At 38.1% G+C, this 63,868-nt stretch overlaps 1 long non-coding RNA gene and 2 other non-coding genes across 4 annotated transcripts; all 3 read right to left on the bottom strand.

Annotated features, from left to right (window-relative positions):
• Positions 1-3,891: 3,891 nt before the first annotated feature.
• On the bottom strand, positions 3,892-17,203 carry LOC135678409 (uncharacterized). Of its 2 annotated transcripts, none has more exons than XR_010514936.1 (3): positions 16,797-17,203; positions 7,046-7,421; positions 3,892-4,164 (listed from the first exon to the last, which is right to left on the bottom strand). It is a non-coding gene; the product is annotated as an uncharacterized LOC135678409 (long non-coding RNA). The 2 variants fall into 2 exon arrangements; XR_010514938.1 differs by lacking the exon at positions 3,892-4,164 and adding an exon at positions 4,173-5,829.
• LOC135592670 (small nucleolar RNA Z159/U59) lies at positions 15,952-16,035 on the bottom strand. The gene has a single exon (XR_010479182.1). It is a non-coding gene; the product is annotated as a small nucleolar RNA Z159/U59 (small nucleolar RNA).
• Positions 16,804-16,892, bottom strand: LOC135592664 (small nucleolar RNA Z159/U59). The gene has a single exon (XR_010479181.1). It is a non-coding gene; the product is annotated as a small nucleolar RNA Z159/U59 (small nucleolar RNA).
• Positions 17,204-63,868: the final 46,665 nt, after the last annotated feature.

Below are 63,868 nucleotides of genomic sequence, written 5' to 3' on the forward strand. Positions count from 1 at the left end.
CTAACATGACACGATTTGGTCTAAAGAGATCTTACTCAGATCAAGACACATCGATTTGGTTGAACCGACTCGCAAATTAATTTGACTTGAAATAATATAATTCAAGGGTATTATCAATATTTTTAATAAGAAAGATGTCCCAAGTAAAAAATCAAATATATGACACTATCTAGTATAAACTCATTACTAGAATCTTTTTCAATAAATTATCTAAAAATATTATAAAGTAATATTGGTCATTAAATATCAAAATTTTTAAAAATCCAGCATATAGAGATAACTTCAAGAAAATCCATTAATAATTCATAAATTTATTTATTTTAGCATGGTATTTTATTTATTTATTTATGTATTTAAGAGAAGAAAAACTATATTTTCTTAACTATCTAATACAATTAATATTCTGCTCACCATAGTATAAAAGAGTTTTAAACTATTGAGGCCAACAATACTTCTAGAATTGAAGTATCTGAAAAGGATGAGAAGTTAACAAAAACTAGAATGTCTTAACTGAGAAATCCTACCCACTTGCAACTTGTCAAAATAATACAAAAAAAAAATAAAAACTTTCAGATAGAGATAATAAAAATACCAGAGGTTAATTCCTCCATATTCAAAATTTTAACCAATTCTGCATCATTAGCCTCAATTTTTAATTTCTAGATTCCATCTTATTGCAACATAGACTCCCTTACAATAGTCAATAATTCATTATATCTATTGATACTCTTGAATTTGTACTCTATAATCTTGTAGCTTCCATCATTTGCATGAATTAGAAAATCAATTCCTCTATTCTAAATATCAAAAAATATCAAGTGATGAACTAGAATATGATAATATGAGTATCTCTCATATTGGGTTCCTTCAATCTTGTTACTTTAAAGTTAACTATTGTGTAATATAGACTCCTTTTATAATAGCCATTAATTCATTATATATATTGATACTCTTGAATTTGTGCTTTATAATTTTTAGCTTTGACTAAAAATATCCTTAATGAAATTATAAAAATATAATGATTATCTTTTAACTAAGTTTGACATATTTTTTTAGAATTAAATCAGTTCGTTTGAGATGAACATGATGATTCAACTAATCTTAACTATCTAATTTGATTTAATTGATCCCTAACTATCTAATTGGATTAACCTTTGATTTTTCTAAATTATCTTTCACCTCCCCTTTCCTATCCCTCTCTCAATCCTCCTATATTGCTCCCTCTTACTCATCTTCCTCTTTTGTATTTACTCCTTTCCTATTCCTCCTCCACCTCCTCTTTACACTTTACCTCGCAAAAGTCATTATACTCGAGTTATATTCATTCATAAAATATATCAATTTCTATATAAAATTATCATAAAATTATCATATTAATTTCTATATAAAATTACCCTAAATTATCTAGAAATTTTTGTCCTAATTTCTATATGAAACTTGAGTTATCTCAAAAGTTATACTTATTCATTAAAAATATTAATTTTATGTAAAATTATCCTAAATTCATCATAAAACTAATAATAATTTTTTTATATTTTTTATATTTTATGTTGACCTAGTTATGCTGGAAATTGAATTAACTTAAACTCTATTACTTAACCTATTTTAAGATTAATACTTTTTTTATTTCTAGATAATTTTAAGATAATTAATTATCAAAATTTGAGAATCCTATTAGAATATGATTCTAACAAAAATTGTACTTATATTTTTATTTTATGATAAATTTATATAAATATTAATATATCTTTAATAGGTTCTACAAATAAATTGTAACCCGAGTATAATTTGAATGTAATAAGATTTTTCTAGACTAAACTATGAGAATGAGGAGGTAGAGAGAGGGGAGGAAGGAGGGGAGAAGGAGGTAGAGAAGGAGAGGAGGTAAATGGAGATAGAGTAGGAGGAGGACTAGAAGGAGGAGATGGTGACTGTAGAGGTGGAGTAGGATGAGACAAAGGTGACACGATTTGGTCTCAAGAGATTTGACTCAAATTAAGACATCTCGATTGGATTGAACTGACCCATGGATCAATTTAGCTTGAAATAATACAATTCAATAGCATTATCAAGATTTTTAATAAGAAAGATGTCCCTAAGTAAAAAATCAAATATAGGGCACCATCTAGTAAAAACTCATTACTATAATTTTTTCAATAAATTATCTAAAAAATTATAAAGTCATATTGACCATTAAGGATCAAAATTTTTAAAAAATCCACCATGTAGAGATAACCTCAAGAAAATCCATAAATTTATTTATATATTTATTTATTTTAGCATGGTATTTTATTTATTTATTTATTTAAGAGAAGAAAAACTATATTTTCTTAACTATCTAATACAATTAATGTTTTGCTCACCATAGTATAAAAGAGTTTTAAACTATTGAGGCCAACAGAGGACGAGAAGTTAATAAAAACTAGAATATGTAAATTGTGTATGAGAAATCCTACCCGATTGCAACTTGTTAAAATAATACAAAAAAAAAAATTCGGATAGAGATAATAAAAAAGACAAAAGGTTAATTCCTCCGCATTCAAAATTTTAACCAATTCGGCAGCATTAGCCTCAATTTTTAATTTATAGATTTTATCTCATTGAGCAACATAGATTACCTTTACAATAGCCATTAATTCGTTAAATCTATTGATACTCTTGAATTTATATTGTAGATTTCATCATTTGCATCAATTAGAAAATTAATTCCTTCATTTTGAATATCAATATATATTAAGTCATTGAAGTAGAATATGACAATATGAGTATCTCTCGTATTAGGTTTCTTCAATCTTGTTAATTTAAAGATAATTGTTGCGAGTCATTAATTTGTACTCTATAATCTTGTAGCTTCTATCATTTGCATGAACTAGAAAATCAATTTCTCTATTCTAAATATCAATATATATTAAGTCATTGAAGTAGAATATGACAATATGAGTATCTCTCATATTGGGTTTTTTGAATCTTATTAATTTAAAGATAATTATTACGAGCCATTAATTCATTATATCTATTGATACTCTTGAATTTGTACTCTATAATCTTATAGCTTGTATCATTTGCATGAACTAGAAAATCAATTTCTCTATTCTAAATATCAATATATATCAAGTCATTGAAGTAGAATATGACAATATGAGTATTTCTCATATTGGGTTTTTCGAATCTGGTTAATTTAAAGATAATTATTGCAAACCATTAATTCATTATATCTATTGATACTCTCGTACTCTAGTAGCTTCTATCATTTGCATGAACTAGAAAATCAATTTTTCTATTCTAAATATCAATATATATTAAGTCATTGAAATAGAATATGACAATATGAGCCTCTCTCATATTAATTTAAAGATAATGGTTACGAGGCTTATCCTAATATTATTAAAACATAGATAAACCTTTCACATCAATCAAGAGCTATTTGTAAATAGCTTTACATGGATCATGCACTTCTAATAATCATGATTTAAATTTTCATTCATTTTAGTATTCAAATTTGATGTCAGACCTCTCCTCATAAAAATAAAAATAAAAAAGAAAAACCCACACCTAACTGGTTAAAGGGCCAAAAAAAAAAAGAAAAAAAAATAATCCATCCAAGTTATCCACATAGAACTAATAATTATGGACCTACATGATACCAAGTTATCCACAAAAGTTTATAATTTTTTAAACAGTGCTTTTCAACAAAAGAGAAGGATTCTAAGTATAGTAGGAATTTTTTTATAATACAGACAATCACCTATTAATTTAGTAAACAAATTTAAAAAAAAAATGCTTGTAACCAAACTTGGATGATGATTTGCCCTTTATGATCTATCTTCCAAACCAATTGATCATCATGGGGAACATCAGATTCGTCCAATTTAGAAATAGAAACAAAAGGTGTAAATCCAAACAATTGATATTAGACTTTGATTTCATGATACTAAGTTCTCACTGAATAAATAACAATACATAACACTCAGTCAAAACTTATTTATTTGCTCTTTAATACTGTACATATTAGTGTCAGAATTGATCTTCCATTTACACCATAGAGATAAGATAACATATCTCACTTCCTAAATATTATATAAGGTCTTGACAATCAGATTTGCGAAAGATTGAATACTTTTTGGGATGTCTCCTTTAAGGTGAGTTCTTCACGTCCCAAGCACACTGCCAACAAAGAAAAAAAAAAGCACCTAACAATTGAAAATAGAGTTTGGGAAATAGGACCTAATTTTATGTATTGACTACGTTATTATTTATCTGCGGATAAAAGTATCGATTAACCATCTAACGTTGATGAAGCGCCAAAGAAGCAACGAAGCAATTGCACGATATTTCAACTTCTATAACTTTCTTCACTCCTTCGAGTTCTTTTTGTCGAGAGTTATTAGGATGCAAACAATTAATTTGATCTACAGTTTCATTGCATGGAATGGAATAACTTGGCACTCATTAGCTAAAAGCAAGTCATTCATCTCACCACATAGTTGATTAACCATAACCACAATGCATATGATGAGATGAAATAGTATCTGAATTCCTTCCCTAAGGTTATCAAAGGTTATGCTACCTTGTGATAGAACTACGAAAGTAAATTGAGGTATAATTCAAGACCGAAAAACCATAAGAAACAGATTGTAAAAGAGATCAACACAAAACAGAATTTCTCAACAAGAATTTCTCGTGACATGTCCTCAGAAAATACAATAACATAACTTATGATATATAACACCGGGTATAACTTATAACCAGCTCGATATTGGACTTAGAGGGTCATACGTCGTAGAGGTTCAGATATAAGATATTTGTTGGAGCCCATATCTTATTGGATATTTAATAAATCCTTAAATTATTGAATCCTATGGATGAGATCTAATAAGAGCAGATAAGATTCAATAAGAGCAAATGAAAAATTATTGGATAGAGATCCACTGATCTAAGAGGTTTCGATAGTTGGATAAAGATATAGTATTAAATAAGACAAGATTCATTAATGTTAAATTAATAAAGAACCTTTATAAATATGAGAGAACGAAAAAGCCATAGGTTGAACCTTTTTAGCTGTCGCCTCTTATTCTCTTCTCTCCTTCTTCTTCTCTCTTTTTTCTACTCAGCCAATAGATATAAAGATTAAGGCAATGATTCGTATTCGCAGCTCCTCATCAAACGAGTGCACTCATTGTGGACAAAAGAAGCAGAGAAACCAAAGGGAGAAATTGGGTCGTTATCTTTTGACACCTTTGTCTCATCAAAACTCAGAACCGAACAATCTACCATGTCATTTGGTCTGATAATACAACTTGAACATGGTTCTCTCTTTGCACTGTTTAGTTTCTGTGCTTCTATGTAGCAATGCATCCAATAGACCACTGTTCTCTGATCATGGTTGGTGTCACATCAGTCGTTTTGTCTTCTCTGATCATGGTTGCAAGTTCAACTCTAAATTTATCGATTATAGTCTCTTTCACTGATCTGACCATCTCTTAACCACCACAGGCATTTCTAAACTAAGCTTTGAAACCAAGTTGTTACAAGTGACATATCCAAGAAGTGTTTTCTCCAATCCAAAAGGAGATGGGCAATCCCAATCTATGAATTCAAGTAAACTATGAATAACTTTATTGCCATGGAAAGAGAGACAGCAATGCAAATTACTAGTCTAACTAGGAAACAAAATAGTTTAAGAATCTCTCTATGACATGGAAGAAGTACAACAAAAATAAGAACCCCCTTTGGGAACAGATATCTTGGTTGATCCATCCTCTTCAGTGTTTTTCCTAGTTGATTTAGGATACTCAAAATCCTACCAATTAAATACTGCATGAGATTTCCCTGCAGAAATTATGAAAAGAAATTATTTCCTAATCAATGTAGACATCTTACATCCCATCCAAATTAAGTAGAAAATTGCCCAGATCTCCCTTATGATGATGAGGCCCAATTTACTCCATAAAAAGGAAAAAGGTTTTTCCTAGTTGATTTAGGATACTCAAAATCCTACCAATTAAATAGATTTCCCTGCAGAAATTATGAAAAAGAAATTATTTCCTAATTAATGTAGATATCTTACAGCCCATCCAAATTAAGTAGAAAATTGCCCAGATCACCCTTACGAGGATGAGGCTCAATTTACTCCATAAAAATGAAAAAGGTCCACAATGACCATATTGAAGGCTAACGTAGAATAACTGAAAGCTGAATAAAAGCCAACTGGTCCTAATTAGCAGCAAGGCAAACATGAAGATTAAATTTTAAAGATAGAACAACTATTGAAAAAGATAAGATTTGGTCCAGCAAGATCAGCATTCGAAAGATCTACAAATTTTAATACCTTCATTCAATTGATCCGATTAATTTAGTACCACAAATTCCATCAAGCATAATAAACTTGATTTGCAGATAGATCTGGACCTAATCTCTTGAAGAAAGATAAGCAACAAATTTGTAATAATTTTGACTCCAAATTCTATCAATTATTGAAAACAAAATTAATTGTCAGGAAATCAGTAACTACAAATGTTGAGATTAATTTATGAATTCCAATTTTAAGTATTTTCCGATCAGATTACAACTCAAGTAATCTGAGAAACTTTCAGAGTAAATAAAGAAAGGAGGAACAAATCTCAAGATGCAGTAGAACAAATAGTAAACTTGTCAAAAACTATACTGAACCTATTATGATGGCATGATAAAGAATATAAGCCCCAAGTTTCAGCTTAATATTTACTGGAGAAGAAATGTAGAAACTAGAAAGACAAATAATGTGGTGTTAGAAACATCATAATGGATCTTACTAATGTGTATCTCCAGTCTTCACTTCTCTTTTATCAGTTTTTAGGACTTGGTAAACTGTTTAACTTTAATTTAACAAAAAAGGTAAAGCTGCATTAATCTGAGCTTACGCCAAAGAGAATTATTATGAGAATATTTGAAGAAAAAATCTTCCTTGGTAGAAAGCATAAGCAAGTGAAGGGAATACATACTTAGCTTAATATGATACAACATACAAGAACCATGTCATACCAAGAAAAAGAAAACAAACACTTACATGTGCAGCCATCCGAGCCCATTCGTTTCCCATCTTAGCATGGAGTTCAATGATCACTTGCTCCTCGTCTGGTGTAAAGGCACCTTTCTCTAAGTTTGGCCTGAGATGATTAGCCCATCGTAGACGACAGCTCTTGCCGCATCGACCGAGTCCCATGTGTTTCTGAACAGAAATCCAGTTTCCCTCGCCATATTTCTTAACATAACCCACCAAAACTGCATCCTCTGCAGACGTCCAGGGACCCTTCTTCAACATATGATTTCCTCCCTTTACGGAACCCGTGCTGCAGCCTTGTTCAATTGATGGTGAGTCAATCTGGTCTCTTGGTATCAATCTCTCGTCGCTCTCATTTGACATACGACTCATTTTCCAGAACCTAAACCCAGAAATAGCTCATAAATGTTCGACAAGAACAAGGTGAGTGAACAGTGAACAAAAGGGGGGGGGGGGGGGGGGGGGGGAAAACACAAAACCGGAAGTAAAATCAAACTCAGTGAATGCAGACATCAGAAAGAGAGGGTTAAAGCAACAACACTGTGAATAAAAGGAGCACAAATTAAAAGTAGAGAATGAGACAACGTGTAACCATGTTCAAGACTAAAAAGAATTGGAGAAAAGTGAGGTCGATGAACAAGAAGCAAAAGAGCACAAATGAATGGCGTCCCAACAAACTTAGCTCACATAAAAAATAATTCATTTAATCAGAAATTACATCCAAGTAAGCATAAGCCGAAAGAAAGGGGATTGATTATAAAGAAAATTATATTGAGAAAAATTCTGAAAGAGAAAATTGAACCTAAAAAGACGATCCTAAACCGAGAAGCAAAAGCCCTAATAGAATCGCGAAATCATTAAGCAAAATATGAAAGAAGGAAATGTGTGGAGGAAGATGGATCGATCGACTACTCAAGAAAATTCAAGTTCAACCGCATCCTAATCGATTCTTCTAACAAAGAGAAGCACCACCGAGCAAATCAGCTAAAAAACTGGGTCAAATTGCCCTGGAGAATCACGAAAGGAGGGAGGATTTAACAAAATCCACACGAGATGTACGGGCAAGAGAGACGAAATCGGGAGAAGAATGGGTTTTGATTTTGTTCTCCCGTCTTCCCTCCCGACCTCTCTCTCTCTCTCTCTCCTTCTCTCCCACACGCCCACAGACACACTGTCAGTGTCTCGAAGCATATACTGATTTATCTGTGGGCGTGTGGGAGAGAGAGAGAGAGAGAGAGAGAGAGAGAGAAATTAGCAATAAAATATGAGAGATAAATTAGCAATAATCTTTTTTTTAGTTTTGGCCTTTTTTTTATTAGGATTATATTAACCACGACGCTTTACTACGAGAATGTGTCAAAGCACTACGGACGTGCAAAGGTGTAAAGTGACCGTATCATGTAAAATTTGCACGCCCAAAGCTCATGTTCTAACATTATAGATATTTAAATAAATTGCAGAACGTATTTGTAGAAACACACTTTGAGCCTCAGGGGGTAAAAATGTAAGAAACAAAAGGGTTGTTAGGCCAGAGAATTAGGATTAATTATTTTCTTTATTTATTTTATTACTAATTTATCTAGAGGCGAAGAAAATATTAGTTGTTAAAATTTTGATTATTTTGTGTTAAAAATTGAATTTTTTATTCATGAGCATAAATATAAATATATATATATATATATAAGAGTAAAAAATTTATTAATTTCACTTGTTCCACAAGAAGAAAAAAGAATAAACAGGGCATTTGTCAAATCTCAAGTATTTAGTTTCACCAGTAAGTTAAAGAAGGCTTACCTCACATTTGGAATTGCACTATAGATTTTTTTTGTTTTAATCAGAAAGAGGCCTACAAAAGATTTAAAGAAAAAGTGACTTGTGAAAGAGAAATAGGGCGTGATATAAGAAATTAATTTATCTGTTAGATATTCATAAGCCAAAAAAAATTATTAATTAAATTGGTTGAATTAGTGCATTAGTTATTAAAATTTTTAATTTCAAAGTTATTAAATAATAAATTAAGAAAAAAAAATAAGATAAACAAAAGATTTTGTGATAATTAATATTAGTTCTGACCACCCAATTATGTATGCAATAAACTGTGTAAAACATATATATATATATATATATATATATATATATATATATATATATATATATATACTTTAAACATATCATATTTTATAATGGATCGATGCTTTTGTTATTGTGCTTTCTAATACATTGTGGATTAGTCATCCTATACATCATTCATCTTCTTTATTATTTATGATTGAAAAGATAATACATTTTATAATGTTTTTTAATCATTTATGATTAGAAAGATAATTGTAAGCTCCCTTCTCATCATTTATGAGGAAAAAGATAATTACAAGTTTCTTTAATGCGATCAGGTATAAGAGCTTCCCTTTTTTAACAGAGATGATGAGACTTCTTTTGACTATTCACATTCTCACTTATATACCTCAAATTACTAACTTAAATATTAGAGAGACTAGGTTGGAAAATATTTTCTGACCTTGATGTTCACATAAGTAACATCTAAGAAGCTCAGTATTTCCACCTTGGAGATATCTCAAGCAACCTTACGTATATGACTCTAGGCTATATTGGGTTGATCAAGACGTTAATGATATTTTTTTCCAATATTTTGACGCTAGAAGGAGAGTCCGATGTGCTAGTCATAAGTGTCATATAAGTTAATCACGTGAGTGATAACACATGTGATATGATACGCACTTTTTTTGCTTATTATTTATTTGATATTTTTCTCACTTTATATTGCCTATTGCATGTATTGTGATTTCTATGGTTTTATGCAATGAGAATCAAATTGTGATGAAATCATAATAATGAGACTAAGTCACCTTTAAACACAGACCCTAAATAATCTCGGTCATTGATCACTTGAGAGAGACATTAAGATGATTACATAGACTGGTGTGTTGTATACCCGTCTATATGATGAAGAGGACTGGTCTCATAGCTGCTCGTGTGGGGACACTAGAGATACCGCGCAAGTGCTCATTGGAGAATGAGTTCATTGATTGATCCGTTCATGGAATGTTGGATGGTTAATGATACCTCATTATCAGACAGCAATTCCGTCCTCCTAGTGGTGTATCTAGTCCTTAGACTTAAGACACCAAGGATGTCCTGTATGAATACTCCACTCTTTGATACCAGACTTCTTGAAAGTTCCAAATCTAGCACAACTAGTTATCAAGAATGGTAGTCAACCTTTCTAGGGTTATCAATTGTCGATAGAGGGATTATCCACTCTCGATATCATCAGAGGAATATCTCATGTGTTCTTACTCAAGTAAATCCTTAACTAGGGTTATTCAGATTGAGAGAGAAATGTTGAATCCCAGATTTTGATAATAAAATCAATTGATGAGTTTATGATCTAATTTGTGTTTGAAAAAACTGATGCAAGACTATCTTTTATCATGGAAAGGCAAATTGATTGAAGTATGAGAATCAAACATTGGGCTAGAGTCGGAGATTAGGCATCGGACCGAAAGAATTGGACATTACGCCAAGATCGGATATTGGGGGAGTTAACATATCGATAGATCGGGCAATACATCGAAGAAAAGCATGATGCGTTAAGAGTTTAGATGAACCAATGACATGTCGGACAACATAAGATTTATGTCTTGATCGTCGTAGTTTAGATCTTAATTGAGTTAGTTTTGGATGTAACCATGCTAACTCGATTGGGGGCCCCTATTGGGCCTAAATCGGGACTGATTTGAGCCAATTGGGAGGCCTATTCAATGATCCACAATTGGGTTAAGCGATAGCATCGTCAAACTAGGTAGTGGAACTGCCTATAAGTTGGAACACACGAAGTGTATGTTTTTCGAAAGACCCGATGATGGTACCACCAATGTCAACTGATGGTACTGCCCAGACTATCGGTGGTACCGCCCAGACTAGTGGTAGTACTGTTAGAACACGATCATCTATGTTGTCAAGCGGTAGTATCATTCAGACCGGACGATGGTATAGCCATTGCTCAATGCTACAAGTGGTGGTACCGCCTAGCATTGGCGGTAGTACCGCCAAGACCCCAAAAACTCAGGGATGAGACTTTTTGGATTCATTTTTGAAGCTATTTGGTTCCTATAAATACCTCACTCATTCTCACTTGAGATAGCAAGAAAAGTGAACGAAAATACTTATGAGCGAAAATACTTGAGATTAAATGATTTTTACCGACAATCAAGATGGTCACTCTATTACTCGTTCTCCTATATTTAATGGGACGGACTGCATGGATTGGAAAACATGAATGAAGATTTTTTTTTAATTTTTATGAACTTTGATTTATGAAATATTATCAAATTTGATTTTTAAAAATCTTTTATACTAATGAATGAATGAAATAATCTAAAAAATATATTTTCTTTAACTGCTAAAGCTATGAATGCTTTATTTTATGCTTAAGATAAAAATAAATTTAATTATATTTTTATATGTGAAACTACACATAATATTTAGCACACACTCAAAGTTACACATAAAAGCACAAGTAGAGTTAAAATTTTAAAATTAATCTTTTGATTGGCACTCCTCATCAGAAAATTTAAAAAAAATTCATCAAAAGGAACAAAACAAATCTTGTAAAACAAGATGCTAAGAACAAAAATAAGCAAAAAAGGGACACAATCATTTGCTATGAATATAAGAAGCCAAGGCACTTCAAAAATGAATGTCCACAACTAAAAAGAAGATGTTAGAATAAAAGAAGAAAATACTCAAGGCGAATTGAGACGAATCAAGTGCATCAGAAAACGAGGAGCAAACTAACGAAGATAAGATGACAAACTACGTTTTAGTGACTCTCAATGACAAGGTATGTGACTCAATTGAAACCCATTTATCTTATGATGAATTACTTAATGCTTTTCATGATTTATATGATAATTTTAAATTAGTTGGTAAGAAATGTAAATTACTAAAAAATAGATCATGCTTCTCTCTTTAGTAAATTTAAAAATTTTAAAAATAAGCATGATAATTGAATGTTAACCTCTTGTACTCAATATAAAAAGTTAGACTTAGTCCAAAAGAAAATTATGATATTACAACAAATATTAAAAAATTTTAAAATTGAAAACAAATCATAAACATGATCCTTGCTAAAAAAAATCATGTATATAGAAAAGAAGGAATCAGCTTTGTGGGTAATAACATTTAATAAAAGTCAACTATATTTGTTAAAGGACCCACATTGCATGTTTTTCCTAAAATTAAATATAATTTTTATGGTATATGTAGTCATTATGCCTATAAATATTTATTTAAAAAATATAACTCGTATAAATTAGTTTGAGTTTCTAAAAGAACCATAAATAATTTAACGCCAGTAGTCAAGATAGGTGAGGGACCCAAAGTTAAATAAGTAACTAAAGCAAATCCTCCTTTCTTGTAGATATGACTATAATTAAAAGCTACGAGCAAGAGGTGGTAACTTGATAGTGGATGTTCAAGGTACATGACCGAAGATCCAATACATTTCTCTAAGCTCACTAGCCAAGACGAAGGATATGTTACCTTTGGAGATAATAACAAAGAAAAAATTATTAGCAAAGGAAATATACATAACAAATCAAACCTCTTGTTTGAAGACGTTTTATTAGTAGATGGTTTAAAACATAACTTACTAAGCATTAGTCAATTATATGATAAGGGTTATAACATTAAATTTAAATCTAATACTTATAGAGATACCACACAAAAATATATCTATGATTGCCTTAATAACTAATTATGTGTATACTATTGATCTGGATGATTTTTGTGATGAAATTTACTTTTCAATTTTAAATGATGATGCACGGCTTTAACATATGATATAAGACTATGAAATTAATTTCACAAATTATACTTGTAAAAGGTATGTCTAGAATTAAATTTATCAAAAATAGAGTTTATGATATATGCCAACTATGTAAACAAATAAAGAGTAGCTTTAAGTCTAAAAATCAAGCACCTCTAGACTACTACAATTAAGTATTAAATACGTTTTTGTGATGGTTGATGATTATAATAGATATACTTGGATATACTTCTTGGCACATAAAAATGATTACTTTAAATGTTTTTTAAGATTTTGTAAACAAGTTCAAAATGAAAATGGTTTTATGATTTCCTCTATTCATAGTGATCATGATGGTGAATTTAAAAACCATGATTTTAAATATTTTTATGATTCAAATGGGTATAACCATAATTTCTCTACTTCAAGAAATCCATAACAAAATTGAGTTGTTGAGAGAAAAAATAGGAGTTTCCAAGATATGACAAAGACCATGCTTAATGAACATAGCGGACCCAAATATTTTTGGATCAAAGCTATTAATACAACATCCTATGTCCCTGGTAAAACTTTTATAGAACAATAAAAAACCTGATATTTTATATTTTAAAATTTTTTATTATAAATATTTTATTTTAAATGAAAATGATGCCTTAGGAAAGTTTGATGCAAAATTTGATGAAGAAATTTTTCTTGGATATTCCTCTATTTATAAAGCTTATCAAGTTTTTAATAAAAAAACCTTGATTATCGAAGAATCTATCCATGTTATTTTTAATAAATTTGCATTTAAACTTATTCTTCATTTAAATTTATTTATGCTAATGGTCTCTTTTTATCTCAAATTGGACTTAAATGCATTGATGATACTCTAAATGAAAAATAAGGTGTGTAAGCTTATTCGTAGACCTATTGATCATTTTGTAATTGATATTAAACGAGTCTTTAGGAATAATTATTAGATATCCAATAAACCCTTGAATTATTGAATCTTATAGATAAAATCCAATAAGAACTAATGAAGAATTTTGAGTAGAGATGTACTAATCTAAGAGGCTTAGATAGTTGAATGAAAAATTCAGTATCGAGGAACCCCTCAACTAACAATTGTAGTTTAGGGCTCACATGTAAATTTTAAGGATGTACAATCTCCCTAGATAAATCATCTCCTACAGAGGATATATGATCTTCCTATGTAAATCTTCTCCTACATATCTGTAGGTTTTACTAATATTCGGACGACGATGAAAAACTTATTTCTGCAAAAAAAATCTAAGATTTTTTTTTCTATTCTTCTATTGCGCATGTGATACTATTCCAAGTTTTTCAACAAATATAAATATGAAAGAAAGCTTATTGATGTGTGAAAATATAAATTATTTTTGGATAACATGTCTATTCTCTCAATATGTTAAGATCGTTATTGGTCTTAATCTCCTCTTCTCTGTTTATTGTTAGAATCTTCTTCTATGGTTTAAACGAGTAGTAAGTGTTGAAGACTTCTCATTGTAACTAACAAAGCTTTTGAGTGGAGCTTTGAGCTATTAAAACATGAGGAAGAAGGCTATGATGAAAAGAAGTTCTTCCCTCTCTTCTCCACAATGCTATGCTATAGGTTTCTTTACAAGGTGCGAGGATTGCTATTTCCATTATTTCACCTTCCTTGCTAGGTGGCTACCTCACGAGTTCTATCATAATCCAAATCTTATTAGGCATTCAATTGAGGTGAGAGGATTACAATTTGTTGAGTTTGGATTTTGGATGACCAAAATAATGTGAGACCGTCCTGATTATAAATGGCATTTTATACCTAAAATAATTTAGCATATGGGATGATAACACAATAAGGATATATATATATATATATATATATATATATATATATATATATATATATAATATTGGTTCAGTATAAGACTCCCTCTCATATAAGGTTTAAAAAACCTTAAATAGAATATTTTTAAGATATGAATCAAATTAGTGTTAGAAAGATGATAAAATCAAATCCATCTTCACTGAGCATTTGCATATATATATATATATATATATATATATATATATATATATATATATATATTGGGCTACTTGAAATCAGCTATACACAAAATTATAAGTTTTTAATGTTATTAAAATCTATGTTTTGAAATTAAAATTTACGTATGTTAGTGTCAGAAGCTGCTTTTGAGAAGTCGAAGCATCTCACCTATTGTATTCAATTTATCAGAACCATTAAACAATTAAGAAAATAAAAAAAATATATTCCGCCATGCAAGAAAAGTTGACTCGATGTGAAAGTAAATGTCTCATGTAATAATATACCTTCATCTAAATTTGACATATATACGTAATCAAAAAGCAAAGATCAAATCAATAGGTTATGATCTCTGGATCATCACCATCAGCCTTCGTACAGTCATCATTTCCTGATAATACCCTAAAAGTAGAAACATACATAAAAAATGACCAGTCCGAGAAGTGTAAACAAGAGGTAGATCCCTCAGAACATGTATAAGAATTCAGCAGAGTGATAACTCAGGCAAGGCTGAAACTATTTAGACTGTTCAATCATTGGGAGCACTGTTTAAGAGAAACTAATGCAGAAACAACCTTCGTGATCTATCTATCTTCCAAAAAGAGAGGAGCAGACTCTTTGACAACAAATATTACAATGGAATGGAAAGCATCCCTAAACCTACAACTGTCAGAATTGCATGTCAGAAGTTTACAAGACAGATCTCACAATTAATCTTTCTAAATCAAATGAGATACTTTCCAAAGGCAAAGATGGAAGGAAGGAATCCCCCAGAATCAAAAGATAGAGAGAATCAGATGATGTCAGGCCACTACTTTAATCATATCATCTTCACAGGGATTCAATTAAAACATAACAACAACAGTTACTCCTCAGTTCAGGTCTCCATCAATCTTCTAATCTTTCTAAATCAAATGAGATACTTTCCAAAGGCAAAGATGGAAGGAAGGAATCCCCCAGAATCAAAAGATAGAGAAAATCAGATGATGTCAGGCCACTACTTTAATCATATCATCTTCACAAGGATTCATTAAAACATAAAAACAACAGTTTTACTCCTCAGTTCAGGTCTCCATGAATCTTCCGCATTGTACATGACCTCAGAGGAAAATTATAGTTCTGATCATCCTTGGAGAAGAAAAAATTGAAACAAATGCACAATCAAATAAAAGATAATCATAATTGAACCATGTAGCTTCTGCAACGATGCAGAACCAGAAAAAGAACCATTTTGTGGATAGAATTCCAATCACCCAAGTAGTCATCACCCAACCTGACCTCAATTTAGTATTAATCTTAAGTTAACATGCTGAGACTGAGCAATCCATCATCTAAGTTGCATTAGTGCATGAAAAAGTGGAGCACAAGTTTCATGTATGTTTCTTCATGCTCCCTCGCAACTTGTGCTTCCCTCCAAACCAATAGCCTCCTCCTCCTCCATTATTTCTTAATAGAGCTTTCGTGCATCATCCTCAAATGCACGACTCCACACCATGCTAATGTGATCAGCTTGTTTTCTATCTCCTTTCCTATGGGCATTCAAATCGACACAGTCTTCTCTATTTTTATAGACAACTCAAACCAAATAAAACCAAGATTGGGTTTCATTTGGGCATTTGAGATCGAATGGTAGATTGTCGTATCTATTTACAAGGCTAAACCTAAACTTAGTTTGTGTTCTCCCTAATATGGCATTCATCAATTGACTGGATATGGAGAGACCCCATGATTGATTGAACCGAAATAGATCAAATCACATCACTACAGCAGTCGATTAAAAAACAATGAAAATATTCACTAGACACTGCAGTATGGTAAGATGATTGAAGAAAGATGGAAAACAAAAGGACAGTCATCTGCATTTAAATAGAAGTTGGTAATGCACGAAAAGAACATACAAGATTGGTCTCCTCAGTTCAGGTCTCCATGAATTTTCCGCAGCGTATTTACCCTCGGAAGAACGAAAGTTTTCAATTCTGATCATCAGAGGAGACCATATTAAACCGAATTGGTGAACGAACAAACCAACAAAAAAAGAGAAAAAAATTCGAAAAGAGAATATAAAACCACGAGGACTCGATTAAAGATCTAAGAAACATCAACAAAAACACAATATTTTCGTGATTGACGAAAGATAACAAGTGAATTCAAGGAGCGGAGGGTGGTGGAGTTGCATCGCATACGACGCTTTCGCCAATTCCGCCGCTGATCTGCAAGGCGAGTGCGGCTCTTCGGTGAAACAACGGTATTTATAGACGCGGAAGAGCGATGCCCTAATTTCGTCAATGAGCGGCGGGTGGGTTTGCCAAAGATAGTGTGTTTAGACGGGGCCACGAGATGTCCCCAAACCTATATTTATGTGATTATTATTTATTTATTTATTTATTTATTATTATTATTGTTATTATTATGATGTTACCAAACCTATATTTAATCGAGTGTGTTTTGACGGAGCACTGTTTATAGAATAAAGAAATTAAAATACTTCAATTTATAATTAAAATTGAGGAGACAGATATATGAAAATGCTAAAGGGACATCATATTGTAAATGATAATAGTCACCAAAGAAACGTAAAATGATAAAAGAAAAGGCATATTATCCATGCGAAATTAGATAATTTGTTTGATTATGAAAAGCGATTTAAGGTTTTCCTCTATCTCTTCTTATTTAAACCTTCAATAAAAACTATTTCTAATTGTTCCAATGTACAGCCATTGTACAGTGACTTTGGATCCTTGAAGATGTTTCTTAACTGTTTTGCTTTCCGATCCATACAACATAGTTGACTTCATAATTTCCATTTTAATTGCCTTAATTTATTTATATGAATTATATCTTTTTACAAATCTTGGGTTCATTTTAAATAACTGATTTAAAAATATCTAAAATTTTTATACGTGAGAACTTCATGTCCATCCACTCTTAATTATATTATCGACCTTTTTCTTAAAATTATGTTATGCATATTCAATCTTAGTTTTACTTATTCTAAAACATAAAAAATTTTAAATTTCAAGCTATTGTTATTATACTCATGTTAATTTATCTTGCGGTATATGAAGTGTTCTCGAGATGCATAGTACCCGTTGAGATGTTTGGACTCAAGTGAATATGGTGGGTTCAATAGTCTCACATGAGAAATACGTGAAAGAAAGAAAAAAGAAAGAGGTCTACGACCTATAGATTGTAACCATCAGAAGAGAAGGTGTAGATATGCTAGAGAAGGACTTTTCGTCGGTAAAGAAGAGGTGCAACCGCTAGTACAGATCAGACAATGAGGAGAAGAAGAGTGTGTCGTAGCACTCGTACTTAATGAAGTACAACACCGAGACTTTTGAGAAATTCAGAGAGTATATGAATGAAGTAGAGAACCAGACTAGAAAGAGTATTAAGACTCTTCGATCAGATCGAAGAGGTGAGTACTTAAGTATAGAGTTTACTTAGTTCCTTAAGGACCATAGGATATTATCCCAATGAACACCTCATCATACACCTCAGCTCAATGGTGTGTCTGAAAGGAGAAATCGTACGCTATTAGACATGGTATGGTCCATTATGAGTTTCACTGACCTACCCATCTCATTCTGGGGATATGACATAGAGACCGCAGCTTACCTTCTGAATAGAGATCCAACTAAGTCGGTAGTATCTTCACCAGATATGAAAAGGGAATAAACCCAATCTTAAGATTGTTAAGATTTTGGGTTGCCCTGCCCACGTTAAAAGATACAACCTCGATAAATTGGAATCGAGGATAGAGCGGTGCAAGTTCATGGGATACCCCAAGGAAACTTATAGATATTATTTCTATCATCTCGAGGACCAAAAGGTCTTTGTAGCCAAGAGAGCAGTGTTCCTTGAGAAGGAACATATTCTTGACGGAGACAATGGGAGCATGATAGAGTTGAATAAGGTTGGAGAACCTAGCTTAAGCACCACTCTACAGCCTGAGTCTATTCAAGTATCTAATACACAAGTTCCAACTTTATGTAGATCCGATAGAGTGTCCCATCCTCCTGAGAGATATGTGGGACATATTAGAGGAGAGGATGTTGAGGATATTGATCCTAAGACCTACGAGGAGGCTATTATGAGTATATACTCCGGGATGTGACAAGAAACCATGAATTCTGAGATGGATTCTATATACTCCAATAATGTTTGGAACCTAGTTGATGCACCCAAAGATATTGTACCCATCGGTTACAAGTGGATCTTTAAGAAAAAGATCGGAGTATATAGAAAGGTAGAGACATATAAAGCAAGGCTAGTGGCTAAGGGGCATCGTCAAAGGCAAGGTGTTCACTATGACGAAACCTTCTCACCCGTAGCAATGCTAAAATCCATTTGAATTCTATTGGCTATTGCAGCACACTATGATTATGAGATCTAGCAGATGGATGTGAAAATCGCATTCCTCAATATGAACCTCGAGGAGGAGGTATATATGATACAACCCGAGGGATTCGTGTTCAAGGACTGCCCAGATAAGGTGTGCAGGTTGCTTAGATTCATTTATCGACTAAAGCAAGCTTCCCGAAGTTCGAACATAAGATTTGATGAAGCAATCGGATCTTATAACTTCGTTAAGAATGAAAATGAGCTTTGTGTGTACAGGAAGATAAGTGGGAGCACTGTCACCTTTTTGTTGTTATATATGGATGACATCTTGATAATTGGGAATGATGTAGGAATGCTATCCATAGTAAAGGCTTGGTTATCTAGACACTTCTCTATGAAGGACTTAGGGGAAGCATCCTATATATTGGGGATTCAGATCTATAGAGATAAATCCAAAAGGATAATTGGCTTGTCCCAGTCCAGGTACATAAAAACTATTGTCAAAAGGTTTAGCATAGAAAATTCCAAGAGAGGTCTCGTACCGATGAGACATGGGATATCACTTTCCAGAAGTATATCCCCAAAGACTCTTGAAAAAAGGGCGAATATGGATATGATACCTTATACCTCAATGATAGGGTCTATCATGTATGTCATGCTATATACTAGGCCTGATATAGTGCATGCTTTGAGTGTCACAAGCAGGTATCAGGTAGATCTAGGCTTGGAGCATTGGAAAGCAGTAAAGTGTACCCTTAAGTATTTGAGAAGGATTAAGGATCTTTTACTAGTATATGGAGGAAGTAGCCTCAGGGTTGAAGGCTATACAGACTCAAGTTTTCAGTCCGATGTTGATGTTAGGAAATTGAATTTGGGGTATGTGTATACCCTGAATGGAGGAGAAATGTGCTGGAAAAGTTCCAAGCAAGATATTGCTACTAACTCGACCACAGAGGCAGAGTACATTGCTACAGCAGAGGCAGCAAAAGAGGGAGTCTAGATGAAGAAGTTCATCACAGATCTGGGAGTCGTGCTAGGCAGCAAGGAGTCAATTTCCTCATATTGCGATAACTACAGGGCGATTACTCAAATAAGGGAACTCGGGTCTCATCAGAAGTGTTCTGAGGAGGTTCCAGCTTAGTAGAGAGATCATGACCCGAGGAGATGTAGTAGTGGAAAAAGTTTCATCCGAAGATAACATTACAGATCCACTGACAAAGTCGTTGTCTCAGATTGTCTTTGAGCGTCATAGGGGTCTGATGAGGATTAGACATATAAGTGATTGACTTTAGGTCAAGTGGGAGATTGCTAGTCATAGGTGCCCAACAAGCCAATCACGTGAGTGATGACACGTGTGACTTGACACGGAATCTCTTTTTGCTTATTATATTTTGACATTTATCACTTTATATTGACTATTGCATATATGCATGTATATATTGTGATGTCCTTGGATCTGTGTAATGGGAATCAGATCATGATGAGATCACGATAATAAGACCGATTCACCTTTAAACACAGATCCTAAATAATCCCGATCATAGGTTACTCGAGAGGGACATTGAGATAACCGCACAGACTAGTGTGTTGTATACCTGTCCATATGATGAATACGGCTAGTCTTAAAACTACTCGTGTGAGGACACTAGGGATACAGTACAGGTGCTCGTTGGAGAATGAGTTCACTGATTGATCCGCTTACGGAATGCTGGATGGTTGATGATGCCTTATTGTCAGATAGTAATTTCATAGTCCCAGTGGTGTATCTGGTCCTTAGACTTGAGATACTAAGGATGTCCTGTATGAGTGCTTCATTCTTTGATACCAGACTTATATGTTTAGATGTCCCAGATCTAGTATAACTGGTCATTAGGAGTGACAGTCAACCTTACGAGGGTTATTGAGTATTGATAGAGGATCATCTACTCTCGACATTATGAGAAGAATATCTCATATGTTCTTGCTCAGACAAATCCCTAGCCAGGGTCATTCAGATTAAGAGAGAAAGAGTTCTCTGGGAGAATTCGATTAGAGTGAAACTCGAGTAGAAACTGTATGGGTCTGACAGCACCATACCCAGTATACGGTCTTTGGGATATTAAATGGATGAGGGACTATAAGTACATGGTAATTGAGGATAGATAGGTCCAATGGATTGGAATCCCCTGTATCGTCTGAGGACTACGGTGTAGTGGCCTAGTCGATGAGTCGAGTGAATTATTATGGAGATAATAATTCACTGAGCCAAAAGGAGTTCTGACAGGTATAACTCACAGTCAGCTCAATGTTGGGACTAGATGGCCACACACATATGGTAAGCATTGTGATGAGTAGAGGTTCGGATATTAGATATCCGTCGGAGCCCATGACTTATTAGATATCCAATAAGCCCCTGAATTATTGGATCCTATGGATAAGATCTAATAAGAGCCCATAAGAGATTATTGGATAGAGATCCACTAATATAAGAGGCTTAAATAATTGGATACAGATCCAATACCCAATAGGGGAGGATCTATTAAGGTTTGACAGGGGACCTCTATAAATAGGAGGGATTCAGTGGTTCATAGGTTAGAGCCTTTGCTTGACTCTCTTACCTCTCTACCTCAAAGCAGGCCTGGAGTTTTGAGGAGCATCGTCACAACCCTACTGTTTGGATCACCGCTAAAGAGGAGGACTCTTGACCTCTTTTATCCTCTCCTAGAGATCTGCAAGGATTCAGGGATATACGATCTCCCTTGGTAACACAATCTATTCTATAAGCAGTTTGTTGCACGGATTTTTGCGCACCAATCTTCGCACGATGATGAACATCTCTTTAGGAATAGGGGATTTTATTTTTTATTCTTTTGCTGCATATATGATGTCGGCCCCAAGATTTCCTAATAATCGGGAATCCACCGGAACATTACCGAGAGATCATCGGAAGTTCGCCAGAAGATCGTCGGAAGCTCATTAGAAGAAACCAAGTCTAACCGGACTTGATTTGCTTAGAATATATCTTAAGAATCATAGTTAGCACATAATTAGAATTAGAATTGGGAGGTAATCCTACTAACTCAATTAGGGGCCAACTGAGCCCTTAATAGGGCTGAATTGGGCTGGATTGAACAACTCATTCAGCACTTGAAAGCCCAGCCAATAGTGGCATCGCTTAGGAGACAATCTCCCGGGTTATCTGGGTGGTGGTACCATCAGCAGTGAATGCTGCCAGTGGTGGTACCGCACCTGTTAGGCGATGGTACCGCCCAGTGTCAAACTAGCGGCAGTAGTACTGCCTAGTAACCATGGTGGTACCGCCAGTACCCCGAAATCCAAGGATGAGACCTTTTTAGGCTCCAAGTTTGAATCAACTTGAAGTTTATAAATACCCCTCTCATCCCTGGTTAACTAACACAAGCACAAAGAATTTAAAAAGGAAAAAAACGCTACAGTTATCTCTTATGAGAATCCTCCTCTTCTAGTGTAAGTGTTAAAATAGTTTGAGAAAGGAGTGATTGCTTGTAAAGGTTGTCTCCTAAACATGTAAAAAGGAGAAGAGGGGTGTAAAAAGGAGGTTGATATTTACCTATTAAAAGAAGATTGATAGTGGATGCCAGTGGCCTCGACGGAAGAGGAATCGGTGGAGTGGATATAGGTCACGACGACCGAACAATTATAAAAATCTGGTTTACATTTATTTTGTGCAATTTATCTTACTGCAAACCTCCTTACTTGCTTACTACTTTCAATACGTTTATGAACACGCTTTCAAGTTAAGTATATTTTCAAAATCGGTTTTCAACGTATGAAAGAATTTTTTAGAACCGACATTTTTACCGCTGCACTAATTCACCCCCCCCCCCCCCTTAGTACCGACTCGTTCCTAATAGTTGGTATCAGAGCCTCGTGATTTTTCATTTGGTTTAATACCCAAGAGAAATGGCTCTTTTCGACTTTCAAGATGGTCACTCTCTCATTCGTCCTCCCTTGTTCAATAGGATGAACTGCACATATTGAAAAACTCAAATGATAGTTTTCTTGCTCTCTTTGGATTTGAACTTATGGAATATTGTCGAAAGCGGTTTTCGAAGGTCTTATCTTCCAATGAACCATTGGAATGATTTGGAGAAGAATATTTTTTCTTTAAATGCGAAAGCTATGAATGCTTTGTTTTGTGCCTTAGACAAAAATGAATTTAATCGTGTTTCTATTTGCAAAACTGTACACGATATTTAGCATACTCTTGAAATCACACATGAAGGCACTGGCAAAGTTAAAGATTCGAAAATCAACTTTTTGATGCATGATTTTGAATTGTTTCATATGAAACCAAGTGAAACAATTGGAGAGATGTACACTCTTTTTACAGATGTCATCAATGGTTTAAAAGCACTTAGTAGAAGTTTTTCGGATTTTGAACTTGTAAATAGAATTTTACGTTCTCTTAATAAGAGTTAGGATCTGAAAGTAACCGTAATACAAGAGGCAAAAGATCTTAATAATTTTTCACTTGAAGAATTTTTTAGTTCATTAGTGATATATGAAATGACGCACAATGCACAAAACGAACTTGAGGACAACCTTCCAAAGAACACGAAGGATTTCAGACTTAGAACAATCGAAGACCACTTGAACATAAGCTCAAGTGATTGTGAACTTGAACTCCTCACTATAAAATTTAAAAAGTTCATGAAATAAAAATAAAAAAATAAAAAAAACGTAACTACTTCCTATGAACGCAAGAAGAGGGAACCACTTTGGGACGAATCGAGTGTATCCGAAGACGAGGAGGAACTTGATGAAGAAGAAACGACGAACTTCGCTTTGGTGACTCTCGACAATAAGGTAAATAACTCAAATGAAACTCCCTTAGTTTACTTTGAAATTACTTGATGTTCTTCATGAGTTGTTTTTAATTTAGTTTAAAAAATTATATAAATTTATTTTTAAAAATTACATGTTTAATGATGTAATAAAAATACAAAAATTAGGATCATGCTAGTAATTTTAAAAATGATAATGAAAATTACATGTTTTATATTAAAGGAATAAAATGTTAGATTTAAATCTAATGATAATCCTATGTATATTTTTCAAGAAGAAATAATGTGTATCTTGATGATTTTTTATTTTGATTGAAACCATGCTTAATGTCTCAATAAAAATATTAAGAGGTTTGATATCATACTTAATGTAAAATTATGCATGATAATTTTTATGATTCATGACCTATTGATCTTTATCGCAATGAAAATTGCTTTTTTGGTTATAAACAAGATGGATGGGTTTTATGACGAAACTTATTTTTCGATCCTAAACATTGATGCATGTTTTTATTTGGCATAAATGAAAAAGGTATGCTTCTATGAAATCAATCTTATGAATTGAATCACTAAAAAGAAGAAAGCTTTCTCCTTAAAAAATTTCTCTACTTTGTCGACTTTTCAAAAAGGAGAGACTAATGAACCCTTTTTTTTTTTGAATCTTTTGAAAATAATTTTGATTTGTTGATTTAAATTTGAATGAGCTTTATCTTGATTTCTTAGAATTACTTAAGATTTTTTTAAATCAAGATCTCTTCTTTGTACTCCTATGATTTTTCTTGGTATTTTACTAAAAAGTGTTAGGATCAAGAGCACTAAGAGGTGAGGGTGAATTAGTGCAGCGGAAAACCTTCTACGAAAAATAAAAACTGCGTTTGTTCGTTAAAAGTGATTTTGGTAAGAAAGCTGATTCGTAAATCACTTTAACTTTTGTTTAAGCGAGATGCAGCAAAGATATAAATGCAGTTTGCAGTTATGATTCTAATCAGATAGTAGGCGCAAACTGAAATATGATATTCGAACGAAAAAACTGATTTACGTCTAAATGCTGATTCATAAATCACTTGATTAAGCGAGATGCAGTTTAAGCAAGGATATAAAGGCAGTTTGCAGTTATGATGGAAATCAAAACGTAGACGCAAACAGAAATATGATGATCGTACGATGAAACTGTTTTACGTCTAAACGCCGATTCGGAAAGTGCAAAGCTTGAAACCCAATCGTATATGTGCAGAAAGTAGTAAACTTTAGAGGAGGTTTGCAGTAAAGATAATATGCTCAAAGTAAATGCAAACCGAGATTTGGAGTGGTTCGGTCAATCTTGACCTACTCCACTTTTGGCTTCCTCCACCGACGAGGTCACCGACGTCAACTAGAGACCTTCCTTCAATAGGCGAAGGCCAACCACCCTTTTACAGTTTCACTCCTTTTGATGGGCTTAGGAGACAACCCTTACAGAATTTTCTCTCCTCTCTTTAAAGCTCAGAACTTGGAAGAAAAGAGGGAGAAGAACTTTTGACCTTTACAACAATTTTGAGCTCAAAAAATCACAGAACAAGATCAGGATTTCGGTGTATATGTTGTATCCTTTCAGTGCTGAATGGGTGGGGTATTTATAGGCCCCAACCCAGTTTGAATTTGGAGCTCAAAACTGTCAATTCCCGGAATTCTGGGATCTGGCGGTTGCACCTCCTGACTGGAGCGGTTGCACCGCCTGGCAGAGCTCGAAGACTGAGCCTCTGGGCGATGCCACCTCATGTCAAGGGCGGTTGCACCTCCTGCCAGAGCTCGAAGACCGAGCTCAGGCGGTGCCACCTCCTGACTGAGGCTGTTGCACCGCTCAGTCAGAGCTCGGAGACCGAGCCCAGGCGGTGCCACCTCTGTCAGGGGAGGTTGCACCGCCCAATCTCGCTCAGAGACTGAGCCTAGGCAATGCCACCTCCTGGCTGGGGCGGTTGCACCGCCCAGTCTCGCTCGGAGACTTAGCCCAGGCGGTGCCACCTCCTGGCTTGGGCGGTTCAACTGCTTGGCAGAAATTAGGGTCCGAATGGGTTGATCCATTCGGCCCAATTTGGGTTTTTCAAGGGCCCAATTGCCCCAAGATTAAGTTAATGGGATCACCTCCCATTTCCAACTTAATCATTGTGCTAACTATGATATTTCCTAAGACATTTACTGTAACTTGCTCCGGTGCGTCAATCGCTTCTTCCGGCGAGCTTCCGGCGAACTTCCGTCGATCATCCGATGAACCCTCGGTGATGCTCCTGCGGACTTCTAGAAAACTCCTAGACTTGCGACGATCCACTTGGCGAGTTCCGACAAGCTTCTTTGGCAAGCTCATGGACTTCTCGGATTTGTTCCCGCAGAACCTCCGACGACTGTCCGAACTTCCGTCGAACTCTCGAACTCCCAACGTGATCATTGTCTTGACTCCGGTGTAACTCCTACTGCATATCTTACTTTCATCGTAGTTAATCCTGCAAACTTATCTCAACATATAGATTAGATAACAAATGACAATTGACTTCGTCATCAAAATCCGAGATTCAACAATCTCCCCCTTTTTTATGATGCCATACTTGAGATAAGTCATTCTTGAATTCAAACCCTTTAAATTCAAGAGACATATTGATAAGTTAAAATCATTTAAACTTATCAATACTCGCATCATGATTCCCATCATGATGTATCTCTCTGAAGATGATGTCAAGGCTTGACATTCATTTTCAAATTTTACATTACAAGTTTGAATGATGGTAATAGTAGCAATTCATCATATTGTAAGATATTAACATGTAAAATTGTGAAGTAAGATTTTGATATCATTACATGATACAAACAAGGCATAATGCAAATTATAGCAATCATAGCATCAATTCATATATCTCTTGGTGATGCAAGCATGTCATTAATACTCATATATTTCTCCCCCTTTGTCATCAACAAAAAACATGGTAATTGTGATAGCAGGAGAACAATAAGCGAATTTTGAGCATAAGTGTGATAGTTGTTCATGCCTTTACATGTTATTTTCCAAGCATATAAAGGAAAGCATGATACATAGATTGTTTTGAAAACTTCTTCCTTTTTATTTGTTATAATCTTTTTGCATGAAGGAGGAAGGTCATTTGTGATATCAGCTATTTACTTTGAGTGAAATTAAAACCGATGAGAGATTAAATCATGAAGTTAAAGTCGATGAGAGATTGAATCATGCTTCATTTTTACAAGTATCGGGATATGTATGTGAAACAAATCTTTGCAAGTAAAAAAAAATACTATCATCCATATTTCAAGATGGAATTTATAAGCAGGAATCATTTTATCAATTCCATTTTAGAAAAATATTTTTTATATAATAAGTGTATGTTAGGACTCTAGCTTGGAGAGTCATAATTGAGAGGGACATTCATGTAAAACTATTAGGACTCTAGCTAGGAGAGTCCTAATTGAGAGGGACATTCTGTTAGGACTCTAGCTAGGAGAGTCCTAATTGAGAGGGGCATTCATGTAGGAGGTTTTTTCTTATAGAAGAATTAGGAGTTGTAAGGGAATAGGAGTCTTGAGTATGAGTCCTATTAAGAGTTGGTTAGAAGTAAGAGTCTTAAGTAGGAGTTCTATTAGGAGTTAAGGATTAGAAGCCCTATAAATAGCCATGTATTCCTTCTCTTTTCTTAAGCAATAGATGAATCTTTTCTGCAGCCTTTGAGCAGCAACTTGGAGGGAGGAACCCCTATAGAGTTCCAAGGAGGCCGATCCCCTAAAGAGATCAACCCCAAGTTTAGAATCTGCAAGGATTCTAACAGTGTATGAGAAAATCCGATTTTTAGGATACCAATTGTTAAGCGAATTCGAAAATGAAATTAACACTTTCATGCATTCGGACAAGGCTATGCTATACAATCATGAAAACAAAACATGCTTATTGTTATGGAAATTTTTGTATTCAACACATAATTTCCAACATGTTATTTAGGCATGTAATGGCAGTCAAGTGATTTGATCATTAAATAAAGTCCAAAAAATAATTTTAACTAGTTTATGTGTTCGGACACATCAACATTCCTAATTCTCTTCTTATGAAATCAAATTGTTCTTCATTTAGAGGTTTTGTAAAAATATCAGCTAGTTGATGTTTAATATTATGGCAATATAATAACATGACGCATCAACTGCATTGGTATATCATTTTCACAAATCATGGAAACCAAGACACAAGGTTTTCAAAAACATTTAGTTTCGATGTAAAATCCGATAGTGAGTAACGAGATTAAACAATGAGTGATGTTTGTAACTCTGCTCACAAATAAATACATCAGGTAACCATATCAAAGATCAAGGTACAAGGCATTGTGATCATAGTGAGTAACATAAAGAGTTTACAATACACATATAAGCTCATTCAAGATGTGGAAAATTAAAATGCCTAAATAAAGAGTCAAATTATCGATGAATTTGCTACAGCTCAGATAGGATTTGATCTTATCGATGTTCAAGCCGTTCTTGTCTTTGTTCAAATCGGTCCATCCGAATCCCAATATCTTCGACAGATGATGCAGGAGCTTGCTCAAATGAATGTGTTTCCTCAAAGGGACAAATCGGAGGAGATTGAGTACCCCTAAAGACTGGTGTTTCCGGTTCTGGTTCAGGTTGAGGGGGATCGGTTCTTCTAGGCATTCTAACCCAGTTACCGTTTCTATAAACACATCTTAATCGGTGAAGTAGATTTTTATTTATTATGCTAAACCTATCTACTTTTATTATTTCTTCTTCCGGTGGTATTGGAATATCGTAGGCTTTCAGTATTATAGTGATTATACCACCATATAGAAGCATCATGTCTTTCTTGGATAGTTCTAACATGCTTTGCTGGATAAGATAACCAAGACAGATGTCATGTCCTTTCATGATCTAATACATAGTTCCTAATTCTAGTTGGCTTACTTCATCATGATGGTATTGTTTAGGGAGAATGATGCTAGTTAGGATATGTTGAAGTACCTTAGTGTTTAGTGGCAGTAGATGTTCACAACTTTTAGGAACAAATGCTAAGTTGGGATTGGCGAAAATTGTTCCTAAAGCTTCAACATATTGTCACGACCTTATCTGGAATTGCCTAAGGCGTGAGGCACCCTTGCGGCCAAAGACACGAACTTAGCTTGCGTTGCCTAAGTTGCGAGTCACCCTTGTGGCAAAGACGCGAACTTAGCTTGCGTTGCCTAAGTTGCGCTTCGCCCTTGCGATCTTGCTCCGTAAGGATCAGCCCACTTTGTAACCTCTCGCAGATCCCGAAGGACCTGTAAAAGAGAAAGAAGTTAGTTCGAAAGAATGAGCAACGGACAAGTCCCGAAGTCTCGCGAAAAGGGAAGCTTTACAAGCAATTCGACGAACACCCTGTGTGCACAAGAGAAAAGAGGGAGAGGGAGAAAAACAAGGCTTTCAAGGATGAACGAACAGCTGCAAGCCCACAAACAGCCGCTCACCTGGTCCCGGGCGCAAAGACAAGTTCCCGTAAAGGTCACGTGCGAACTTGCGAAAGAGATCTCAACGCCCGGTATATAACCGAAGCCCCATCCAGCCCTGTGCCACCCGGGGGGTTCCTGGGGTCTGAGATGGCTGACATTTTGGTGAGCAGAGGCAATTCTCCGCTCACCTCCCGCGGCACACGAAAATAGAGCTGTTTTGGGCTGTTTTGGGGCTGTTTTGCTCGGTTCGATGAGCGGTCGCTTTGCAACGCTGCAGCTTGTTCGAACTTACATATTTACAAGCAAAATGACCCAAAACCAAAAGAAAACATGCTGTCATGCAGGTGTGAGCGACGAACGGTTGCTGGCGTGAGCGACGAACGGTTCGTTGAACGGAGTTGTTGCGGGTGCGCGACGACCATTCGTGACATTCTCCCCCACTTAAACTGTCGACGCCCTCGTCGACGCTTATTGGTAGTTTTTGATGACTTCTTCTTCATGTTGCAGGGCGTCTTTAGGCTCCCAACTGGCTTCAGTTCGGGGAAGCTTTCGCCACTTCACCAAGTACTCTTTCTGCTCCGCTCCGTTGGGTAGCTTTATCTTGCGATCCGCCAGAATGGTTTCCACTCGCTTCTCGTAGGAGGCTGTGATGGGAGGTAGCCGAGTTGGAACACTTCGGGAAGCATCTTGCGGATCCGAATGGTAGGCTTTTAGGTTGCTGGCGTGAAGAACGTTGTGAATTTTGAACCACGCCGGTAGTTGCAACTTGTAAGAGACATTGCCTACCCTGCTGATAATTGGGAAGGGCCCTTCATACTTACGCACAAATTCTTTGTGGACTCTGTTCCTGAAGAATTGGAGTGATGTTGGTTGGAGCTTTACCAACACCAAATCACCAACTTTGAACTCTTGTGGTCGCCCTCCCAAGTCTGCCCACTTCTTCATCCGTTTTGCCGCCTTCTCCAAGTAAGCCCGCGCAATATCTGCATTTCGATGCCACTCCTTTGCGAAATGATAGGCTGATGGACTACTCCCAGTATACCCAATTGCCATAGTGTGCGGAGTCGATGGTTGTTGTCCTGTGATAATTTCGAAGGGGCTCTTGTTGGATGCAGAGCTCCGCTGCAAGTTGTAGGAGAATTGGGCGATGTCCAACAGCTTCACCCAATCTCGTTGATTGGCACTCACGTAGTGCCGGAGATACTGCTCCAAGAGCGAATTTATTCTTTCAGTCTGGCCATCCGTCTAGAGGTGGAGGCTTGTAGAGAAGTATAACTTTGACCCCAACAATTTGAATAGCTCGGTCCAAAATCGTCCCAGGAACCGAGCGTCTTGATCGCTAATGATATTGTGCGGGACTCCCCAATACTTCACTACATTCTTCATCATCAACTTGGCCGCCTCCTCTGCTGAACAGTGTAGGGGAGCAGCAATGAAAGTTGCATACTTTGAAAACCGATCGACCACTACGAGTATCGATCCGAGTCCCCCTACAGGTGGTAAGCTTGATATGAAGTCTAAGGAAATGCTCTCCCACGGCCTTTCTGGTACGGGCAACGGCTCCAAAAGTCCCACCGACTTCCGTTGCTCCACCTTGTCTTGTTGGCAAGTAAGGCATGTTCGAACATATTCCTCCACATCAATCCCCATTTTCGGCCAGTAGAAGGCCCTCTCCACGAGAGCCAATGTTCTGTGAATGCTTGGGTGTCTAGCCCAAAGGGAATCGTGACACTCTTTTAAGAGCTCACGCCTTAAATTGTCTACTCGGGGAACATAAACCCTATTCCCTTTTGTGTAAACAAGTCCCTCCTGGACCCAAAATCGTCGTGCCTTGCCTTCTTTGATGAGCTACATCAGGATAACTGCCTGGGGATCACTATACAGCCTATCCCTGATTCGGGAAAGAAAGTTGGAGTGCAACTGACTTGCTTGACCTCTGCCCTCCAGTTGTATGGCATTCACACTTTCCACTTTCCGACTTAGTGCATTGGCCACGACGTTCGCCTTCCCGGGCTTGTACTCCATTGCCATATCGAATTCAGCTAGGAAGTCCTGCCATCGTGCCTGCTTTGGGGAGAGCTTCTTCTGAGTTTGGAAATAGCTCAGGGCGATGTTGTCTGTCCTCAGCACAAATCGCGATCCGAGGAGGTAGTGTCGCCAAACTCGTAGATAGTGGATCACTACTGTCATCTCCTTCTCATGCACTGGATACCGCCGCTCGGTCTCGTTGAGTTTGCGGCTCTCGTAGGCCACCGAATGACCCTCCTGCATGAGTACTCCCCCAATAGCGAAGTCCGAAGCATCTGTATGGACTTCAAAGGGCTCTCCATAATTCGGCAATTTGAGCACCGGTTCTTCCAGAACAGCAGCCTTCAGATCTTAGAATGCTATCTCACATTTGTCCGACCACTTCCAAGGCTGCTCCTTCTTCAGCAACTCCGTCAGTGGGGTTGCCCGCTTCGAATATCCCACTATGAAGCGTCGATAGTAATTGACGAAACCAAGGAAGGATCTTAACTCTAGCACCTTCTTTGGGGTTCGCCATTCTGCAACTGCTTGCACCTTCGACTTATCCATCCGAATGGAGCCATCACCGATTCGATGCCCCAAGAATAAGATCTCAGTTTGAGCAAAGTAGCATTTCTCCCTTTTCACGAACAAAGTGTTCTCCCTGAGAACCTTGAAAATCATCCGAAGGTGCTTGACGTGCTCCTCGAGCGTTTGGCTGTAGACGACGATATCATCCAAGTAGACGACCACGAACTTATCCAAATACTCCTTGAATAGCTGGTTCATGAGAGTACAGAATGTGGTCGGAGCGTTGGTTAAGCCGAAAAGCATCACCAAGAACTCAAACGCTCCATACCTGGTCACACAGGTAGTCTTCGCTTCGTCGCCTTCAGCAATGCGCACCTGCCAATACCCCGACCGAAGGTCGAGTTTTGAGAAATACTTAGCCTTACCCAATTGGTCGAACAAGTCCGCGATGAGCGGGATGGGATACTTGTTCTTCACTATTACTTTGTTGAGGGCTCGGTAGTCGACGCATAATCGGAGGCTCCCATCTTGTTTCTTCTGGAAGAGAACTGGAGCTCTGAAAGGTGCTTTAGAGCTGCGGATGAGACCACCGCTTAGCAGTTCACCTAACTACTTCTTGAGTTCTGCCAACTCTGGCGGGGGCATGCGGTAGGGTGGTCTTGCTGGAGGCTTCACTCCTGGCTCCAGCTCGATACTATGATCCACGCCTCTGCGTGGTGGAAGAGTCTTCGGCAACTCGGGTGGCATAACGTCTTTGAACTCCTTCAGGACGTTCGCCACCACAGCAGGTTCTTGAATGGCCTCCTCATTGAGTGGCTCTAGCTTCATAGCAGCCACGAATGTCAGTTTGCCTTTTCGCACCCCTTTCTTCAATTGTAATGCCGAAATGTGTTGGGGCTCCTTGGTTCCTCTCCGAGAGACGGGAACCACACAGGGGTCATCACCTCCCATCATACATAGGGAGTTCAAGAACGGCATCGGCACCAACTTTGCCGCGTGCATAAACTCCATTCCGAGAATCACTTGGAAGTCGTCCAATGGCACGGCCATCATGTTGGTGTTTCCGCTCCAAGTCTCGATTTTGATAGGAACACCCTTCGCCAACCCGGAGATTCGCCTGGCCTCTGAGTTCACCGCCTTCATTCAGCTTGGGCTCTTCTCCAAGGTCAACCCAAGTCGTTGTGCTTCGCGATCGGCTATGAAGTTGTGGGTAGCGCCCGTATCCACCATTGCACGGGTTGTTTGGCCATTTAGCTTGATGTCCACATACATCAGCTCACTACTTCCTGCTTTTTGTGCCTTCGTCTTCATGTTCTCCCCCACTTGACCCCGTATAGCGTTTAACAAACGCATTGCTCCCATTCGGGGTCCTTGCGACTCCTCGTCGTCGCTGTTGGATTCTGAACTGCTCGAACTAAGAGCAACAGCTTTGCCCTTGTCCGATCGGGGAGGGTGGATGGAAGCCGTCAAAGCATTGAGTGTCTGTTTCTGTGGGCACTCCCTTACCATGTGCAGTCCTCCGCACAAGAAGCATCCTCCAGGTTTTGAGGCCTTGCCTTTTGGGTTCGGCCCTTTGTGGGAGCTCTTCTTCTTTTGTTCGCCCCCGAGCTCCTTCCCTCGAGAATGTTTTGGAGGGCGATTGCCTGAAGATTGTTTCCTTCTCGCTGGGTCTTCAGAGGAAACAAAGTCGGTGAGCCTTTCTGCAGCAGCAATTGCCCCGACTACATCGGTAACATTCCTTCGATTTAGCTCCTGTTGAGCCCATGGTTTCAAACCATCGAGGAAGCTAAACAACTTGTCCTTCTCGGACATGTCCTGTATGTCCAACATTAGTGCAGAAAACTGTTTCACATAGTCTCGGATGGTGGTGCTTTGGCGGAGTTGTCTCAACTTCCTTCTTGCGATGAACTCTGTGTTCTCCGGTAGGAACTGAGTTCTCAACTCCCGCTTCAAGTCCTCCCATGTGTCGACTCGACACCGACCTTGTTAGATCTCTTCCCAACGAGTTCACCACCAAAGTTTCGCATCTCCGTTCAGATACATTGTTGCTATAGAAACTTTGGTATCTTCAGAATCGGGCCTCGTAGCTCGGAAGTATTGCTCCATGTCGAACAGAAAGTTCTCGAGCTCCTTGGCATCTCTAGCCCCTGTTGGGAAATCTTGGGGGGCGACATCATATGCGCAGCGGAAGAACAAGAAAACAAAATCCCCGATTCCCAAAAAGATGTTCGTCGTCGTGCGAAGATTGGTGCGCAAAAATCCGCAAAACACAAAACTGCGTATAGAGATTGTGTTACCTAGGGAGATCGTATATCCCTGTTTCCTTGCAGATCCTTAGGAGAGGATGAAGGAGGTCAAGCGTCCTCCTCTCTAGCGGTGATCCACACAGCAGGGTTGCGACGACGCTCCTCAAAACTCCAGGTCTACTCTGAGGTGGAGAGGGAGAGGAGAATAGGAAAGGCAAGCAAAGACTCTAGCCTATGAGGCTGTGAATCCCTCCTATTTATAGAGATCCCGTGTCAAACCCTAATGGGTCCTTCCCTAGTGGGTATTGGATCTGCATCCAATAAGACAAGGGCTCCGTCGGATATCTCATATCCGAACCTCTACTCATCGCAATGCCTACCATATGTGTGTGACCCTCTAGGCCCAATATCGAGCTGGCCGTGAGTCATACCAGTCAGAACTCCTTCTAACTCAGTGAATTATTATCTCTGTAATAATTCACTCGACTCGTCGACTACGGACGTACTAGGCTACTACGTCGTAGTCCCCAGACGATACAGGGGAATCCAATCCATTGGACCTGTCTATCCTCAGTTACCATGTACCTATAGTCCCTCATCCATCTAATATCCCAGAGACCGTATATCGAGCATGGTGCTGTCAGACCCATACGGTTTCTACTCGAGTCTCGCTCTAATCGGATTCTCCCGGAGAACTCTTTCTCTCTCAACCCGAATGACCCTGGCCAGGGATTTGTCTGAGCAAGAACACATAGGATATTCCTCTCATGACGCCGAGAGTGGATGATCCTCTATTGACACTCAATAGCCCTCGTAAGGTCGACTACCACTCCCAATGACCAGCTGTACTAGATCTGGGGACAGCCAAACCTATAAGTCTGGTATCAAAGAGTGGAGCACTCATACAGGACATCCTTGGTGTCTCAAGTCTAAGGACCAGATACACCACTAGGACTACGGAATCGCTGTCTGACAATAAGGCATCATCAACCATCCAGCATTCCGTAAGCGGATCAATCAGTGAACTCATTCTCCAATGAGCACCTGTACTGTATCCCTAGTGTCCCTACACGAGCAGCTATGAGACCAGTTGCATCCATCATATGGACGGGTATACAGCACACCAGTCTATCCGGTTATCACGATGTCCCTCTCGAGTAACCTATGACCGGGATTATTTAGGATATGTGTTTAAAGGTGAATCGATCTCATTATCGTGATCTCATCACGATCCGATTCCCATTGCACAAATCCAAGGACATCACAATATATATATATATGCATTTATGCAATAGTTATAAAGTGATATACGCTAAAATATAAGAGGACAAAAAGATTCTGTATCAAGTCACACGTGCCATCACTCACGTGATTGGCTTGCTGGGCACCTATGACTAGCAATCTCCCACTTGACCTAAAGCCAATCACCTATGTGTCTGATCCCCATCAGACTCCTGTGACGCTCATAGACAATCTGAGACAACGGCTTTGTCAGTGGATCTGCAATGTTATCTTCGGATGGAACTCTTTCCACTACTATATCTCCTCGGGTTACGATCTCTCTTATAAGCTGGAACCTCCTCAGAACACTTCTGATGAGACCCGGGTTCCCTTATTTGAGTAATCACCCCATAGTTGTCGCAATATAAGGAAGTCGACTTGTTGCAATCTGTATCGACTCCCAAATCTGTGATGAACTTCTTCACCCAGACTCCCTCCTTTGCTGCATCTAATGCGGTAATGTACTCCGCCTCTGTGGTCGAGTCAGCAGTGGTATTTTGCTTGGAACTCTTCCAGCACACTGCTCCTCCATTCAAGGTGTACACATACCCTGAATTCGACTTGCTATCATCGACATCAGACTGAAAACTTGAGTCAGTGTAGCCTTCAACCTTAAGGCTATTACCTCCATATACTAGTAAAAGATCCTTAGTCCTTCTCAAGTACTTAAGGATACACTTTACTACTTTCTAGTGCTCCAAGCTTAGATCCGCCTGATACCTGCTTGTGACACTCAGAGCATGCGCTATATCAGGCCTAGTACATAGCATGGCATACATGATAGACCCTATTGCTGAGGCATAAGGTATCATATTCATGTTTGCCCTTTGGAATTTTCCATGCCAAACTTTTGACAATGGTTTCTATGTACCTGGACTGGGACAAGCCAAGCATCCTCTTGGATCTATCTCTATAGATTCTAATCCCCAAGATATAGGATGCTTCCCCTAAGTCCTTTATGGAGAAGTGTCTAGATAACCAAGTCTTTACTGTGGATAGCATTCCTATGTCATTCCCAATGATGAGGATGTCATCCACATATAACAACAAAAAGGTGATAGCGCTCCCACTTACCTTCTTGTATACACAAGGCTCATCTTCATTCTTAACGAAGTCATAAGATCTGATTGACTGATCAAATCTCATGTTCCAACTTCGGGAAGCTTGCTTTAGTCCATAAATGGATTTAAGCAACCTACACACTTTATCTGGGCAGTTCTTGGACACGAATCCCTCAGGTTGCATCATATACACCTCCTCCTCGAGGTTCCCATTGAGGAATGCTGTTTTCACATCCATCTGCCAGATCTCATAATCATAGTGTGCTGCAATAGCCAATAGAATTCTGATGGATTTTAGCATTGCTACGGGTGAGAAGGTTTCGTCGTAGTCAACACCTTGCCTTTGACGATACCCTTTAGCCACTAGCCTTGCTTTATAGGTCTCTACCTTTCCATCTACTCCGATCTTTTTCTTAAAGATCCATTTGCAACCGATGGGTACAATACCTTCGGGCGCATCAACTAGGTTCCAAACCTTATTGGAGTACATAGAATCCATCTCAGAATTCATGGCTTCTTGCCACTTCCCGGAGTCTATACTCATAATAGCCTCCTCGTAGGTCTGAGGATCAATATCCTCTACATCCTCTGCTCTAATATGTCCCACATATCTCTCAGGAGGATGGGATACTTTATCAGACCTGCGTAAAGTTGATACTTGTGTATTAGGTACCTGAACAGACTCGGGCTGTAGAGTGGTGCTTGAGCTTGGTTCTCCAACCTCGCTCAATTCTATCATTCTCCCACTGTCTCCGTCAAGAATGTGTTCCTTCTCAAGGAACACTGCTCTCTTAGCTACAAAGACCTTTTTGTCCTTGGGATGATAGAAGTAATACCCACAAGTTTCCTTGGGGTATCCCACAAATATGCATCGCTCTGTCCTTGATTCTAACTTATCGGGGTTGTGTCTTTTAACGTGGGCAGGGCAGCCCCAAATCTTAACAACCTTAAGATCAGGCTTCTTCCCTTTCCATTTCTCATATGGTGTAGACACTACCGACTTAGTTGGAACTCTGTTCAGAAGGTAAGCTGCGGTTTCTAGGGCATATCCCCAGAATGAGATGGGTAGGTCAGCGAAACTCATCATGGACCGTACCATATCTAATAAAGTACGATTTCTCCTTTCAGAGACACCATTGAGCTGAGGTGTGTAAGGAGGTGTCCATTGGGATAATATCTCATAGTCCTTGAGGAACTGAGTAAACTCTGTACTTAAGTACTCACCTCCTCGATCTGATCGAAGAGTTTTGATACTCTTTCCAGTCTGGTTCTCCACCTCATTCTTATACTCTCCGAATTTCTCAAAGGCCTCGGACTTGTACTTCATTAAGTACACATATCCATACCTTGAGAAATCATCAGTAAATGTAATGAAGTAGGAGTAACCTCCAATGGCATGAGTTGACATGGATCCACATACATCACTATGTATGAGTTCCAACAACTCAGTGGCTCTCTCTCCAGTTCCACTAAATGGAGAGTTGGTCAATTTTCCACGAATGCAAGGCTCACAAGTTGCATAAGACACATAGTCGAATGGATCTAGATATCCATTATTTAGCAACTTTTGAATCCTTCTTTCATGGATGTGACCTAGCCTACAATGCCACAGGTATGCACTGTTCACCTCATCTCGTTTCCTCTTAGACACATTTACATTCATGATATGTGGAGTAGTGTCTAACATAAATAAACCATTATGCAATGTTCCTTTCGTGATGATCTTATCATCTAATAATATCGAACAACCATTGTTCTCAAAAACAAATTTATATCCACTAACTATTAAACATGAAATTGAGATAATGTTTTTTATAATAGAAGGAACAAAATAACATGCATCTAATGCAATAAAAACTCCACTAGGCAGATGTAGGGCGACCTCGCCAATAGCTAATACAGCAACTTTTGCTCCATTACCCATCTTGAGGTCCATCTCGCCTCTCTCTAGTCTCCTAGGCCTTGCCAGAACCTGCAACGAATTGCATATATGATAAGCACTACCGGTATCCAATACCTATGTGTTATCATAAGAGTCTGACAAATGGAGACTGATCATGAATGTACCTGAAGCTTCATCAAGCTTTTGTTTCGCCCTTTCTGCAAGGTACTCTTTGCAGTTTCTCTTCCAGTGCCCATCTTTACCACAGTGGAAGCACTGGCCTTTGTCCTTTGTTGGGTCTTTCTTAGCAACCTTTGCTTTACCTTGTTTGCCCTTGCCCTTTCCCTTCTTAAGGGACCTTTCTGCTTTCCTTTTCTTTCTGGTCTCACCAGTGTAGAGAACTGGCTTCTCTTTCTTAATAGTACTCTTTGCCTCCCTCAACATATTGAGGAGCTCTGGGAGAGTCACCTCAAGCTTGTTCATATTAAAATTCATTATGAACTGTGAAAAGGAATCTGGTAGGGACTGAAGCACAATGTCCACACACAAGTTATCCTCTAGGACCATTCCTAGACCTATGAGTTTCTCTATCCACTCAATCATCTTTAGGACATGGTTCTGAACCGGTGTCCCATCAGTCATCCTAGCGCGGAAAAGGCTCTTGGATATCTCATATCGTTGAGTCCTTCCCTGTTCCTCAAACAATTTGCGGACATGTAGGAGAATGGATCTGGCATCCATCTTTTCATGTTGTCTCTGTAACTCTGGAGTCATAGAGCCCAACATATAGCACTGAGCAAGAGTGGAGTCATCAATGTACTTCACGTAGCAAGCGATCTCATCCTCGCTTGCCCCTTCTTCGGACGTAGGCATCACTGTATCAAGGACGTACACGATTTTCTCCGCTGTGAGAATAATTCTCAAGTTACGGAGCCAATCCGTATAATTTGGACCAGTGAGGCGGTTGACATCAAGTATGCCACGTAAGGGATTTGAAAGCGACATTTTCTGAAAATAAAGATGTAGCAGAAATGAATAACATGCAGATTTTGCAAGAAATAAACTATCAAGATATGGACTTCTATCTTAATATGCTCCCACTATTTTACTATCGAGTCACGCGACACTCTCAGCACGTAAAACGGAAGTCTCCGGCAGACTTCTAGTGGGGATCAGGATCCAATCAGCGTCTTAGTGTAACCTCGAGGGACTCGACCAATCACACTAAGCCTAAAAGGTAGGCAACTCTTGCCGATCACAACTCTTTGTGATTCCCGTCCTGTTCGGCCTCCGAATCACCATGGCCTCGAGGGACTCGACCAACCATGATGCTCGGTTAAGTCAACACCTTCGTTACAAGATGAGTCTGATTTGATGATATACCCTCGAGGGACTCGACCAAGCATACCATGCCCTCAGGTCACCGGTGACATCTCTATGTCGTAAGCAAGATAGCGAATCGCGATATAGGTGAGTCTCGAGGGACTCGACCAACTCAACCTACACTGGGAATCGGTTCCTACTCATAACGATGGAAGGCCACGTGGGTCAATCTAATTGCCTCACGTTTACCGACTTAATATTATCGAGAGATGTTTCTATAATTTGGTCTCCTAATATGACATGTCACACATATACATATTTAATATATATATATACATCGCATGCAAATATATATACTTATCTAGTATGTGTATAATCAATTACACCAGATGATCATGGACCACAACCTAATGTGATTAGGCCCGAGCCAGTAGGCCTAATCACTCACATCAAGATCTATGTGTGCAACGGTGCATCTCCATGCCCTGTGATCGTCCATCTCGTCCTCGTCGGTTTCGTCGACATCTTGATGCATCTCCATGCATCACGATCGTCCGTCTCGTGGGTCCCGCTATCGCATCCACGCTCCCGCTGTGCCTCCTCATGTGATTACAACTTAATCATAGACACGCAGGCCCGATAATAAACGAGAAATATAATGGAGGTTCGCAGACCTCAATAATAATAATCACAAGTACACACATCACACGGTCCATGATCATCCGTCCACACATCATACATCACATGTATAAATAATCATCATCATGTAGGACTACTAGATAATAATAAAAATAATAATCAACTAAACCTTTTAATTAATTAATATTTTCTGAAATCAGGGATATATAGGGAATTTCTCAATTCCTAAGGGTATTTTCATAATTTTGACAAAAGACAGAAACTAGAATTTCTCAAATTCACAGGGGCAAAACTGTCTTTTTGCCCAAAAACCCTAATTCCCTCTTACTGCTGCCGCTGCCGCTGCCGCCACCCTGCTGGCGGCGGCCTGTGCGGCGGGGCGAGGGCGCTGCCCTCGCCTGCAGGCGGCACGCCCGCTGGCGGCGCTGCCGCTGCAGGTGGGCTCCCCCTTCGGGCGTCGCTGCCTCCGCAGGCGGTGCTGTCCCGCCGGGCGGCCGCCCCTGTGGGGGGGGTTTCGCCCGCGGGAGCAGCGGCGGCAGGCGCCGCTGCCCTGCGGCGCCTCTGCCCGTGGGCTGCCAGCCCCGCCAACAGCAAGCCTGCTGCAAGCAGACCGCCGGCCGACTGCTGTAGGCACAGCGCTTGCGCTTGCGCATGCGCCGGCGCTGTGCTGCCTGGCTGCGGCTGCGGCTGCCGCTGCAGGTGGCTGCAGGCATGCAGATCGAGGGCAGCAACTGTTGCTGCCCTTCCTCGCTTTTGCGTCAACGATTTTGACGTCAAAATTCTTCCTAAACACAATACACGTAGTTCAAAACCAATCATTCGCACGAACAACCTGGCTCTGATACCACTGTTGGGAAATCTTGGGGGGCGACATCATATGCGCAGTGGAAGAACAAGAAAACAAAATCCCCGATTCCCAAAAAGATGTTCGTCGTCGTGCGAAGATTGGTGCGCAAAAATCCGCAAAACACAAAACTGCGTATAGAGATTGTGTTACCTAGGGAGATCGTATATCCCTGTTTCCTTGCAGATCCTTAGGAGAGGGTGAAGGAGGTCAAGCGTCCTCCTCTCTAGCGGTGATCCACACAGCAGGGTTGCGACGACGCTCCTCAAAACTCCAGGCCTACTCTGAGGTGGAGAGGGAGAGGAGAATAGGAAAGGCAAGCAAAGACTCTAGCCTATGAGGCTGTGAATCCCTCCTATTTATAGAGATCCCGTATCAAACCCTAATGGGTCCTTCCCTAGTGGGTATTGGATCTGCATCCAATAAGACAAGGGCTCCGTCGGATATCTCATATCCGAACCTCTACTCATCGCAATGCCTACCATATGTGTGTGACCCTCTAGGCCCAATATCGAGCTGGCCGTGAGTCATACCTATCAGAACTCCTTCTAACTCAGTGAATTATTATCTCTGTAATAATTCACTCGACTCATCGACTACGGACGTACTAGGCTACTACGTCGTAGTCCCCAGACGATATAGGGGAATCCAATCCATTGGACCTGTCTATCCTCAGTTACCATGTACCTATAGTCCCTCATCCATCTAATATCCTAGAGACCGTATATCGAGCATGGTGCTGTCAGACCCATACGGTTTCTACTCGAGTCTCGCTCTAATCGGATTCTCCCGGAGAACTCTTTCTCTCTCAACCCGAATGACCCTGGCCAGGGATTTGTCTGAGCAAGAACACATAGGATATTCCTCTCATGACGCCGAGAGTGGATGATCCTCTATTGACACTCAATAGCCCTCGTAAGGTCGACTACCACTCCCAATGACCAACTGTACTAGATCTGGGGACAGCCAAACCTATAAGTCTGGTATCAAAGAGTGGAGCACTCATACAGGACATCCTTGGTGTCTCAAGTCTAAGGACCAGATACACCACTAGGACTACGGAATCGCTGTCTGACAATAAGGCATCATCAACCATCCAGCATTCCGTAAGCGGATCAATCAGTGAACTCATTCTCCAATGAGCACCTGTACTGTATCCCTAGTGTCCCTACACGAGCAGCTATGAGACCAGCTGCATCCATCATATGGACGGGTATACAGCACACCAGTCTATCCGGTTATCACGATGTCCCTCTCGAGTAACCTATGACCGGGATTATTTAGGATATGTGTTTAAAGGTGAATCGATCTCATTATCGTGATCTCATCACGATCCGATTCCCATTGCACAAATTCAAGGACATCACAATATATATAGGCATTTATGCAATAGTTATAAAGTGATATACGCCAAAATATAAGAGGACAAAAAGATTCTGTATCAAGTCACACGTGCCATCACTCACGTGATTGGCTTGCTGGGCACCTATGACTAGCAGCCCCTCCATATTCATGAGGCTCAGGTGCCCTCAAATTTTGTGGCAGTGCAACGCGGGTGTTGCCTCCTCCCGCATTTAGTGTTCTTGTGAGCATGGCCACCTTTGCAGTGAGTTCCACCACAACATCCTGTAAGTGTTGCATGGAGTCTTTGGTGTCATCAGACAGTTGGTCGACTGGGGCCTCGACCTTGTCGATCCTGGACTCCGCTTCCTCTTGTGAGCTCTCTACCCCAACAAGTCTTTGTTGACCATGGTAGAGTTCCTCCATGCTCGCTTCAAGAACATCCAGGCGGGTTTCCGCTGTTGTGAGTCTCTCCTTATGACTCTTTTTCCCAGTTAGCGCACCATATTGCGCTTCCTCCGCTCGCGGAGAGTTGCCAACTTCTCGCTCATCCTGTTCGCTGCCGCGCTCCTCTTGAGCGGCTCCAACAGCATGAGAGCGAGTGTGCACATGCAGCCCACCTGCGGCTGCTTGGGGCAAGGGTTTGGCTTGCCCCGTCTTGCTTTATTCGCCACGATGCTTTGCCATGGCGAAGTTGCGAAGTTCGTTTGTTGTTCAATCGAAGAGCTTGCCCGCTCTGATACCACAATGTCACGACCTTAGCTGGAATTACCTAAGGCGTGAGGCACCCTTGCGGCCAAAGACACGAACTTAGCTTGCGTTGCCTAAGTCGCGAGTCACCCTTGTGGCAAAGACGCGAACTTAGCTTGCGTTGCCTAAGTCGCGCTTCGCCCTTGCGATCTTGCTCCGTAAGGATCAGCCCACTTTGTAACCTCTCGCAGGTCCCGAAGGACCTGTAAAAGAGAAAGAAGTTAGTTCGAAAGAACGAGCAACGGACAAGTCCCGAAGTCTCGCGAAAAGGGAAGCTTTACAAGCAATTCGACGAACACCCTGTGTGCACAAGAGAAAAGAGGGAGAGGGAGAAAAACAAGGCTTTCAAGGATGAATGAACAGCTGCAAGCCCACAAACAGCCGCTCACCTGGTCCCGGGCGCAAAGACAAGTTCCCGTAAAGGTCACGTGCGAACTTGCGAAAGAGATCTCAACGCCCGGTATATAACCGAAGCCCCATCCAGCCCTGTGCCACCCAAGGGGTTCTTAGGGTCTTAGATGGCTGACATTTTGGTGAGCGGAGGCAGTTCTCCACTCACCTCCCGCGGCACGCGAAAACGGAGTTGTTTTGGGCTGTTTTGGGGCTGTTTTGCTCGGTTCGGTGAGCGGTCGCTTTACAACGCTGCAGCTTGTTCGAACTTACATATTTACAAGCAAAATGACCCAAAACCAAGAGAAAATATGCTGTCACGCAGCTGTACATGCAGGTGTGAGCGACGAACGGTTCGTTGAACGGAGTTGTTGCGGGTGCACGACGACCGTTCGTGACAATATGTTTTCCCAACAGTTTCATCATCCCATGATCCTCTAAAGTAGAGTCCTCTATTTTTTATGGGAATGCCTATCATATCGCAAATGAATTTATCCGTAATGGAGATGTGTTGTCCTAAGAGATAGGTAGACATTCTTTCTTCTTCATCTACTTGTATATTGTTGTAAAATAATCTAACAAGTCTTGGATAGATGGGTTCACTAATTTGTAAAATAGAGAGTAGATCTAAGTTTGCAAACCATTGGATTATCTCTAAATCTCTTAGTTCATTTAAATCAACATGTTTTCCCTTATTGACACTCCTTAGTTCGAAAGAGGAAAACTTTTCCGCATGATATTTTGAATCGAAAAGGGTAAGATCAAAATCTTCCACTAATCTCCTCTTCCCTTTGTCCCTTGACGATCTTCTAGACCCCATAACTACTGCTATTTAAGAGAATAGTAATGAGCAAGAGTAAATGAATCAAAAATAGAATTTAAGGGGTTCTTAGAGAATACCTTAGTGAGATCTTCAATAGAAGGAAAGATTGTTGATCTTTTGCTTCAAAATGAGGAGTATTTGAGACGCTATGAGGGGTGAAATAGAGGTGGTGAAGCTTTGGAAGAGTAAAGTGTTAGGATCGGAGCAACACTAAGAGGCGGGGGGGGGTGAATTAGTGCAGCGGATTAAAACTTTGGTTTTAGAAAATCTTTCGTATGATAAAAGCAACATTTTCGTTTGAAACCGTTTCAATTGCATTGAAAGCGTACGTAATAAGATGAGGGCAGTGAACTTAGTAAAGTAAAGGTTTGCAGAAAGATAAATGCATAAACATAAACGCAAACCGGAGATTACGCCGATTTTAAAGTGGTTCGGTCAAATGACCTACATCCACTTGCGAGGCCCCTCTTCGATGAGGCTCCCACCTTCCACTAGCAAATCTCTTGAAAGGGAAGGGTAAATACCCCTCTTACAACTCTTTACAAGCGGTTCAATCTCTTACAAATTTTCAGCAAGAAAGAAGGAGGTGAACACTAGCAAAATGAAAACAAGATTAGCTAGGACTTTTCTAAGACATTTCTCTCAAACACTTGCTGCTCAAAAAGTTGTCTTCTCACCTAAGACTTGAGGGGTATTTATAGGCCTCAAGAGGATTCAAATTTGGGCTCCAAAAATTTGAATTCTCTTATGTTCCCGATGTTGGCGGTGCCACCGCCCAGCGCTCGGGTGCTTGGCGGTGCAACCGCCCAGCCCAGGAGGTGTCACCGCCAAGCCTAGGCGGTGCCACCGCCTAGGCCAATTCAGCTCACTGGTTGGGCTCCAAACTTGGCCCAAACCAGTCCGAACTCGGGCCCAATTGGCCCCTACTTGGGTTATAGGATTAACACCTAATCCTAACCCTAATTAATGTGCTAACTATGAATTTAAAGATATTTTCTAAGCTATTACAAAGTCCGTAAGTCAAGACTTCTTTCGGCGAGCTTCCGGCGAACTTCCGACGGTCTAACTCTCGGAAACCATTTTGCGGACTCCCGGCAAGCTCCTAGACTTCACGATTTGATCTTGGCGAGTTCCAACGAGCTTCTTCGGTAAGCTCCGATCTTTCTCGGTGAGCTCCGCGAACTTCCAACGAACCTTCCGGCGAGCTTCCGAAAAACCCTTCGGCAAGCTCCCTACTCATTCTCGGCTAGTCCTGGCAGCATTCCCGACGAACCTTCGGACTTCCGTCGAACTCTCGAACTCCCAACGAATCCTTCGCGCTTAACTCCAGCACTTTGTTTCACTTTATGTCTTCATCGTTATCGTAGTTAATCCTGCACACACAAACCAAAACTCAACTCCGATCTAGACAATTATTACAACGTGAATTGACATTCTGTTGCTCTGCACATCATTGGTTGGCGCTTTGTCCGATTCTTCGGCGCATCGTCCTCTCTTGCAGCTTGTTGCCCAATCGGCGGTTGACCTCCGCAACGCCGATATCCTTGGCGCAATTCTGGTCTTGGCCCGATGCCCGACGTCCGAAGCCTTCTGCCATCCAATATCCTAACGTGATCTCCTTCGGCGCAACGTCAATTCCTCCTGCCTTAATTGTCTAATCCTGATCGAGTAGACCTGCATCACTCAAAATGCAGTTAAACATAAACATAATTATCAATTGGTTTCATCATCAAAATACGAGATTCAACAATCTCCCCCTTTTTGATGATGACAACCAATTGATGACGGAGTTAAACTTGACTCCCGGAGTTTAAACAAACTCCCCCTATCAATATGCCATATTGATAGAACCTTGAATTCAAACCGAATTCAAGTCATTGCAATATTCATCATGAATACTTGCAACACGTCATTATGAACTCATGCATAGACTTATGCATATCATGTCATCAACATACTTCTCCCCCTTTGTCATCAACAAAAAGGAGAAGTACAACTATTCTTTGTGTTTGTAATATAAGTTCAACTCATTGCATGAAAAACATAATATTAAGTTTTATCATCATGCAGTTTTGAAGCTAGAAAATTTAGCAAGTAATGCATCATGCTTAGGACATTCAAGCTATCAAGTTTTAGATATGCAAGTTTTACAGCATACAAGATAGCACTTTTGGTAATGTTCAAGATAGTAAGTTCTACATCATGCAAGCTAGCAATATTGAGATGTTCAAGAAAGCAACTCTTGCTTCTTGAAATATGCAAATTTGTCAAGTTTTGCTAGATGTGCAAGTTAGCATTTTTGCCTCTTAAGATAGGCAAGATAGCACATTTGCTTCTTTTGAGATAACAACTTTTTGCTTCTCTTTAGACTACAAGCTAGCAATTTTTACGATATGTAAGTTTCACAATATACAAGCTAGCGAAAATTTCGAAAGCAAATGCAAGATAGCTTTTTTGTGTAAGCTCATAATTCTTGCTTCCTACTGCAATGTGCACGTTGCAAGTTTTGCTTCTTGAGATAGGCAAGATAGCACTTTTGCAATTTTTGTTTCTTAAGATAGGCAAGCTTGTGATATTCAAAATCACAAGCTCTTTCTTCTAGAAGTGTCATTTTTGCTTTCTTTGCAAAGTGTAAGCTAGCAAAATGTTTGAAAAAGTGATCAAGTTTTGCAATATACAAGCTAGCAAAAATGCCAAACTAGCAAGAGATAATGTTTTACATGAGGCAAGCAAACAATTTGGCAAATGTTACATTTGCATCTTCTCTTTTGAGAAGTGCAATTTTTGCTTTCATCTTGAATTTGTGCAAGCTAGTTAGTTTGCTTCTTTTCATGATGTCCACGCTTGAAATTCTTGCTCCCCCTTTGTCATTGTCAAAAAGAAGGGAAGACCCTTATATCAATTTTCATATTATGACAAAGGTAAGTATCATTATTATTTGTGCATCATTATATATTCAAATTAAAACATACACAATTTCAATAACCTTATTTTTCATGCACGATACCAAAAAATAAATCAATCATCATTAATAAGCATATCATACATGATACTCAAACATTAAAATTTTCAAGCATTTATCAACATGTTGATCATGATACCAAACATTCATCATTTAAAGCATTTCAATCATTGTTTCAATCATCACTATAACTCATCATGCACAAAATGTAAAATCATCTAACATGATACAAACATTTATTTTCAAAATGTTTATCACTATTTTCATATATGATAATAAAGTATTCATGATGCATATATCATCACAAAGCAATTGCATGCATAATTTCAAATTATAAATATTTCAAATCATGAAGATATTAACTTGTCAAATTTTATCCGATCATTCATGGTTATAACTTTTCATTTGTATACATCAAAATAATATCAAGAGTATTTCATGCATAATTTTAATCACCACATAAGGAATATCAAGAAGAAAGTAATTGGGTGATGCGATAAACATTTCATGAATACAAGGAATTGTATAAAAATCATATCATGAAAGATTAGAACATATGAATACCAAAAGGCATGATTTCTTTTTGAAAAACCTACTCATAAATAATCAAAAGAAAATCTTAGGAGATCGATTAATGAAAAAATCTTGATTCATAATAAATCTCAATTTGTAAATATCATGGAATCAAGATCATGATTTTGAATAAAACTCATTCAAATTCAAATCATCCAAATCATCAAAATCTCAACATTTCTTTCCAGAGATTCAAAATGGCATAGATAGTTTTATTGGTCTCTTAGGTAGAAATCAATAAGATAAAGGATTACATTTCATTTTTATAAATTTCTATTCATGTGATTTGCTTCTTATGAGCATGCCTTAGTCTTTATATGCCAAATCAATATAAGCATTAAAGTTCAAGATGTAAAGGCAAAATCTTATAAGACAACTCATTTATAAAATATTCATCATGTTTATTTTCATGAGATTCATAAGATTAGTAAAATAAATTCATTAATCTCAATAGAATAGAAAATTCATTTCCATTTCATACAATTGATTTCATGTGAGAGTGTTCAAGTCTTTTTCTGAAAACATTGTATCATCATTTAAAGTCAAAACATAAGTTTCGTCATAAAGCCGTCAAGACCAAACACATCAAAAATAAAACATCATGATATCACATCTATCATCAAAAGACTATCAAGAAATTCATACATAGATGTACATGCACTATGTCATCTTAATATGTCATGAGAATGTCATCTTAATTCATCATAAAAATGATTAAACCAAAAACATGTTAATCCAAAATGAGAGTATCAAATCAACATTTACTTCAAAAACTCATGCATGACATAAAATCATCAAAATACACATGCATGGATTAATCCTAAGCATTATCACATATCATATAACTATAATCCATAATGTTGCATACATCATTCAACATTTCAAAACATAACATGCATGAAACTTTAGCAATATACTTTTCATTGATCAAATTTTTAATTTTTTCAAAGATGCTAAAAAAGAAAAACATGATATAATTTTTGAAAAATAATTTTTTTTATTTCCTATTCCTACTATCTAAATTAAGAACTCATGAAAAACTTCAAGTAATTTCAAAATAATTCAAGAGAGTTGAGTTACTTACCTTGTAGTCGAAGCCCGTCAAAGCCCAATTCGTCGTTTCACCTTTGGAAGTTCTTGATTCATCCTTGGGTGCCTTCCTTTTCTTTGGCTTCTTCCTCCATTCAAGTTCATTGTTTATTTTAGATTTTTGTTTAATGAACTTATTAAGAGTTGGTGTTCGAAGTTTAAGTTCATCATTGTCCTCATCACTTGAGTCATCGCTCAAGTGGTATTCATTTGTCCGAGGTTCCAAATCCTTCCTGTTCTTTGGAAGGTGGTTCAAGTGTTTATTGTGTTCATCATGTGCATTGCGCACCATTTCTATTGTCATTAATGAGCCGATAAGTTCTTCAAGTGGAAAAATATTTAAATCTTTTGTTTCTTGTATTGCCGTTACTTTTGATTCCCAAGCTTTAGAAAGTGATCGTAAAACTTTACTAACAAGTTCAAAATTCGAGAAACATTTGCCAAGAGCTTATAAACCATTGACGACATCCGTGAAACGGGTGTACATGTCAACAATGGTTTCACTCGGCTTCATTTGAAAAAGCTCGAAATCATGCATTAAAATGTTGATTTTCGAATCTTTAACTCTAGAAGTGCCTTCGTGTGTGATTTCAAGAGTGTGCCATATGTCGAAAGCCGTTTCGCATAAAGAAACCCGATTGAACTCATTTTTGTCCAAAGCGCAAAATAAGGCATTCATAGCCTTTGCATTTAAAGAAAACATCTTCTTCTCCAAATCATTCCATTGGTTCATTGGAAGAGAAGATATTTCAAATCCATTTTCGACTATGTGCCATAAATTCAAATCCAAAGAAAGTAAGAAAACTCTCATTCGAGTTTTCCAATAAGTGTAGTCCGTCCCATTGAAAAAGGGAGGACAAATGAGAGAGTGACCCTCTTGAAAGCCGTAAAGAGCCATTTCTATTTGGGTGTTAAACCAAGGTAAAAAAACGTGGCTCTGATACCAATTGTTAGAATCGGAGCAGCACTAAGAGGGGGGGGTGAATTAGTGCAGCGGATTAAAACTTTGGTTTTAAAAAATCTTTCGTACGATAAAAGCAACATTTTCGTTTGAAAGCATTTCAATTGTGTTGAAAGCGTACGTAATAAGATGAGGGCAGTGAACTTAGCAAAGTAAAGGTTTGCAGAAAGATAAATGCATAAACATAAACGTAAACCGGAGATTACGTCGATTTTAAAGTGGTTCGGTCAAATGACCTACATCCACTTGCGAGGCCCCTCTTCGATGAGGCTCCCACCTTCCACTAGCAAATCTCTTGAAAGGGAAGGGTAAATACCCCTCTTACAACTCTTTACAAGCGGTTCAATCTCTTACAAATTTTCAGCAAAAAAGAAGGAGGTGAACACTAGCAAAATGAAAACAAGATTAGCTAGGACTTTTCTAAGACATTTCTCTCAAACACTTGCTACTCAAAAAGTTGTCTTCTCACCTGAGACTTGAGGGGTATTTATAGGCCTCAAGAGGATTCAAATTTGGGCTCCAAAAATTTGAATTCTCTTATGTTCCCGATGTTGGCGGTGCCACCGCCCAGCCCAGGAGGTGTCACCGCTAAGCCTAGGCGGTGCCACCGCCTAGGCCAATTCAGCTCACTGGTTGGGCTCCAAACTTGGCCCAAACCAGTCCGAACTCGGGCCCAATTGGCCCCTACTTGGGTTATAGGATTAACACCTAATCCTAACCCTAATTAATGTGCTAACTATGAATTTAAAGATATTTTCTAAGCTATTACAAAGTCCGTAAGTCAAGACTTCTTCCGGCGAGCTTCCGGCGAACTTCCGACAGTCTAACTCTCAGAAACCATTCTGCGGACTCCCGGCAAGCTCCTAGACTTCACGATTTGATCTTGGCGAGTTCCAACGAGCTTCTTCGGTAAGCTCCGATCTTTCTCGGTGAGCTCCGCGAACTTCCAACGAACCTTCCGGCGAGCTTCCGAAAAACCCTTCGGCAAGCTCCCTACTCATTCTCGGCTAGTCCCGGCAGCATTCCCGACGAACCTTCGGACTTCCGTCGAACTCTCGAACTCCCAACGAATCCTTCGCGCTTGACTCCAGCACTTTGTTTCGCTTTATATCTTCATCGTTATCGTAGTTAATCCTGCACACACAAACCAAAACTCAACTCCGATCTAGACAATTATTACAACGCGAATTGACATTCTGTTGCTCTACACGTCATTGGTTGGCGCTTCGTCCGATTCTTCGGCGCATCGTCCTCTCTTGCAGCTTGTTGCCCAATCGGCGGTTGACCTCCGCAACGCCAATATCCTTGGTGCAATTCTGCTCTTGGCCCGATGCCCGACGTCCGAAGCCTTCTGCCATCCAATATCCTAACGTGATCTCCTTCGGCGCAACGTCAATTCCTCCTGCCTTAATTATCTAATCCTGATCGAGTAGACCTGCATCACTCAAAATGCAGTTAAACATAAACATAATTATCAATTGGTTTCATCATCAAAATACGAGATTCAACATAAAGAGGGGAAGGGAGTGAGTTGGGGTCGGTTCCACCGTCGGCCCTAGCTTGGGTTAAAAAGAGGCAGAGTTGCGGGCGGTTGCACCGCTGGCTGGGGCGTTGCAACCGCTTGCAATATGTGACAGCCGGAGGTGCTACCTCCAACTGGGGCGGTGCCATCGCCTACAAGCGGTGAGCACTTGTTCTGACCGTAGTGTGATATGATTTGAATGTTTTTGACTTGAGAAGAATTTTCATTCAGAGCAATCAACTTTACTTACGTAATTACGTAAGAATTTTCATTGTAAAATAAGAAATTTTGCATGATCAAGATAGATTTTGTGACGTGCATACTCTAAATGTCATGTACATGTTTGTGACAGATTGTTCAGGTTGGTAAGCCTTGCAAGATCATGACAAACTTAGTAAGTTCATGATATAGTTGGATTTGAAAGTAACGAACGGATGAAATCAATGAGTTTGAAAATCTAGAGGATATGTGAAGTGAGGATCATGGGTTTCCAATTCTGAGAGATCAAATAAGATTGTATCTATATCATATTTGTAATTTTAACCTTCTAATCCTCTTCTGTTATTTAGGCTAGAGAGCATCGCGAGTTCTTTTTGGATCTCGGGTCATGAATATCGAGAATCCAAAGAGTAGGATATTATTTCTTGCTCCCAGCTTAAGATATTTTATGTCTTTACAAGAAAGGATGATCTTTAGGTACTCATTTGCTTTTGGGTGCCTCAAAAATAGATCTACATTGTTTATCATGTTGCATAAAATTTATCATGGTTCCTTTAGGAACCCAAATTAATTTGTTTGGACTAATTTTCTTGAATGGACAATAATGCGTTTTGTGTCCAAGTTTGCAACAAAAGTTGCATTTGCTTTGGTGTCGAACATGTAAGATGGGGCCTTTTATGAAGGTGGTTGGATTTTGGTGAGGACTTCTCACAAATCCGATTCCACTTCTTTTGGGAATGTGACCCTTGTTTGCAAGGATCATATTCAAGGACTTGCTACCAACCTCGAATTTCTTCAAGGTGTCCTTAAGTAGCAAGTTTTCCTTTCGGATAGTTTCTAGATCATGACATTTTATGCATGAACCTAAACTATCATGATATTCAGTCTTTAACTTATTGAAATTACAAGTAAAACTATCATGCTCCTTTTTTAGCAATTTGTATTTTCTACTAATAATCTTGCATTCATCAAATAAGTCATGGAAGGCATTTAATAATTCGTCAAATGATAAATCTGCATCTATTAAATTCGTTACCTCCTCTCCGATGGCCATTAAGGCGTAATAAGCAACTTGCTCGGTGTTGGACTCCTCTTCTTCGGACGTGCTCGAGTCATCCCATTGGTTCAAGTTTATTTTTTGTGTCATTCTTAAACTTGTTTCTTTTAATGAATTTTTAAAATTTTCTTGTTAGAAGTGCCAAGTCATCGTCACAGTCCTCATTACTTGAGTTTTCTCTCAAGTGGTCTTCTAAAGTTCTAAGTGACATATCCTTCTTGTTCTTTGGAAGGATGTCTTCTTGCTCTTCATGCTTTGTAAGTCATCTCATAGGTCATTAATGACCCGATTAGTTCTTCAAGAGGGAAGTTGTTTAGATCTTTCGCCTCTTGAATAGCAGTAACTTTAGGATCCCAACTCTTAGGAAGGGATCTTAGAATCTTATTTACGAGCTCAAAATCTGAAAAACTTTTTCCGAGTCCTTTTAGACCGTTGACGACATTCGTGAAACTGGTAAACATGTCGCCAATAGTCTCACTCGGATTCATCCGGAAAAGTTCGAAAGAATGTAACAAAAGATTGATTTTTGACTCTTTCACTCTACTTGTGCCTTCGTGAGTCACTTCGAGTGTGTGCCAAATATCAAATGCGGTTTCACAAATGGAAACACGGTTGAACTTGTTTTTGTCAAGCGCACAAAATAAGGCATTCATAGCCTTTGCATTAAGAGCGAAAGCCTTCTTCTCCAATTCATTTCAATCGATCATTAGAAGAGAAGACTTCGAAAATCCATTTTCGACAAGATTCCAAAGTTCAAAATCCATAGAAATAAGAAAGATCCTCATTCGGGTCTTCCAATAGGTGTAGTCCGTCCTATTGAACATGGATGGACGTGTAATAGAATGGCCCTCTTGGTTTCCGGTGTATGCCATCTCTCTTGGGTTTTAATCCGTTTGAGAGTTTACCCCACTCTGATACCAATTGTTAGGATCAAGAGCAATAAGAGGGGGGGGGTTGAATTAGTGCAGCGGAAAACCTTCTACGAAAAATAAAAACTGCGTTCGTTCGTTAAAAGTGATTTTGGTAAGAAAGCCGATTCATAAATCACTTGAACTTTTGTTAAAGCGAGATGCAGCAAAGATATAAATGCAGTTTATAGTTATGATTCTAATCAGATAGTAGGCGTAAACTGAAATATGATATTCGTACGAAAAAACTGATTTACGTCTAAATGCTGATTCGTAAATCACTTGATTAAACGAGATGCAGTTTAAGCAAGGATATAAAGGCAGTTTGCAGTTATGATAGAAATCAAAACGTAGACGCAAACAGAAATATGATGATCGTACGATGAAATTGTTTTACGTCTAAACGCCGATTCGGAAAGTGCAAAGCTTGAAACCCGATCGTATATGTGCAGAAAGCAGTAAGCTTTAGAGGAGGTTTGCAATAAAGATAATATGCTCAAAGTAAATGCAAACCGAGATTTAGAGTGGTTCGGTCAATCTTGACCTACTCCACTTTTGGCTTCCTCCACCGACGAGGTCACCGACGTCAACTAGAGGCATTCCTTCAATAGGCGAAGGCCAACCACCCTTTTACAGTTTCACTCCTTTTGACGGGCTTAGGAGACAACCCTTACAGAATTTTCTCTCCTCTCTTTAAAGCTCAGAACTTGGAAGAAAAGAGGGAGAAGAACTTTTGGCCTTTACAATAATTTTGAGCTAAAAAAATCACAAAACAAGATCAGGATTTCGGTGTATATGTTGTTTCCTTTCAGTGCTGAATGAGTGGGGTATTTATAGGCCCCAACCCAATTTGAATTTGGAGCTCAAAACTGTCAATTCCCGGAATTCCGGGATCTGGCGGTTGCACCTCCTAACTGGAGCGGTTGCACCGCCTGGTAGAGCTCGAAGACTGAGCCTCTAGGTGGTGCCACCTCCTGTCAGGGGCAGTTGTACCTCCTGCCAGAGCTCGAAGACCGAGCTCAGGCGGTGCCACCTCCTGACTGAGGTGGTTGCACCGCTCAGCCAGAGCTCGGAGACCGAGCCCAAGCGGTGCCACCTCTGTTAGGGGAGGTTACACCGCCCAGTCTCGCTCGGAGACTGAGCCCAGGCGGTGCCACCTCCTGGCTGGGGCGGTTGCACCGCCTAGTCTCGCTCGGAGACTTAGCCCAGGCGGTGCCACCTCCTGGCTTGTGCGGTTCAAACGCCTGGCAGAAATCAGGGTCCGAATGGGTTGATCCATTCGGCCCAATTTGGGTTTTTCAAGGGCCCAATTGCCCCAAGATTAAGTTAATGGGATCACCTCCCATTTCCAACTTAATCATTGTGCTAACTATGATATTTCCTAAGACATTTACTGCAACTTGCTCCGGTGCGTCAATCGCTTCTTCCGGCGAACTTCCGTCGATCATCCGATGAACCCTCGGTGATGCTCCTGCGGACTTCCGGAAAACTCCTGGACTTGCGACGATCCACTTGGCGAGTTCCGACGAGCTTCTTTGGCAAGCTCATGGACTTCTCGGATTTGTTCCCGCAGAACCTCCGACGATTGTCCGAACTTCCGTCGAACTCTCGAACTCCCAACGTGATCATTATCTTGACTCCGGCGTAACTCCTACTGCATATCTTACTTTCATCGTAGTTAATCCTGCACACTTATCTCAACATATAGATTAGATAACAAATGACAATTGACTTCATCATCAAAATCTGAGATTCAACAAAAAGGAGATTTTCTATATGAATCATAAGATTTCTTATGCATGAATTGAAATCTTTTTTCCTACGTTTCCTTTTATGATTTACTAAAGAGAATATCTTTTTTAAAATTCATGACTTAAAATTTTATTTGAATATCTTTCATTATTTGATCTCATATGATTTCTCTTTGAATATTTAAGAGGGGAGATTTGTCAATATGAATCATGTCTTTTGGTATTCACATGATCTCATCTTTCATGATATATTTTTTTTGCCTTTGTATAATTCTTTGTATTCTTGAAGTATATCTCACCACCTAATTTTTCTTGATATTCTTTATGTGATGATATGAATGCATGAAATACTCATGATATTGTTTTGATAATCTAAAATGATATAAATTTGCTAGCTTATGAGTATCATATATGATATGATAATTGATTTATTTTTAGTTTCATGCATAGAGTAAGGATGATATGTAAAGTTTTAAAATTGTGCATGTTGTAAATTGAAAACATATAGAAATAAGGTTGATACTTTACTTTTATCATGATGTGAAGATTGATAAAAAGGGAAAAGAATTATAACATTGTATTATTCCCTTCTATTTGACAATAACATAGGGAGAGCAAGAATTGTATCTTGCAAAAGTGATATACTTCAAGAAGAAGCAAAAAGTTTCCTCATCTCAAAAACAAGAAATGCTATCTTGCAAAAGTGATATATTGCTTATCTCAATAAGCAAAACGTACAAATTGCACATTGCAAAAGGAAGCAAGAATTGCTAGCTTACATGTTGGGAAATCTTGGGGGCGACATCACATGCAGCGGAAGAACAAGAAAATAAAATCCTCGATTCCCAAAGAGATGTTCGTCGTCGTGCAAAGATTGGTGCGCAAAATCCATGAAACTAAAAAACTACGTATAGAATAGATTATGTTACCTAAGGAGATCGTATATCCCTGTTTCCTTGCAGATCTTTAGGAGAGGGTGAAGGAGGTCAAGCGTCCTCCTCTCTAGCGGTGATCCACACAGTAGGGTTGTGACTGCGCTCCTCAAAACTCCAAGCCTGCTTTGAGGTGGAGAGGGGAAGGAGAATAGGAGAGGCAAGCAAAGGCTCTAGCCTATGAGGCTCTGAATCTCTCTTATTTATAGAGGTCCCCTGTCAAACCCTAATGGATCCTCCCCTAGTAGGTATTGGATCTACATCCAATAACCCAAGCCTTTTAGATTAGTGGATCTCTGTCCAATAATCTCTCATGGGCTCTTATTGAATCTCGTCCATGGGATCCAATAATTCAGGGGCTTATTGGATATCCAATAAGACAAGGGCTCCGTCAGATATCTCATATCCAAACCTCTACTCATCGCAATGGCTACCATATGTGTGTGACCCTCTAGGCCCAATATTGAGCTGGCTGTGAGTCATACCTGTCAGAACTCCTTCTAACTCAGTGAATTATTATCTCTGTAATAATTCACTTGACTCATCGACTATGGACGAACTAGGCCACTATGTCGTAGTCCCCAGACGATACAGGGGAATCCAATCCATTGGACCTGTCTATCCTCAGTTACCGTGTGCCTATAGTCCCTCATCCATCTATTATCGCAGAGACCGTATATCGAGCATGGTGCTGTCAGACCCATATGGTTTCTACTCGAGTCTCGCTCTAATCAGATTCTCCCGGAGAACTCTTTCTCTCTCAACCTGAATGACCCTGACCAGGGATTTGTTTGAGCAAGAACACATGGGATATTCCTCTCATGACGCCGAGAGTGGATGATCCTCTATCGATACTCAATAGCCCTCGTAAGTTCAACTACCACTCCCAATGACCAACTGTACTAGATTTGAGACAACCAAACTTATAAGTCTGGTATCAAAGAGTGGAGCACTCATACAGGACATCCTTGGTGTCTCAAGTCTAAGGACCAGATATACCACTAGGACTACAAAATCGTTGTCTGACAATAAGGCATCATCAACCATCCAGCATTCCGTAAGCGGATCAATCAGTGAACTCATTCTCCAATGAGCACCTGTACTATATCCCTAGTGTCCCTACACAAGCAACTATAAGACCAGCTGCATCCATCATATGGACGGGTATACAGCACACCAGTATGTCCGGTTATCACGATGTCCCTCTCGAGTAACCTATGACCGGGATTATTTAGGATATATGTTTAAAGGTGAATCGATCTCATTTTCGTGATCTCATCACGATCCGATTCCCATTGCACAAATCCAAGGACATCACAATATATATATGCACATATGCAATAGTTATAAAGTGATATATGCTAAAATATAATAAGCAAAAGGATTCTGTATCAAGTCACATGTGCCATCACTCACGTGATTGGCTTGCTGGGCACCTATGACTAGCATTGCACACTTCAACAAGAAAGCTATCTTGCATTTGCTTTCGAAATATTACTAACTTACACTTTCTAAAATGATGAAAAAAAATTTCTTTGCTAGCTTGTATGTTGTAGAACATGCTATCTTACTACCTTGCATATCTAAAACATGATAGCTAATATGATGTGACACTTGCTAAATTTGCTAGCTGATGATTAAACTTGAGATTTATTATACAATGATTTGAACTGAAATATCTCAAAAACTTGATAGTTAGACTTCTTTTTTTTGTTGATGACAAAGAGGGAGAAGTACGATGATGTTATGCATAAGTTTATGATAACATGTTACTTGGATTTTTGAATCCAAGAGTTATATCAATATGGCATATTGATAAGGGGAGTTTGTTTAAACTTCGGGAGTTAAGATTAACTCCACCATCAATTGGTTATCATCATAAAAAAGGGGAAGATTGTTGAATCTCAGATTTTGATGATAAAACCAATAAATAGTATTTATGATTTGATATGTGTTTTGAGTGAGGCATGATGCTTCGATCAGGGAGAGATAATTAAAGCAGGAAGAATCATATTAAGCCGAAGGAAAACATGTCAAAAGATTGGACGTCGCACCGAAGGATCGGTCGACATATCGGTAGAAGGCTTCTGTCCATGGATTCGGGCATCGGGCCAAGAAGAGCGGATATTGCACCAAGAATATCGGAGTTACAGAGGTTAACTGGCCGATTGGGCAATAAGCCATAAGAGAGGACGATACGCCGAAGAATCGGACGAAGCGTCAATGGACCAATGACATGTCGGACAATATGATTCATGCTTAGTAATAATTGTCTAGATTGAAGTGTGTTTTATGTATGCAGGATTAACTACGATAGCAAGGCATAAAGCAAAATGAAGTCCCGGAGTCAAGAACGCGATTTCATTGGGAGTTTGAAAGTTCGTCGGAAGTTCGGACGTTCATCGAAAGTTCTATCGGAATTAACCGAGAAGTCCTGGATCTTGCCAAAGAAGCTCATCGGAACTCACCAAGAAGATCGTCGTGAAGTCCAGGAGCTTGCCGGGAGTCCGCCGGAACATTATCGAAAGATCGTCGAAAGATCGTCGGAAGCTCACCGGAAGAAACCAAGACTAACCAGACTTGATTTGCTTAGAATATATCTTAAGAATCGTAGTTAACACATAATTGGAGTTAGGATTAGGAGGTAATCCCACTAACTCAATTAGGGGCCAATTGGGCCCTTAATAGGGCATAATTAGGCCGAATTGAACAGCCCATTCAGCACTTGAAAGCTCAACCGACGGTGGCACCACCAGGGCTGCCGATGACACTGCTTAGGAGATAGTCTCCCGGGTTGTCTGGGCGGTGGTACCATCGGTAGTGAATGCTGCCAGCAGTAGTACCGGCCAGTGTTAGACCAGCGATGATAGTACCGCCTAGTAACGACAGTGGTACCGCCAGTACCCCGAAATCCGGGGATAAGACCTTTTTAGGCTCCAAGTTTGAATTAACTTAAAGCCTATAAATACCCCTCTCATCCTTGGTTAACTAACACAAGCACAGATAATTTATAAGGGAAAAACGATGATAGTACCATCGGTAGTGAATGCTGCCAGCAGTAGTACTGGCCAGTGTTAGACCAGCGATGATAGTACCGCCTAGTAACGACAGTGGTACCGCCAGTACCCCAAAATCCGGGGATGAGACCTTTTTAGGCTCCAAGTTTGAATTAACTTAAAGCCTATAAATACCCCTCTCATCCTTGGTTAACTAACACAAGCACAGATAATTTATAAGGGAAAAACGTTGTAGTAATCTCTTGTAAGAATCCTCCTCTTCTAGTCTAAGTGTTAGAATAGTTTGAGAGAGGAGTGAGTGCTTATAAAGGTTGTATCCTAAACCTATGAAAAGGAGAAGAGGGGTGTAAGAATGAGGTTGATCTTCGCTTATTAAAGGAAGATCGATAGTGGATGCCGGTGGCCTCGACGGAAGAGGAATCGGTGGAGTAGATGTAGGTCACGACGATCGAACCACTATAAAAATCTAGATTACATTTCTTTTGTGCAATTTATCTTACTGCAAACCTCCTTACTTGCTTATTGCTTTCTATACATTTACAAACACGCTTTCAAGTTAAGCATATTTCCAAAATCGATTTTTAACATACGAAAGAATTTTTTAGAACCGACGTTTTAACCAACGTTTTTACCGCTGTACTAATTCACCCCCCTCTTAGTGTCGACTCGTTCCTAACATTATTTAGCCCCTAGAGGTCTTATCTATTTATAGGCAAGAGCAGAGGATCTAAGATTTAATAAAAGAGTTCCTCCCATTAAGGTTATCTCCTGAGGAATTCTATTTTAATATGAACTTCTTTTCTATTGGCCAATAACCATAATCAGAGTCCAATCATATCTATAATATATCTTCCGTAATTAAATAGGACCATAATCTAATAATAAATATAATATATAATATAATTATATCATTATATATATATATATATATATATATATATATATATATATATATATATATATATCACACATGAAATATATGAATTAATTATGTAGTTATGATGGATGGATAAAAGGTTTGTACATGTTAACATTTTATGTATCTTGAATTTATTATTCAAGTAAAAGATAAATTAAAAATATTATTTATAAAGAGAAAAATTAGATGACTTAAGTAGCAATTTAAATGTTTTAAATGGTCACTAAGTGTCTATACAATTAAAGACAATTTTTATAAGATAGATGTTACATTAAATATGAAATGTAAGCATTGAACTGTTAACAAAAAATATATTTGGTTTTGGGATAACATTGTTAACATGAATACATGAAGATACTAAGAAATTAAAAAAAATATTTTTATATAAAAAAATAAAGTCTTGATGAAGAAAAAATGAAGTAAAAAAATCATATAATATGCCATAAATATTTTAAAAAAAAGATATGAATAAAATTCAGAGCCATTTAATGTTGGTGGTGTAACAAGAACTAGAAAAATATTCTTAAATTTTTATTATGGATAATAAAAATTTATTATGGTTTTGTTTTTAAATTTCATATAGCACTCTCGTTTCCAAACTATGAATAGAGAGTTCATACTTTTTAAAATGACAAAAATACTAAGAGCTAACAACTTTGATTTTTAAGCTTGTAGATCAAACCGATCAAATTGGTTCGATGTTAAACCAAATGGATTATAATATTTTTGAATAGGATCACATTATTTTTAGTTCGATCAAATTGGTTGTAGTCTTTTATTACATTGTTAAGATGTTATAATATTATCTTATTTTTAAATAAAGTTATATTTTTTTTTACTGAATCGAAAATGCTATGATCTTATTTAATTCAAATTTATTAAAGTTTCATAAAATATTTTAGGATTTCAAAAATATATTCTTATTTATTCAGAATGAAAACATGCAAAAAAAAAATTAACATCTATAGAAACCTATAAAAAAATATAATTAAGGAATAATAATTCAAAATATAATAAAAACTAACTTATCATCCTTATTGGGGTTTTGAATATATATTCTTATCAGTTTAGATACAAGAAAATGCAAAAAAAAAAAAGAAAAACTTAAGTTATATTTTGTTCGTACTGTTTTTAATACCTCCATAATATAAGCATATATAAAAAATTATTGAATCTTGGATTTTGATGATGAAACCAATTGATAGTGTTCTCATCTAATGTGTGTTTAAGTGATGCAGGACTAGCTTCGATCAGAAAAGACAAATCAATTAAAGCAGGAGGAATCAAAAGCTGGGTCAGAGCAAACATGTCAGAAGATTGGACGTCGGGCCAGAGGATCGATCAACGTGTGGGTAGAAGGCTTCGGTCTGTGAATTCTGGCATCAGGCCAAGAAGATCAGATGTTACGAGAAGACAACATGCTGATTGGGTAATATGTTGAAGGAGAGGACGATGTGCCGAAGAATCGATTGAAGTGCTAGAAGAACCAATGACATGTCGGACAATATAGGATTCACTTATAATCGATTATATATAGATCAAGTTAGTTTAGAGCCTAATTGAGTCAGTTTAAAGTGTAATTAGGTCAATTAAATTAGGAGCCAACTAAGCCCAAGTTTGGACTGTGTTGGGCCAAGTGAAAAAGGCCCAAACAATGACCAAACAGGTAAAACCGTCATGGCACAGTCTTTGAGATTGTGTCAGGCGGTGGCACCATCGGTCTGGGTGGTGGTACCGCCCAATAGTAGGGTGTCAAGCGGTGATATCGTTAGATTAGGCGATGGTACTGTCCAGTATCAGTGCTGCAAGCGATGATACTATTAGGACTCGGAAAACCCAAGATGAGACCTATAAATACCCCTCTATAAAAACAAACTTAGCATGTTAATGATTCAACATATAACATGCAACAAAATATAATAAAAAACATAACATTTATAGAAACCTATAAAAAAAAATAATTAAGGAATAATGATTCAAAATATAATAAAAACTAACTTATCAACCTTATTTGGGTTTTGAATATATATTCTTATCGGTTTTAGATAGAAGAAAATGCAAAAAAAAAAAGAAAACTTAAGTTATATGTTGCTCATACTATTTTTAATACCTCCATGATATAAGCATATACAAAAATATGGAAGAAAAAAAACACTGATCTAAAAAAAAAGGAGAAACGAACAAAAAAAAATCCAAAATAAGAGTTTGTTTTTTTGGACTCACCGAATGATTATATGAGATCAATGATAGTAAAAGATATATCCAAAAGCTCTTTAGGTAAAATAGAATAATATCACTTGTTATTATTGTACCCTCAAATATTGCACTATGTCGTTATGGTGAAGCTGGAAATTATCGAAGGAAGCTGCCTCGACTGTTTGAATATACTCTTTCTCTTCTTTTTTGCTCAGTGATAAGATTTCGTGGCTTTAATACTATGTTAGGATAACTCTAAAAAGTTTATAAGGGAAAAATACATCGAGCAAGAAAGAAAGAAAATGATAGGTAATGTTTTTCTCTATTTTCTCTACAAACATCCACTCTCAATCATAAAAAAAAAAGAAAGAACATTAAATATAACATTTCATACATGATGCTCTCAAATCAAAATAAATATCAAAATTAACTATTGGATGAATAAAAAACAAACTTTACAAAAAAAAAAAAATTGTGGTCCAGATATAAATGACGGTGTGGTTGAATAAATATTATTTAACAAATAATAATTCAATGATAGTTTCAATGGATGATAATAAATATTAAAAAATAATAAAAATTTTGAATGAGCTTTATTTGAATTTTATAATATTATCTTACACAAAGCCAATGGATGAATAAATATTATTTAACAAATATTATTTAACAAATAATAATTCAAGGATAGTTTCAATGGATGATAATAAATATTAAAAAATAATAAAAATTTGAATGAGCTTTATTTGAATTTTATAATATTATCTTACACAAAGTCAATGGATGAATAAATATTATTTAATAAATAATAATTCAAGGATAGTTTCAATGGATGATAATAAATATTAAAAAATAATAAAAATTTTGAATGAGCTTTATTTGAATTTTATAATATTATCTTACACAAAGCTGGATGAATAAATATTATTTAATAAATATTATTTAACAAATAATAATTCAAGGATAGTTTCAATGGATGATAATAAATATTAAAAAATAATAAAAATTTGAATGAGCTTTATTTGAATTTTATAATATTATCTTACACAAAGCCAATGGATGAATAAATATTATTTAACAAATAATAATTCAAGGATAGTTTCAATGGATGATAATAAATATTAAAAAATAATAA

The sequence above is a fragment of the Musa acuminata genome, chromosome BXJ1-1 (assembly GCF_036884655.1).
Source record: "Musa acuminata AAA Group cultivar baxijiao chromosome BXJ1-1, Cavendish_Baxijiao_AAA, whole genome shotgun sequence".
In the NCBI taxonomy this organism is placed as follows: Eukaryota; Viridiplantae; Streptophyta; class Magnoliopsida; order Zingiberales; family Musaceae; genus Musa; species Musa acuminata.